Below are 71884 nucleotides of genomic sequence, written 5' to 3'. Positions count from 1 at the left end.
GAAAGGAGTATGTCTAGGCTGTATATTGTTACCCTGCTTATTTAACTTATATGCAGAGTACATCATGTGAAATGCTGGGCTGGATGAAGCACAAGCGGGAATCAAGATTGCTGGGGAAAATATCAATAACCTCAGATACCCAAATGACACCAACTTCATGGCAGAAAGCAAAGAACTAAAGAGCCTCTTGATGAAAGTGAAAGAGGAGAGTGAAAAAGCTGTCTCAAAGCTCAATATTCAGAGAATGAAGATCATGGCATCTAGTCCCATCACTTCATGGCAAATAGATGGGGAAACAATGGAAACAGTGACAGACTTTACTTTTGGGGGCTCCAAAATCACTGCAGATGGTGACTGCAGTCATGAAATTAAAAGACACTTGCTCCTTGGCAGAAAAGCTATGGCCAACCTAGACAGCATATTAAAAAGTAAGAGACGTTATTTTGCCAACAAAGGTCCGTCTAGTCAAAGCTATGGTTTTTCCAGTAGTCATGTATGGAAGTGAGAGCTGGACTATAAAGAAAGCTGAGCGCTGAAGAATTGATGCTTTTGAACTGTGGTGTTGGAGAAGACTCTTGAGAGTCCCTTGGACTGCAAGAAGATCCAACCAGTCCATCCTATAGGAGATCAGTCCTGAATATTCATTGGAAGGACTGATGTTGAAGCTGAAGATCCAATACTTCGGCCACCTGATGCAAAGAACTGACTCATTTGAAAAGATCCTGATGCTGGGAAAGATTGAAGGCAGGAGGAGAAGGTTACAACAGAGGATGAGATGGTTGGATGGCATCACTGACTCAATGGACATGAGTTTGATTAAGGTCTGGGTGTTGGTGATGGACAAGGAAGCAAGCATGCTGCAATCCATGGGGTCTCAAGAGTCAGACACGACTGGGCAACTGAGCTGAACTGAACTGATTCCTATAGGAGCATGACCCTGGAATCATTAACTTACTGAGCTCACTGTGCAGGATGTTAGTTTCATGTAACCACTTTTCTATTGTTCTGGGAATGCCTCATGCTTACATGGTTTTCTTGCTAAGCTAGCCTGTTCGGTTTTGTGGTTTAGCAATTCTGCTTTCTTGAGTGATCATTAACTTATAGGAATATCACATAGGAATACACTTTTTTCTCTACTTACAATCCCCTAGTAGGATTAACTGTTTAATTATGTATTTTGTCCCATTACTCTGTCCCTGTCAAAGGAACATAGAGGAACCTGAATAAACAGGCCCTGCTAAGTTTCCTTCCATTTACTACACTTAGCTCATTCACTTATATTTTTCCATGACTTTCTGCTCTCCATCAAGTCTAATTTAAAAATATATATATTCAGGTTTAAACTATTCCTTAAGGTCCTTGTTTCCTTATGAAGGCTTCCATATCACATGAAACTTAGATTAAATAAATCTTATGCTTCTTTCTTTTCAGTCTGCCTTTTGTTACAGATGCCCTAGTTGAGGACATAGAAGAGTATAAGCAGTTTTTGGCAGAAAAGAGCTTTTTGTGTGAGGCCCCATTTTTCTTGACACTACCCATAAATGAAGCACCCTCATGCTCTACTCATCTCTAGTCATAGCACACCTTTCAAGTATTTTGATCACACAATACCTTGTCTAAAATGTTGGTTCTTTCCATAGATCAAAGAAATAGAAATGAAGAATGTGATTAACAGATAACTAGCTCTCTTCCCTTGGAGAAGGAAATGGCAACCCACTCAAGTGTTCTTGCCTGGAGAATCCCAGGGACGGGGGAGCCCCATGGGCTGCCGTCTATGGGGTTGCACAGAGTCAGACACGACTGAAGCAACTTAGCAGCAGCAGCAGCAGCTCTCTTTCCTAGCTTTCCCTTGAGTAAACTAGTGAACAAGCTATGTGAACAAGATAGCATCTAAAGAAAAATCGCAAGAAACAGACAAGTCTGCACATAAGCCTGCACTCAGTGGTGATGACTCTAATCCCTATTTCAAGGACTAACTGAGATTACATTATTTTCCCCTCTGATGACTTAAAAAATAGTCACAACTTAGAAGTTGAGAGTTATGTTTTATTTGGCAGAAATTTTTAGGACTTCAAGCTTGGGAGATAGCATCTCAAGTGACCCTGAGAGAACTGTTCCCCGGAGGTGAGGAGGAGGAGCCAAGTTATATGGAAGTTTGCAACAAGGGGCAAGTAGTCTGAGCATCAAAAGGTTACTGTTAATTAAGGAAAATCAGAGAGCTCAAGTTAAGGAATTTAATGCTTTTCTATGTATGGAAAGTTGCAAGAATATGTATTTCATTCACTGAAATCATTGCTTTCATATACATCTCAGCTATCTAGGACCAGCATTCAGCAACTCAATTTTTTCACATCCTTAGTCCCTCGGTCACCATAGAGAGTGGCGGCAGCCTGATAACTGCTAGGTTGCAGGCACTCTTCTTTCTGGGCATTCTCTGTGTTCAGAATTTCACATTTGTAGGGCTGGAATAGCTGATGGCTGTAACATCTTGTTTATTGATGTGGCAGAAAATACTCCATTTCACACTTCTAAAAACTTTCATAATGAAGCAGAATCTTTGGACACTTTTGGGGCTGGGGGCGGAGGACAACTTTCCTTTCCAGCAACAATCCCGTCTGTCTCTCTCTCTCCTATTGATTTTGGAGCTGCGAGCAGCCAGACCTGAGTTCAGTACCAAGAGTAGCGGAAAAAACTATTTTTGTGCCCTTATAATATGTATATGGTGATTGAGAATGTCATGGGTTCTGGAGTCAGTTACTGTAGATCACATCAACTTCTTGAAGACTAGATCACCTGATATCACATGATATCAAGCAGATTAAGTACAGCATGGACTAAATAATAAAACGGGAGAGAATAGGGAATACAATACTAAGTATCATATCAAAGTAGGATCCTGACATGATTTTATTTCAGTGGTTTATACATATTTTTATTCCACCACATATTCGCCTCATACCCATCTTATTAATAAGGAAATGGCAGAGACTGAATAGAGAGGCAGTCAGTTTAATTCGAGAAAGTTGCTTAAATAGGAGAGTGTGAATTAGCTTTGCTCCAGAGAAAAAGTTGAACTGAAAACCCTGAGGTTTGCAACTTTAAACAAATCCTAACTCATTTCTCATGTATTCCCACCAAAACAACAGTAGTTGAGGTTATCCAAGAGGAAATTTTTCTACAAAACATTGTGAGCTATGTCAGGCAAAAATATAATTTAGCTCCTGCTGCTAAGTCACTTCAGTAGTGTCCAACTCTGTGCGACCCCATAGACGGCAGCCCACCAGGCTCCCCTGTCCCTGGGACTCTCCAGGCAAGAACACTGGGATAGGTTGCCATTTCCTTCTCCAATGCATGAAAGTGAAAAGTGAAAGTGAAATCGCTCAGTCGTTTCGACCCTCAGCGACCCCAGGGACTTCAGCCTTCCAGACTCCACCGTCCATGGGATTCTCCAGGCAAGAGTACAGGAGTGGGTTGCCATTTCCCTCTCCAATGGATGAAAGTAAAAAGTGAAAGTGAAGTCGCTCAGTCGTGTCCGACCCTCAGCGACCCCATGGGCTTCAGCCTTCCAGGCTCCTCCGTCCATGGGGTTTTCCAGGCAAGAGTACTGGAGTAGGGTGCCATTGCTGTCTTCAAACACTTTCACCTCTAGCCTCCAACCGCAATACTGGAATTGTGTAAAGTCATCGGAATCTATAACAGTCTTCAAAGTTAAGTGCCTAACATGTGAAAGGCATTCTAGGGACTACAAATATACATGGTACATAGTATATCACCCATTAAGATGCTTGTTATTTGTTAAGAAAACATTACGCTTCTGCAGAGATGCTAATCATCAAACTTGGCACAGAGACGCTTTCCTTTCAACTAAAACGCCCCAATTTCTAAAACACTTTCCCCAACTCCCATAGCGTACTACAATTTGCCTGAATGCACTGTGAATGCTGATATAAATTAATCCTGGTTCAGAGTATTCACATTTTGAAAAATTACTTAGTACTAAATTCGCTGAATAGTGAAGGATCTCTTTGGACCTTCAAGTTTTAAATGTGAACGTCTCCATCTTTCCTTTCACAACCTAAGCTCCTCCTCCCATCCTCCAAAGTTGACGAAATCAAACGCCTTGGACCTGAACGTTTTAGTAATTCAGATCACTTGAGAGAAAAGAAAAATAACCAGGGCGGGGGAAATGCACAAATTTTTAGTTTGGGGATTGCAAACATGGAAAAATGCCGCCTCCTGATGGTAAGAGGTGGAAACAGCACGAAAACGGCCGACAATAGATCTTCAGGAAAATCTACTTGGAACTACTTTCATCTCAAAGCATCAAACTGCTCAAGTCAGTGGCCCTCATCGCCGAGGTCGGCCTCTTCCGGTTGCTCTGACCACTCAGTGCGCCCTGTGCAACGTGATTGACAGAGTAAGAGCCCTGTCCGTTACCTAAATTCGTCACTCAGGAAACAGTGAACCCGACCCTTCCGGAAGCTCCGCGTCCGCGCTCTCCCGGCATCCTTTGTCTTCCGGCTGTGCTCAGATCCCTCCGGCGAGTCCCGCTTTGCGCGCCCATTTCGATCCCGAGTGTCAAACTCGGCTTTGCGGACTTGAGACTTCTGCACAGATTTTCCGGGCCTAGGTCCTTGGCTATGGGGGCAGGAATGGCTCAGCTGGAGGGTTACTATTTCTCGGCTGCCCTGAGCTGTACTTTTTTAGTGTCCTGCCTCCTTTTCTCTGCTTTCAGCCGGGCCCTGCGAGAGCCCTACATGGACGAGATCTTCCACCTGCCGCAGGCGCAGCGCTACTGTGAGGGCCATTTCTCTCTCTCGCAGGTGGGGTCCCCAACCTGTCTGCACGCTCACACTGGCTAGAAAGGAAAGATCTGGCCCCAGCGCTAATTTCCTCCGTCTTTATCCTTAGCTCCCTTCACTCCAAACAGGAAAGGAACTGGGTAATTTTTTGTTCCTCTGAGATCTGTAAAATATTTGCTGAATGAGTGCATAAATGGCAGATTTGTCTCCTAGCAAGACATCCTCTGGGAGATTAACTAATGGGGAGCTAAGTTATTGCCCCTCTTTTTGGCAACTAATGAAAGCTATCCTAGTTTTTCTTTGCCAGTTCCAGAATTAGAGGCGTTGGATTGCTCCTAGGAAATAAAAAAAATTTCACATTCGGTCACCTGTCAAGCATCTCACTGTGTATTTTGAGAGTGGGATAGGAGGGGGCTGGGGTATCTTCAGCCACTAAGAAGTGACAAGATATGTTAGTTCCACCCTTGGTGTTTTTAACAACCTTCTGCAAACTGGATAAACTGTCAACCAGTGAAGTGTTTGAATATGTATTTGGAAATGGCAACCCAGGCTAGTATTTTTGCCTGGGAAGAAATCCCATGGGCAGAGTAGCCTGCCAGGCTGCTTACTGTCTGTGGGGTCACAAATAGTCAGAGAGGACTTAGTGCCTAAACAACAGCAGCAGCATATGCAGATATGGATATAAAAATCCTTTGGGAGAAGGCATTGTAGAGTATGGTTAAATATAGTTTATAATTATAGAAAAACCTGGTTTTAAAACTCGGTATTAATGTTTACTATTCATGTGGCTTGGAAATTTTCTGAGTTTCTGATTACTCATCTGAAAATTATGGTACACAGTATCTATTATAGGGCTTGTTACAGGATTAAATACAGAGTATTGGCTCAGTATATTGTAGTTGTCATTATGGACCCTGTGCTTTAATCTCTTTATTTTTCTCTTCGTACCCATCAGAGTTCCAGCAGGTATTTCCAGGCTTTTTAAAACTGTAGCGTTTGCAATTTAATCACCAAAAGACAGGCCCTCCAAAGAGGATGTCTTGGAAACTGAGTTTAAGTTGTTGACTGCTGGTTGCTGATACTTTAACAGTCAGAAAGCAAATACCAAAGACAATAAGGAAGACTTCTTTAGAGAAAGTGTCTGATTTGCCCTGATGTTAAAAGGACTCATTTAACTGTCATAGGATAACTTCCCAGAGATGCCTGATTGTTGGTAAAGATGACATTTCTGTGTCAGTCTTATCAATATAATCTGTTTCTTGCTTTTGCTTCGTTGTTGACCTTTTGTTTTTAAGTGGGACCCCATGATTACTACATTACCTGGCTTATACCTGCTGTCAGTTGGAGTGGTCAAACCTGCCAGTTGGATCTTTGGATGGTCAGAACATGTTGTCTGCTCCATTGGAATGCTCCGATTTGTTAACCTTCTCTTCAGTGTTGGCAACTTCTATTTACTATACTTGCTTCTCCGCAAAGTGCAACCCAGACACAAGGTTTGTTTCCAGAATAATTTATGTACAGGAAGGTCCACAATTATGGTGAATTTATGAAATTTTGTGGAAAGTGTTTTTAACGATAATTGTATATATTTTGTAAAGTTAAAGCAAGTCTTCTACCCCCGTTTTAGAAGATGTTTGTGTTTAAATATTTGAAAAACTAATTTATTTATAAAATATATAAATTTCCATGAATTAAGTCAGTTCAGTAAATATTTATTGAGCTTATTCTGTGTGTTAAGCACTGAGACTACAGAGGTAAGTGAAGCCGTCTTTTTCTTATAAAACTTGTCTTCATTAGGGGGAACAGATGTTACCTGTGCAGTTTTTTATGATTTAAGAATGCAGACCCTGGAGGTGAATTATGTGGGTTTGAATTTTGTCCACTTACTAATTGTGTTACTTTGGGCAGGTTACCCCTTAGTGACTCTATGTTTTCATTTGTTAAATGGGGAAAATATAGACTCAACCTCACAGGACTATCCTGAAGCATAAAAGAGCTTAATAAATGGGAAGTTCCTAGAATATTGCCGGATGTAATTGTAAGGAATCAGTAAATATTAACTATAATAGTTTTAACTTAAATGATTCCAGTAGTGTAAATTGTGGGATAACAATAGCTGTAAAACACTACAAGAATACAGAGAAGGAGCAGAAGAGCACTTGTTGCAGCCTGACTGGGAAGGAAAGCTGTTGGTTGCATTGGGTAAGACTTCACATATCAGGAAGATCATACCTGATCTGAATCTTGATGACAGATAGGGCTGTAGAATAGGAATGAATTCTGACAGAAATAACATGAGGAATTGTAGAAAGACATGGAGCAACAAGATACAGGAAATTGCTATTTGTAACTATAAGATTATAAAGTACAGGGATGTGAGGCTACAGAAGTAGGTAGGAGAGAAGTCATGAATATCCTTTTTATGTCATGGAAAGTATTCTAAATTTTACCTAGTAGGTGATGGAAAGCCCTTAATTTTAATCAAAGGAATGGCATGATCTGGCTTGGTAATTTAGATTAACTGGAAGATAGAATTCAAGGAAATAAGAGTACTTTCAAATTCTGAAATAGATTATCAGGCCAAAAGAAGATGTTTAACTTTAGCTGAGCCCCACTATTTTCAGGAAGATCCCTGTAATTTCATCACAGAATAGTAAGATCATTGTGTGTGGTGGTATAAATGTTATATATGTATTTAAATTCTCTCTGGTGCAGAGTTTTGAGACTGCACTAGAAATTGGTGATGATGGCCAAGTGCATGCTTATGGAAGGCTCACTGAAATGGAACCACTTGCACTGTGTCCCATTCATGCCCATGTTCTCTATAGAATTGACTTCATAGTCTTGCCCACAGTAACTCCTTAACTATTTGTTGAATGATTCAGTCTAATAGGCAGTAGAAGCTTTGACACACATATGTATTGTTTTATTGGCTTCCAAATTGCTAGGTGTAACTAAAAAGTATCAGAAAGTTCCCTCATAAATATATACTGTATTTTTCCAAAGATTAATATTGAATAATTTTATTTATGTAGAACTCAGGCAGTTTTTGGTTTGTTTGGTTTTTTCCCTTAGTAAATCTCTCCCTTAGCTCTGCAGAAATAGCCTGTTGGTTTTATTGTGAACTGTATTTTCTCTTTTCATAGGCTTCCTCATGTATCCAGAGAATTTTGTCAACATTAACATTAGCAATATTTCCCACACTCTATTTTTTTAACTTCCTTTATTATACAGAAGCAGGATCCATGTTTTTTACTCTTTTTGCCTACTTGATGTGTCTTTATGGAAATCATAAAACTTCAGCCTTGCTTGGATTTTGTGGCTTCATGTTTCGTCAAACAAATATCATCTGGGCTATCTTCTGTGCAGGAAATGTCATTGCACAAAAGTTGACTGAAGCTTGGAAAACTGAGCTACAGAAGAAGAAAGAAGAGAGGCCTGCCCCTATTAAAGGACCATTTTCAGAATTCAGGAAAATTCTTCAGTTTCTTTTGGCTTATTCCATGTCCTTTAAGAACTTGAGTATGCTTTTACTTTTGACTTGGCCCTACATTCTTCTCATGTTTCTATTCTGTGCTTTTGTGGCAGTTAATGGTGGAATTGTTATTGGTGACCGGAGTAGTCATGAAGCCTGTCTACACTTTCCTCAGCTGTTCTACTTTTTCTCTTTTACTCTCTTTTTTTCCTTTCCTCACCTGCTGTCTCTTAACAAAATCAGGGCTTTTCTTTGCTTAGTTTGGAAACGGAGAATTCAGTTTTTTGTGATAACTTTAGTCTCTGTATTTTTAGTTTGGAAATTTACTTATGCTCATAAATACCTGCTAGCAGATAATAGACACTATACATTCTATGTGTGGAAAAGAGTTTTTCAAAGATATGAAATTGTGAAATATTTGTTAGTTCCAGTCTATATATTTGCTGGTTGGAGTATTGCTGACTCATTAAAATCAAAGTCAATTTTCTGGAATTTAATGTTTTTCATATGTTTATTTACTGTTACAGTACCTCAGAAGCTGCTAGAATTTCGTTACTTCATTTTACCCTATGTTATTTATAGGCTTAATATACCTCTGCCACCCACATCCAGACTTGTTTGTGAGCTGGGTTGCTATGCAATTGTGAACTTCCTAACCTTTTATATCTTTCTGAACAAGACTTTTCAATGGCCTAATAGTCAAGACATTCAGAGGTTCATGTGGTAATATCAGGGATATCTTGAACTCTAAAAATAGACTTATTATTTAGACTATTTCTATAATGAAAACTAAGTAGAAATTTTGGAATTTCTTTTAGACACTCTGGGGACCCTCAGATCACATCAGATTTTTTGTTTTAACTATCTGAAATATGTTTTTTAAATATGCATATTTAAATATGTATTTAAAATATGTATTTTAAATACATACACACACATATATATGTATGTGTATATATATATGTTTATATATATGTATATATATAAACCTAAGGAAGTTAAATGGTAAAGAACTGAAGAAAATTTAAGACTTGCTCCATAAGCTTAAATAAAAATGGGAAAAATAAAATTATAGCTATCATATTTCTTTAACATTGTTTGCCACTCAGAAAGCTTAGAAGCTTTTTATATACAGGTTTAAGAAAACTGAGCATGCTTTATAATACTAAAACTTATTTATTAATTCTCTTCAGAAAAATTAGCAAAGTCTTTTAAAATATTTGCAATTAGGTAATATTGTTGATTGAAAAGTTGTTTAACATTTTAGTAAATATAATTTTAATCATAAGTAAAATAGACTCAGATAAGTAAATGTTGTAAAATAGAGGCTCTTCTGTGTTTATCTAGGAATCAAGTTGTGGATTTTTGTTAAAAATCTAGAAATGATGATGAGCTTTCACTGTTCCTCATGTGAAGCATATGATGGCCAAAGATAAATTGTGTTGATGATAATACCTTTTAAATTGGATTTTCTTTCTGAAATACGTTACTGTATTAGTTTCCTATGGCGGCCATAACAGATTACCACTAATTAGGTGGCTTAAAAAAACTTTCACAGATCTGGAGGCTAGATGCCTAAAATTAACATGTCACCAGTGTTAGCTGCTTTTGGAGGCTCCAAAAGAGAATCCATTCCACGCCTCTCGCTTTCTGCAGTCCATGGTATTCCTTGGTTTATAGATGGATTACTCCAGTATCTGCCTCTGTCTTCACATGGCCTTCCTCTCTGTCTTCCTTCTCTTATAATGACAGTTCTTTCTCCTTGGATTAAAGCCCATCCTAATTCAGGATAATTGCATGTCTAGATCTTTAACTTAATTATGTCTGCAGAGACTCTCCATATAAGGTCATATTTACAGGTTTCAAGTTCTAACTATTTGTGGAGCATTTTTTAACCCATCAAAGTTACTAAAGGAGATTTTTCAATAAACTTCATAAGACTTGTAGGAAATAATTTCTTTGCTAAGATATTTTAAATAACATCTTTTCTGAGACATTAAAAACAAATGACTTGCAAAGTCACATAAAAACTAAACATAGCTGGTGTTTGATCCCATTATCCCCCAAAAGTTAGAATTTAAAGGAAGTTTATAAATTATTTGATCTAGTCTTATTTTGTAGATTAGGTAACAAATGTTTGGGTATGATTTAGGGGGATTAATTTTGGATTCTGTGTCTACTATTTGGAGTACATTCATTTGAGTTGTCATTCCCTTACAGAGAAGTATTATTTGGATATGTTAACTTTGACATGTAAACTTAGAACTGTGAATAGAATTCATTTTTTAATCCAGTTTGACATGTGTAAATTTTTCAACTGTGAACTGTTTTCAGTGTTGGATCATGGTTATCTGGGTTTCAAATAAGGAGTGAATTTGGAAAATACTCTATTTGCAAATATAAAATTGTGCACAAGTACAAATTATAAGTGTAGCCCTGAGTAATAAATACAAAGTCTTGTGTTGTACACACTCTTTGGGGCCAGTTTGTATTCTATTCAGTGCTTATAAAGTAGATTGACTCTTTAGTTGTAACAGACTGTGAGACAAATATTTTTACTGACACTTCTTTTTTTTCAAATTAGACAAGAAAGCACACTTGAACAAATTATTATTTTATAATGGAGAAATCAAAATTCCCCCGAAAATATGTAATTTAGGGAAAACAAATTTCTTATCTGATGCCATCTGTGCAATACTTTTAGTTTTTAGGCATATTTCTGAGACAAAAAACTTTTTTCCTCTAATGTAGTCTGGCAATAATGGGGAAATTATTCCACCCCATCAGTTAAGGAAATCATTGTGCTAATTCATTTTTAAGTGGAGAGTCCCCACTGTTTTAAGAGATCATTTGAAATGCTATGAATTAAAAGGTACTCTAAAGCATTGCTTTTAGGAACATGCTGAAGTTTTATGTATTTTGAATATTTTTCAAGAGTTACCGAAGAAGTACATATATTTAACTTTTTAAAAAACAAACAACTGAATTATTTATTAGAAAGTAATGCTTAGGGAGATGATATGTGTATAATTATGGCTGAATTGCATTATTATTCAGCAGAAACCAAGAAAACATTGTAAAGCAATTTTCTTCCAATTAAAGAATAACTTTTTTAAAAGTATTGGTAAGCTACAGAGCCTTTGGGACCTTGCAGTTATTAAAGTCTATAAGTGGGATTATTTTAAAGAATATCATAAAAAGATTTGGTTCATAATTTTTTTATGCCCGATAATATATCTTTTGAACTTTTTCTACCTTATATGAAATTCTATAGACACAGTGTATTATTTGTATATACCATTAGTAAAGTTCCAATGTCCTGTGTTTCCTCACATATTATTTAAATATTCTTTTAGTGGATACCTAGAAATCTTTTCTAATGCATCTCTGTATTTAAATTATTTGGAAACATTGATACACTTATTCCTGAGTTTAAGCATAGCATGTCATTTCAGAAAGAGAAATTATATTAGCTTTCTGGTTTCTTCTTATTAAAGTTATTTCAGGAATGTGCTTAGCCTTTCATCAGTTCAGTTCACTCGCTCAGTCGTCTCCGACTCTTTGCGACCCCATGAGTTGCAGCACGCCGGGCCTCCCTGTCCATCACCAACTCCTGGAGTTCACCCAAACTCATGTGCATCGAGTCAGTGATGCCATCCACCCATCTCATTCTCTTGTCATCCCCTTCTCGTCCTGCCCCCAATCCCTCCCAGCATCAGGGTCTTTTCCAATGAGTCAACTCTTCGCATGAGGTGGGCAGAGTATTGGAGTTTCAGGATCAGTCCTTCCAATGAACACCTAGGACTGATCTCCTTTAGAGTGGACTGGTTGGATCTCCTTGCAGTCCAAGGGGCTCACAAGAGTCTTCTCTAACACCACAGTTCAAAAGCATCAATTCTTCGGCACTCAGCTTTCTTCACAGTCCAACTCTCACAGCCATACATGACCACTGGTAAAACCACAGCCTTGACTAGATGGACCTTCGCTGGCAAAGTAATATCTCTGCTTTTCAATATCCTATCTAGGTTGGTCATAACTCCTTCCAAGGAAAAAGCGTCTTTTAATTTCATGGCTGCTGTCACCATCTGCAGTGATTTTGGAGCCCAAAAGAATAAAGTCTGACACTTTCCCCATCTATTTGCCATGAAGTGATGCCATGATCTTAGTTTTCTGAATGTGGAGCTTTAAGCCAACTTTTTCACTGTCCTCTCTTTCATCAAGAGGCTTGTTAGTTCCTATTCACTTTTTGCCATAAGGGTGGTGTCATCTGCATATCTGAGGTGATTGATATTTCTCCTGGCAATCTTGATTCCAGCTTGTGCTTCTTCCAGCCCAGTGTTTTCTCATGGTGTATTCTGCATATAGGTTAAGTATGCAGGGTAACAATATACATCCTTAACGTACTCCTTTTCCTATTTGGAACCAGTCTGTTGTTCAATGTCCAGTTCTAACTGTTGCTGCCTGACCTGCATATAGGTTTCTCAAGAGGCAGGTCAGGTGGTCTGGTATTCCCATCTCTTTCAGAATTTTCCAGTTTATTGTGATCCACACAGTCAAAGGCTTTGGCATAGTCAATAAAGCAGAAATAGATGTTTTTCTGGAACTCTTGCTTTTTCGATGATCCAGCGGATGTTGGCGATTTGATCTCTGGTTCCTCTGCCTTTTCGAAAACCAGCTTGAACATCTGGAAGTTCATGGTTCATGTATTGCTGAAGCCTGGCTTGGAGGATTTTGAGCATTACTTTACTACTGTGTGAAAGTGAAGTCGCTCAGTCATGTCCAACTCTTTGCGACCCCGTGGACTATAGCCTACCAGGCTCCTCCGTCCATGGGATTTTCCAGGCAAGAATACTGGAGTGGGTTGCCATTTCTTTCTCCAGGAGCTCTTCCCAACCCAGAGATTGAACCCGGGTCTCCCGCATTGTAGACAGACACTTACCGTCTGAGCCACCAGGAAAGTGTGTGAGATGCATGCAATTGTGCAGTAGTTTGAGCATTCCTTGGGAAGGGAATGAAAACTGACCTTTTCCAGTCCTGTGGCCACTGCTGAGTTTTCCAAATTTGCTGCCATATTGAATGCAGCACTTTCACAGCATCATCTTTAAGGATTTGAAATAGCTCAACTGGAATTCCATCACCTCCACTAGCTTTGTTCGTAGTGATGCTTTCTAAGGCCCACTCGACTTCGCATTCCAGGGTGTCTGGCTCTAGGTGAGTGATCACACCATCGTGATTATCTGGGTCGTGAAGATCTTTTCTGTACAGTTCTTCTGTGTGTTCTTGCCACCTCTTCTTAATATCTTTTGCTTCTGTTAAGTCCATACCATTTTTGTCCTTTATTGAGCCCATCTTTGCATGAAATGTTCCTTTGGTATCTCTAATTTTTCTGAAGAGATCTCTAGTCTTTTCCATTCTATTGTTTTCCTTTATTTCTCTGCATTAATCGCTGAGGAAGGCTTTCTTCTCTCTTCTTGCTATTCTTTGGAACTCTGCATTCAGATGCTTATATCTTTCCTTTTCTCCTGTGCCTTTCACTTCTCTTCTTTTCACAGCTATTTGTAAGGCCTCTCCAGACAGCCATTTTGCTTTTTTGCATTTTTTTTCCATGGGGATGGTCTTGATCCCTGTCTCCTGTACAATGTCACGAACCTCCTTCCGTAGTTCATCAGGTACTCTGTCTATCAGATCTAGGCCCTTAAATCTATTTCTCACTTCCACTGTATAATCATAAGGGATTTGGTTTAGGTCATACCTGAATGGTCTAGTGGATTTCCCTACTTTCTTCAATTTCAGTCTGAGTTTGTCAACAAGGAGTTCGTGATCTGAGCCACAGTCAGCTCCCGATTTTGTTTTTGCTGACTGTATAGCCTGTCATAAAGTACCTTAAATAAAAGTGACTTAATTAATTTCTAGTAAATAAATAGCTTAATGTATATTTCAGTTTTAATTTAAGTGACACTGGGCTTGACATCTTTTCTTTATAATTGTCTGAAAACCAGGAAAGTAGAAGAAAATAAATGCTCAATTTTTATTTATACCCTCTAAATAGTGAAATGTTATTTTAGGCTCACTTTGCAGTAAAATATTTCTATAAAGAAATGAGTTCAAGTTCATTAGGTTAGGGAACATTTATTATTTTAAAAATAATTAGAATTTCATTAAGAACACAAAAAGCATCATGCAAATAATACCAAAAAAAATTTTTTTAATGGTAATTTAAGTATGATTTAGGAAGCATGAACTAGAAGAAGCATTTAACATGAGAGTTAGCAATTCTGTATTTGATTTTAGTTTTGGAATCAATGAAGCAGGTCTTTTAGTCTTTGGTCCTCCTTCAAATGAGAATAGCATTTATCTTAAGTCAATGCCTGGCATCTATGTACCCCCTTATTTCAAAAATAATTCAGTCCCTGCCATATATCCATAAATTTCATGAATATGTCACAAAATAAACATTGTGTGAATGTATGCTGAATGAAATTTTTTAGTATGGAATGAAATGAATATCCTAGAAGTATGATATGTAACCATAAGCTAACTTCAGGAAATAAATCACATAGTTGCAAATGAGACATTCTAACCCTTTTTTCCTAAGTTTCTTAGTTTTAAATGTTTTATGTTTAATATATGTATTTACTTGAAAATATATGTTGCTTTTATAATAGGATGTGATTTCAAAACTATTAGTGTTTATTTAAAATAAGTAACTATCAACTGTTGAATTATAATAGAATTCTTGATTGTTACAAAACTTTCAAGGGAAGAGACTTCAACCAATTATGAATATTTTATGTTGTTTTACTTAAACTGTATTTACTACTTTAGAGATTACTGTTATTTAGGGTACTGTTTGGGACTTCCCTGGTAGCTCAGCTGGCAAAGAATCCCACCTGCAATGCAGGGGACCCTGGTTCGATTCCTAGGTTGGAAAGTTCCCCTGAAGAAGGGCATGGCAACCCACTCCAATATTCTTGCCTGGAGAATCCCTATGGGCAGAAGAGTCAAACAGAAATCAAATCCTCTCTAGTTGTGTTGTGCCTGGGGGGTCCTCTCTAGTTGTGGCATGGGAAATCCTGTCTAGTTGCAGTATGCAGGGAAGGGGGAGCTCCTCTCTAGTTGCAGTTTGTCAGCTCATCTCTATTTGTGGGTGGGGGGGCTCATCTCTAATAATGGTGGGGGGCTCCTCTCTAGTTGTGGTGTGCCAGGAAAGGGGAAGGCTTCTCTCTAGTTGTGGTGTGCAGGGGCCTCCTTTCTACATGCGATATCTGGGTGGGCTTTTCACTAGTTGCCGTGTGTGGGCTCCTCCCTAGATGTGGCAGGGGGCTCCTCTTGAGTTACAGCAGGGAACTCGGGGTTCCTCTTGAATTGCAGTGGGGTGGCTCCTCTTCAGTAATGATGTGCAGGTGGCTACTGTCTAATTGGTCTGGGGCTCCTCTATAGTTGTGGCAGTTGTTCAACTCTCTAGATGTGACGGTTGGGCTCCTCTCTAGATGTGATGTGCTGGGGTGCTCCTCTCTAGTTGCGCTGTGCCTGGGGGGGTCCTCTAGTTGTGGTATGGGAAATCCTGTCTAGTTGAATTTGACAGGGGCGGGGGGGGGGGTTCCTCTCTAGTTGCAATTTGTCAGCTCATCTCTATTTATGGTTGGGGGGCTCCTCTCTAGTAGTGCTGGGGGGCTCCTCTCTAGTTGTGATGTGCAGGGGCTTCCTTTCTACATGTGTCCAGGTGGGCTTTTCACTGCACTCCTCTCAAGTTACTTCAGTGGGCTCATCTCCATTTGCGGCAGTGACTCCTTTCTAGGTGTGATGTGTCCTGGGAGCTCCTTTCTAGTTATGGTGGGCTGCTGATCCTCTCCAGCTCTTGCAGGGGAGCTCCTCTGTCTTTGTGGCTGGGGTCTCTTCTCATGTTACAGCAAAGGGCTTAAGTTGCGCCAGAGTCTTGATTCCTCTCGAGTGGCGGCAGGGGTCTTGGGGTTCCTCTCAAGTTGCAGCGGGGGACTAGGGGTTTCTCTCAAGTTATGGAGGGATTCGGGGTTCCTCCTGAGTTGTGGTACGGCCTCCTTTTGAGTTGTCTTGGGGTGACTCCTCTCTAGCAGTGATGTGCAGGGCGGCTCCTGTCTAGTTGCGATGTGCGAGTGGTTACTCTAGCTGCACGATGGGGCTCCTCTCCTGTTGGTGTGCGGATCAACACTTAGTTGTGGTGGGTGAGTTCCCTTCTAGTTGTGGTATGAAGGCTCCTCTCTAGTAGTTATGGTGAGGGGCTCTTCTCTAGTTGCAGTGTTGGGGGGCACCTCTTGAATTGTGGTGAGGGATTCCTCTCTGGTAGGGATGTGCAGGGGCACTCCTTCCCAGTTGCAATGTGCAGGAAGCTACTCTCTAGTTGTGGCAGGGGGCCTTCTCTTTAGTTGTGGGGTGGAGGGCTCCTCTCTAGTTGTGGCAGGGGGCTTCTGTCTAATTGTGATGTGTGGGTGTGCTCCTCTCTAGGAACGATGTTCATGGAGGCTACTCTCTAGTTGCGGCTTGGGTTCTGCTCTCGAGTTGTGCTGAGGTTGCTCCTGTGTATTTGTGATGGGAGGCTCCACTCAAGTTGCGGCTGGAGGCTCCTCTGTTTGCAGCAGAGGTGATCTTCTCTAGGTGCGATGTGCGGGGGATTCCTTTCTAGTTGTGGCGGGGTGACATTCTCCAGTTTTGGCACGTGGGCTCCTCTCTCATTGTGGCTGTGGGCTTCTCTGGAATTGCGTCATAGGCTCTCTAGTTGTTGGCGGGGGCGGGGGCTGTCTCCACTCTAGTTAGGTTGCGGGGGAGGAGGGGTGCTTCTCTCTAGTTGCAATGTGCAGGCTACTCTCTAGTTGTGGCTGGGGGCCTCCTCTTTAGTTGTGGTGTGGGGGGCTCTTCTCTACTTGCTGCAGGGGGCTTCTGCCTAATTGCGATGTGCAGGTATGCTCCTCTCTAGTGGCAGTGTTGGGGGCTACTCTCCAGTTGTATCTTGGGGTCTACTCTCTATGTGGAGAGGTTGCGCCTCTAGTTGTGGGGGGCTCCACTCTAGTTGCAGCAGCGGGCTTGTCTCTATTTGCAGTGAAGGGGATCCTCCTTAGGTCCGATGTCCAGGCAGCTCCTCTCTAGTTGTGCCAGGGGGACACTGTCCAGTTCTACAGTTGTGCTCCTCTCTCATTTGTTTGGCATGGGGCTTCTCTCAAGTTGCAGTAGAGGGCTCCACACGAGTTGCAGCAGAGGACTCAGCGCTCCTCTTGAGTTGCGGTGGTGCCTCCTCTAGGCGAGGCAGCGTGGGGGGAGTCTCAGCGTGGGGGATCCTCTCTACTTTTGGCACTGGGGCTCCTCACTAGTTTTCATGGGGTTGCTCCTCTCTCGTTGTGTGGTGGCTCATCTCATGTCAGGGACCTCATCTGCATTTGCAGCAGAGGGGCTCCTCTCTAGGTGCAATGTCCCAGGGGGATCCTCTCTACTTGTGGTGGGGGGGTTCCTCTCCAGTTTTGGCGAGGGGCTCCTCTGTCATTGTGGCCACGGTGGCTCCTGTCTAGTTGTGATGTGCAAGTGGCTACTCTAGCTGTGGCATGAGGCTCCTCTCTAGTTGCACTGGGGGTCATTTCTTAGTTGTGGTGGGTGGGCCTCTCGTTGGGGAGGGGGGCTTTTCTCTAATTGCAGTGTGTGGGGGGCACCTCTGGATTTGCGGTGGAGTGCTCCTCTCAAATTGTCGCGAGGGGGATCCTCTCTGGTAGCAATGTGCTGGGGTATTCCTCTCCAGTTGTGATGAGCAAGAGGCTACTCTCATGATGTGGCAGTGGGCCTCCTCTTTAGTTGTGGCATGCAGGGTTCCTCTCTAGTTGTGGCAGGGGGCTTCTGTCTAATTGCAATGTGTGGGTGTGCTCCTCTCTAGTAACAGTGTTCAGGGGGGCTACTCTCTAGTTTTAGCTTGGGGCCTACTCTCTAGTTGTAGTGGGGGGCTCCACTTGAATTGCGGCAGGTGGCTCATACCTGTTGACATTGGAGGAGATCATGTCTAGGTGCAATGTTGGGGAGGGAGGTCCTCTCTTATTGGGGCAGGGGGACACTCTCAAGTTTTGGCAGGTGGGTTCCTCTCTAGTTGTGGTGGGAGGCTCCTCTCCAATATCTGCGCTGGCTTGGGACTCCTCTCAAGTTGCAGCAGGGGGCTCCTCTCAAATTCCATTGGGGGGGGGCTCCTCTTTAGTTGTGGTGGGGGACTCCTCTTTATTTGCTGTGCAGGGGCTCTTCTCTATGCGCAGTGTCCAGGGGGCTCCTCTCTAGTTGTGGTGGGGGACACTTCTCTAGTTGTGATGTCTGAAGGGACTCCTCTATCATTGCAATGTCCAGGGGGCTCCTCTCTAGTTGTGGCGGGGGATTCCTCTCTAGTTGTAGTGTGGGGGCTTTTTCTAGCTGCTGTGCACTGGTGGGCTACAATCTAGTTGCAGTGTGTGGGTGCCTGTCTAGTTGTGGTGGGGTGCTCTTCTCTAGTTGTGATGTCTTAGGGGACTCCTCTCTCATTGTGATGTGCATGGGTGTTCCTCTCTAGTTGTGTCGGGGTCTCATCTCTGTTTGCGGCGGAGGGCTCCTCTCGAGTATGGCAGGGGACTCGGGCCACCTCTCAAGTGGCAATTGCACCTCCTCTTGGGTTTGTGGTGAGGGTGCCTCTGCTGTGAGGGGTCTTCTCTACTTTTGGCGCTATGGGTTTCTTACTAATTTTATTATGTTGCTCCCCTCTAGTTGTGAGGGGCTTCTCTCGAGTTACTTCAGGGAGCTCATCTCTTTTTGGCAAAGGGGCTCCTCTGTAGGTGTGGTGTCCTGGGGTGTGGGGGGGAATCCTCTCTAGTTGTGTCAGGGGGATCCTCTCCAGTTCTGTCGTGGGGACTCCTCTGTCACTGTGGCCAGGGGCTTCTCTTATGTTGCGGCATGGGGCTCCACTCAAGTTGTGGTGGGAGACTGGGGTTCCTCTTGAATTGCAGCAGGGAACTTGGGGTTCCTCTCGAGTTGCATTGCAGGACAGGGGGTTCCTCTGGGGTTGCAGTGGGGCCACCTCTCGAGTTGTGTTGGGCCAACCCTTCTCTAGCAGTGATGTGCGGGTGGCTACTCACTGGTTGTGGCATGGGACTCCTCTCTCGCTGTGGTATGGGGGGTCCTTTCTAGTTGTGGTGTGCTAGTGGGCTCCTCTCTAGTTGCAGTGTGCAGGCTCCTCTCCAGTTGCGGTTGGGTGCTCTTCTCTAGTTGTGGTGTCTGGGGGGACCCCTCTCTCACTGCGATGTGCAGGGGGTCTCATCTCTGTTTGCAGTGGAGGGCCTCCTCTCTAGATGTGATGTAAGGGAAGCTCCTCTCTCATTGTGGCTGGTGGCTTCTCTCGAATTGCAGGGGAGGGCTTCATTCGTGTTGCAGCAGGGAACAAGGGCCTCCTCTTCGGTGGCGGTTGTGCCTCCTCCTGAGGTTGTTGGGGGTGGGGGGCTCCTCAGTGAGGGGTCTTCTCTACTTTTGGCTCTAGGGGTTCCTCATTAATTTTAGCAGGGTTGATCCTCTCTAGCTGTGTGGGGCTCCTCTCGAGTTACTTCAGGGGGCTCGTCTATATTTGTCCCAGAGGGCCTCCTCTGTATGTGCGATGTCCTGGAGGCTCCTCTCTAGCTATGGTAGGGATTTACTCCCCAGTTCTGTTGCAAGGCCCCCTCTGTCATTGTTGCCGATGGCTCCTCTTGTGTTCTGACATAGGGCTCCTCTCGAGTTGTGGCAGGAGACTCAGGGTCCCTCTTGAGTTGTGACAAGGGGTTCGGGGTTCCTCCAGAGTTGTAGCAGGGGAGCGGTGGTTCCTCTCTAGTTGCATTTGATAGTGGTGTTCCTCAATATTTGCTGTGTGGTGAGGGGATCTTCTCCAGATGTGGTGTGCAGGCTCCTCTGCAGTTGCAGTGGGGCGAGGGCAGGGGGGGTGCTCCTCGAGTTGCAGCGGGGGATGCGGCAGTGTATGGATTCCTCTCGAGTTGCAGCAGGGGACTTGGTGTAACTCAATTTGAGGCATGGGACTCGCTGTTCCTCTGCAGTTGTAGTCAAGCCTCCCTTGAGTTGTGGTAGAAAGACTCCTCTCTAGCAGTGAGGTACACAGTGACTCCTGTCTACTTGCAATGTGAGTGTGGCTACTCTCTAGTGGCATGGAGCTCCACTCTAGCCACAGCAGGGGTCAACTCTGTAATTGTGCTGGGCAGGCTCCTCTCTCGTTGTGGCTGGGGGGCTCCTCTGTAGTTGTGAGGGGGCTTCACCCGAGTTGTGGTGTGCAGGGGGCACCTCTCAAGTTGTGGACGAGTGCTCTTCTTGAATGTGGTGGGGGCCCTCCTCTCTGGTAGTGATGTGCAGAGGTGCTCCTTAATAGTTGTGATGAGCTGGAGGCTACTCTCTAGTCACGGCAGGTGGCCTCCTCTTTATCTGTGGTATGAGGGGCTCCTCTCTAGTGGTAGCGGGGAGCCTCTCTCTAATTGCAGTATGTGGGTGTCCTCCTCTCTTGTGGCCATGTTCATAGGGGCTACTCTAGTTGTGGTGGGGATCTGCTGTCTAGTGGTGGGGGGCTCCTCTCTAGTGGTCGAGGGCTCCTCTCAAGTTGAGGTGGGAGGCTACTCTGTAGTTGTGGAGGTGGGCTCCTCTCAAGTTGCAGCAGGGGGCTCCTCTCATGTTCTAGTGCAGGCTCCTCTTGAGTTGTGGAGGAGGATTCCTCGCTAGCTGTATTGTGGGGGCTTCTTTCCAGTTGTGGCGTGCTAGTGGGCTCCTCTCTAGTTGTGGTGGGGTTCTCTTCTCCAGCTGTGATGTCTGAGGGGACTCCTCTCTCACTGAGATGTGCAGGGGGTCTCCTGACTAGTTGTAGTGGGGCCTTATCCCTATTTGCAGTAGAGGGTCTCATCTCTAGGTGCACTGTCCGGGTGGGGGGGGGGTGGGAGAGGGGGGTTGGGGGAGCCTCTGTCATTGTAGCCAGTGGCTTCTCTCGAGTTGCGGTGGAGAGCTCCTCTCAAGTTATGGCAGGGAACTTGGGGCTGCTGTCAAGTTGCGGTGGTGCCTCCTCTTGGGTTGTGGTGGGGGCTCCGTGGGGTGGCGTCTTCTCTACTTTCGGTGCTAGGTGTTCCTCGCTAATGTTAGTGTGGTTTCTCCTCTCTAGCTGAGAGGTGCTCCTCTTGAGTTACTTCAGGGGGCTCATCTCTATTTGTGACAGAGGGGCTCATTTCTACATGTGATGTCCAGGGGTACTCGACTCCAGTTGTGGCAGGGGGATCCTCTCCGGTTTTGGCGGTGGTGCTCCTCTGTTGATGTGGCCAGGAGCTCATCCACTTTTGTGGCCTAGGGCTCCTCTCAAGCTGTGGCGCGGGACTAGGGGTTCCTCTTTGAGTTGCGGCAGGGGACTTAGGATTCCTATTGAGTTGTGGTGGTGCCTCCTCTCGAGTTGTGCTGGGGGGACTCCTCTCTAGGAGCGATGAGCAGGGTGGCTCCTATCTAGTTGCAGTGTACAGGTGGTTACTCGCTAGTTACGGCTGCAGTGTGGGTCAACTCTGTAGTTGTGATGGGTGGGCTTCTGTCTAGCTATGGTTTGCAGGCTCCTCTCTCATTGTGGCAGTGGTGACTCCTCTGTAGTTGTGGTAGAGGGGCTCCACTCTAGTTCTCGTGTGCGGGGGCACCTCTCGAGTTGTAGTGGAGTGCTCCTCTTGAGTTGTGGTGGGGGGCCTCCTCTCTGGTAATGATGTGCTCCTTAATAGTTGTGATGTGCTGGAGGCTACTCTCTAGTCGTGGCAGAGGGTCTCTTCTTTAGCTGTGACATGGGGGCTCCTCTCTAGTTGTGGTGGGGGGCTCCTGTCAAGTTGCGGTATACCAGTGAGCTCCTCTCTAGTTGTGGTATACCGGTGAGCTCCTCTCTAGTTGCGGTGCTCCTCTCTAGCCTCAACTCTGAGGCTCCTCTCTTGTTATGGTCGGAGGTTTTTTATTTGTGATGTCTGAGGGGAGTCCTATCTCATTGCAGTGTGCAGGGAGCTCCTCTCTTGTTGTGGTGGGGCTCATCTGTATTTGCCACAGAGTAGCTCCTCTCTCGGTGCAGTGTCCAGAGGCATCTTCTCTCATTGTGGCCAGTGGCTTCTCTCGAGTAGCAGCAGAGTCCTCCTCTCGAATTGTGGCAGAGGACTCAGGGCTCCTCTGGAGTTGCAGTGGTGCCTCCTCTCGGGTTGTGATGGGAGGCCTCTGCAGGGGTGTCCTCTTTGTCGCTAGGGGTTCCTCACTAATTTTAGCGGGGTTGCTCCTCTCTAGTTGTGAAGGCCTCCTCTCAAGTTACTTCAGAGGGCTTATCTCTATGTGTGGCTGAGGGGCTCATCTCTAGGTGTGATGTCCAGGGGAATTCCACTCTACTGGTGACAGGGGGATCCTCTCCAGTTTTGGCAGAGGGGATCCTCTGTCATTGTGTCCAGGGGCTCCTCTCATGTTGCAGCAGAAGACTCGGCTGTTCCTCTCTAGTTGCATTGGGCAGTGGTTTTTCTCAGTCGTTGCAGTGGGGGCGGGCAGGGGCTCTTCTACAGATGTGGTGTGTAGGCTCCTCTCTAGTTGTGCTGGGTCAACGCTCTAGTTGTGGCAGTTGGTCAACACTGTAGTTGTGGCTGGGGGCTCCACTCTAGTTGCATTGTACTAGAGGTTCCTCTCTAATTGGGGGGGGGAGGGGTGCTCCTTCGAGTTGTTGCAGTGGTTACTCTCTAGTTGCAATGGGCAAGGGGCTACTCTCTAGTTGTGGTGGGGTTCAACTCTCTAGTTGTGGTGGGTGGTCAACACTCTAGTTGTGGTGGGGGGCTCCTCTCTAGTTGCATTGGGCAGGGATAGTCCTCAATAATTGCAATGTGTGGTGGGGCTCTTCTCCAGACGTGGTGTGTGGGTTCCTCTCTAGTTGTGGCAGGCTGCACTTCTCTAATTGTGGTCTGGGTGCTCCTCTCTTGTGGTGGCATAGTGACCCTCTCTAGTTGTGGTGGAGAGCTCCTCTTGATTTGTGGCAGGTGACTCAGGGCTGCTCTCAAATTGCAGTGGTGCCTCTTCTCAGGTTGTGGTGGGGGTAGGTCCGCAGGGTGGACAGTCCTCTCTACTGTTGGTGCTGGGGGCTCCTCACTAGTTTTCACAGGGTTAGTCCTCTCTAGTTTTCAGGGGCTCCTCTTGAGTTACTTCAGTGGGCTCATCTCTATTTGTGGCAGAGTGACTCCTTTCTAGGTGCAATGTCCTACAGGCTCCTCTCTAGTTGTGGCAGGGGTATCCTCTCCAGCTCTGGCAGGGAAGTTCCTCTGTCTTTGTGGCTGAGGGATCCTCTCGTGTTGCGGCATAGGGCTCCTCTCGAGTTGCGGTGGGCCCTCCTCTCAAGTTGTGTTGGGGCGACTCCTCTCTAGCAGCGACGTGCAGGGTGGTTCCTGTCTAGTTGCAATGTGCCGGTGGCACATAGTTGCAGTATGGGGCTCTTCTCTAGTTTCAACAGGGGTCACCTCTGTAGTTGCGGTGAGTTGGATTCTCTCTAGTTGCCGTGTGCTGTCTCCTCTCTGGTTGTGGTGGGAGGCTCGTCTTTATGTGCTTCAGAGAGGCTCCTTTCTAGGTGCGAAGTCCGGCAGCTACTCTCTCGTTGTGGCCAGTGGCTTCTCTCGAGTTGCGGTGGAGGGCTCCTCTCGAGTTGTGGCAGGGGACTCGGGGCACCTCTTAAGTTGTGGGGATGCCTCCTCTCAGCTTGGGGTGTGGATGGCTCTGTGAGGGAGGTCTCTCTACTTTTGGTGCTAGGGGTTCCTCACTAATAATGGGGTTGCTTCTCTCTAGTTTGTTTTCAATGACATTTATATGATAATAACTTTTAAAGCTTTGAAAATGCAGTTTTGTTAGTCCAACTTCATCCTCTCTATACTCAGAAACCACACATTATAAGTACAAGCTGGGAGGACGTTTGTGCAAGTAATTCAGCAGAGCTTGATAATGTGGCTGTGTTGGCAGGATGTGATGAACTCCATGGCAGACGAGTGTGTATGAATGACTGGTTGCCTTGGAGATGAGATATTCAAGGCCACATAGGAAGACAGTTAAGACATTAGTCTTGAGGCCTCAGTTAAGGCCTCAGAGGTCTTCCCAACAGTGCAATTCCTAAATGACAGACTCGGAAGATTAAGTAGTCTGTTCCTGGGAACCACACCAAGGTCTCCCCATCAGATGTTTGTTTACATAACAAATCATTGCCTGAGATACTGGACCACCCTGAATCCTTGACATGCTGTTTTTGTGCAATATAGAAACTCACAAGTGTTATCTTACATGACTGTACAAGCCACCTAAAATATTTTAGCAGGTTCAAGGCCACTGCTGCTTTCACCTGACTCATTCTTTTTAGAGAGAGAGGTCTGTCTTTAAGGTAGGGTTTAAATGGGGCATGAGATCAGAATCTCTTTTCTCATGTTTTTTTTTTAAATTATTAATTAATTGCCTAATTATTTTAATTGCCTTACAGTGTTCTGTTCATTTCTACTGTATAACAAAGTGAATCAGCTGTATGTATCTATCCCCTCTTTTTTTGGATTTCCTTCTCATTTTGGTCACCAGGGGGGACAGAGGGTGGAATGATTTGGGAGATTGGGATTGTCATATATACACTGTTGATATTATGAATAAAATAGATAATTAACGAGAACCTACTGCACAGCACAGAATCTTTTAAAAATTTTTCTTTATTTATTCGTTTATGGCTGTGCTGGGTCTCCATTGCCGTGCGGGCTTTTTTCGAGCTGCGGTGCAGGGTGGCTTCTCTTGTCGTGGCTCCCGGGCTCTAGAGCACAGGCACAGTAGTTGTGGCACAGGCTGTTGCTCTGCAGCGTGTGGGATCTTCCCAGACCAAGGCTGGAACTCATGCCTCCTGCACTGCCAGGTGGATTCTTTACCACTGAGCCACCAGAGAAACCCCCAGAATCTTTTTAGAATACTCTTCTCTCGGCCATTAACACACTCTGGCAATCAGATTGATACACTTTTTTTTTTTATACACTTTTTAAAGAAATTTGAGTTTCTTTTTCTTTGAGTGGGGGAAGTTAATACTGCTTCAAATACTTTCTAAAGTTATGTTTTAAATTTCACATTCATGTATCCAAGGAGGTAGGCAGGACTTTGAAATATATGACAGTAAGGGTCAATCACACTTAAGTTCATGTTTAATCATAACATGCTTACATTGTGGAAATGTGCATAAATTATTAATTATAGGTCATTAAATTTTTACAAATGGCAACCCACACCACTGTTCTTTCCTGGAGAATCCCATGAACAGATGAGCCTGGCAGGCTATAGTCTGTGGAGTTGCAAAGAGTCAAATACAACTGAATGACTAACATTTTCAACTTTTCTCAAGCAAAAAAAATCTAGGTATCTTTTGTTCATACTCTCATAAATTTACTATCTTTTAAGATCTGTTGGGACTGTACCTTGATCTTCATGGTCTGAATTTCTGCGGCTTCTCAAATGCCTCCAGCTATCTCCAGAGCTACTCCTGGTCTCTACTTAAAATTTGCTCCCCCGCAACTTTTAGCGGGAGTGAGCATACATCTTTAAGTTAAAGGGTCCAGAGATCTCAAGCCAGGCTCCTCAAGAAGTTTATAGTGACTTTTTCAGGGGCCATAAACCTAATCCCAGAACACCAACTAAGATGACGACTCATCCAGGAGACTACTTCTCCAGAAGACCCAAGAAGCTAGCTCCCAATAGCAGAGACAGGTGGTCCTCTTTCGACCTGCTCTCCTGTGTTCTCTCCTTGCATTCTCACTTTCTTCTTCACTTACTTAAGAATCTAGATTATTAACAGATACTCAAGCCTCTTATCTACAACGTGTATATGTTTCCCATCTTTATTTTTTCTTTCAATACTTTGAGTCACTCCTTTGTGTGTCTTTTGATTAAGGTGCATGTTCAGTGTAATTATTGTTTTTACCTGTGTTCGTTTGAATGACAACCAGCTTCCTCTGATGCTAGTTCATTGCAATAAGAAAGGTGATTTTCTGTGTAACTGGAATCAAGCAATAAGTACTTTGTAAATGACAGAACAATGGGTCAAGTGGCCAGAAAAATAAAACTCCCAAGACCTAGACATGAAGATGTCTGCCTGAACAATAACAACCCTTGGCAACTTTGTAGCCCATGTTTCACAGAAATAGAGCTTGGGCACCCTTCAGTTCAGTTCAGTTCAGTCGCTCAGTTTGTGTCCGACTCTTTGTGACCCTATGAATCACAGCACACCAGGCCTCCCTGTCCAACACCAACTCCCAGAGTTCACTCAAACTCATGTCCATCGAGTCGGTGATGCCATCCAGCCATCTCATCCTCTGTCGTCCCCTTCTCCTCCTGCCCCCGATCCCTCCCAGCATCTGGGTCTTTTCCAATGAGCTCCTGCTGAATACAGGACTCCAAACCCTGAGACGTGTCTTTCTTAGTATTATTCCATGTCACTTTGCTCAGATATATGTCATCACCAAAATAGAAATACTGAGAAATGGACTTTGTCCCTTCAAGTGATCCAATAAGTGATCTTTGAGCAAAAAGAAGTAGCAAATCTGACAGTAATAGATTCTGGAAAACTGCCAGCAGAGTCTTCGCATATATCCACAGCTCACCAAAAAGCAGTGAAGATGGAAGTCGCTTCTGTTTGCAGACAATGGTGTTGTGATCTCCATCCTAGGGTGACATGGATGTCACGAAGGAGGGGCTGAGAGCTTAAACCCACATGGTTTTGGTTTTCCCCGTGATTAGAAACTATACATCCCCAAGATACATTATTGTCACTGTGTGAAGGTTGAGAAAAATGAAAGGGTAAGTCTGGCTCTTTGAAATACTTAGCCCTGAATATTAGCTATAAATTAGCAAAAGCACCTGAACTATCAAGACTGTCAAGCAGAACTTGGTCTTGTAGGCACATGAGTATAAAGCTATTGTGTCTCACAGTTCCCAGTTGTGTCTCTGCCAGTTCCCAAGGAGTTCCCAATCTCACAAGACTTGTCTGAGAATCTTGTCACCCAGTCAGACCCTCAAACCCATCACTCCACTCTTCCTGTCTGGGTGGTTAAGATTCTGCAAGGGTGTTTTCCTTTCTTATTTCAGCAAATCCAGCAAAGTAAGCTTTGTCTGCTCAGTGGAGTTTTTTGACAGTGTTTTGCTAAAGCCTAAAGTTGACAAAAGATATAAACACAAAAATCAATAGTTTATCTGTAGGATAGCAAGGCTTTCCTAGAAATAGAATTGGAAACAATCTTTCCATGATAGAGCAATAATAAAATGCTTATAAACAATGTCCACAAGAAAGCCACAGGATCTGTATAAATAAAGCAATTGAGTCATTCTGAAAGAAGTAATGGAAAATGTCAACAAAATGGAAAAGAGAGAAAAATAAAAGTATCAATTTCTCCCAAATTATCATAGAATTCATATAGTCTTAAAGGACCACAATACTTTACAAAACTTTTACCATGTTAAACACCATTCTCAAATTGGTAGCTTTAGATGAAACATGAGTGTAATGTTACATCCGTAATTTATTTTGGCAGGTAAATGATATTAAACTAGATAAGCATTAGTCTTATCTTTATAAAAATAAATGATTTAATTACATCTTCAAAAGCATTTAAATTCAGCTTAATTCAAGTCATTTTGATTTATTTTTCTCATTCTAATTTATCTTTTCATTTTAAAGATAATGTTGAAGTAATATAATTTTGATTGAACAAATCAAGGTGATCTATTAAAGGGAAAGTAGTATTTACATGGGAGAAAAATGAGTTATATTTTGTAAACTTTTATTACCTTCATTTTAGCAAAATCACTGTTTTCAATTATTTATATAAATATCCCTTCCCCTCAACAGAACATGAAAGCTGTGCAATGATAGTCAGCAGTCTTGGATATTTTGTCAAATTTCAGTCACATAGCACTCATAATTTCACACATTTTAAAGTCTTGTCTTGAAGATTCACATATTGTTAGTTTATTGGCATTTATAATTTTATCTTTAAAAATGTAAACACATCACACACTCACCTTACTTGCACTGTTGCTCACGACTGATATGAGGGGCTGCAGGAGGGTTCCTGAATTCATCTGAAAAGCTGGCAGGGCGGTGAGGAAGCACAGGTGTCCTGAGGAGCTGGAGTGGGAATGGGGCACAGGTGGAGCCTGGAGGAGCTCTGCTGCTGCTGCTGCTGCTAAGTCGCTTCAGTCGTGTCCAACTCTGTGCGACCCCATAGACGGCAGCCCACCAGGCTCCACCGTCCCTGGGATTCTCCAGGCAAGAACACTGGAGTGGGCTGCCATTTCCTTCTCCAATGCATAAAAGTGGAAAGTAAAAGTGAAGTCGCTCAGTCGTGTCCGACTCTTCACGACCTCATGGACTGCAGCCCACCAGGCTCCTCCATCCATGGGATTTTCCAGGCAAGAGTACTGGAGTGGGGTGCCATCATCTTCTCCGGGAGGAGCTCTAGGTCAAGAAACTATGGAGGGCCTTTGACCACGGTTTCTTGACCACAGTACTTATTTATTTTACTTTTACTGTGGTATATTTATGCTTTTATTTGTACATTTTACTACTGTAATACAGATGAAATGGAAGACCAGTATTGGACTGCAGTAAATTAAGCAATGTCATATCATTTAAGACCCATCTGGTCTTTGGTGAAGATTATTCTCAACGTCATGCTCTATGATACTATAGCATTGATTACTGTAAAACCTGTTTTGCATACATAATGAAAATACAGTATCATGGGTCTGAAATGTTTCTGAAACAATCTCATAAGAAATAGAAACTTTTATTTATTTTTTAGATATTTATTTATTTGTCTGCCCCTGGTCTTGTTTGCGACATGTGGGATCTAGTTCCCTGACCAGGGATTGAACCCAGACCCCTTGTATTGGGAGAAAAAATAATTTTTCCCTAATTTTTATATAGTTGTTAGTTCTGAATAAGGCAACCAAGGCTCTATATAGGAAGACTAGGTCTGGATATGATGAAGAATTTAAGAATAGAAGACTTAGGAGTTTTGTTGTTTTAAATAAAGCAAAACAGAGAAAGGAGCAAGTAACATTTTGCTTTAAATGTGAGGCAAGTGTAAGTTCAAAAACTTCGTGGAAAAGGCTACTCCTATATTTATTGAGGAAATACTGTGTAATGGGCCAGGCAGGTTCCCATCCCATGAACTGTACATTCTAGTGGGCAAATGAGACATCCCATTTTCTGAACCCCAAGCACGCCCTTGACATATTTTATTAGGGAGTGTGGTTGGACCTATTTGAATTGTGTGAAGCACCAGAATCCGGTGAGTCAAAAATGCTCAAGTTCTGATGTCCTGCAGTTTATGAGGAAGGCCTTACAAACAGGTTTTAGTGAACAGGTTTCACTGCTTGTGTTGCTTCCATTAAATATTAACAGTTCCATGATGAGGCAGAACCAAACAGGGTCTGAATCACTCATGGGTCATTGGAGTTAGACTTTTTAAAAGTGTTTATGTATTTATTTGTTGATGGCTGTGCTGGGTCTTTGTTGCTGCATTTGCTTTTCTCTAGTTGCAGCGAATGGGGGCTGCTCTCTAGTTACCAGGCATGGGCTTCTCCTTGCAGTGGCTTCTTTTGTGCGGTGTGCAGGTTTCCGTACTTGCGGCATGTGGGCTCAGAAGTTGTGGCTCTCAGGCTCTATGGTGTGTGTGCTTAGTGGTTGTGGCCTGTAGGCTTAGTTGCCCCACAGCTTGTGGGTATTCCTGGACCAGGGATGGAACATGTGTCTCCTGAATTGGCAGGTGGATTCTTTACCACGGAGCCACCAGAGAAGCTTTGGAGTTAGTCTTTTACTAAAGGAAGTCTCAAAAAGAAAAAACTGAGCCTCATGGATGACGATGGTCATCTTTCTTGTATTCAGTGCAGTTCAGTTCAGTCGTTCAGTCGTGTCCAACTCTTTGCAACCCCATGGACTGCAGCACATCAGGCCTCCCTGTCCTTCACCAACTCCTGAACCTTACTCAAACTCATGTTCATTCAATCGGTGATGCCATCCAACCAACTCACCCTCTGTTATCCCCTTCTCCTGCCCTCAATCTTTTCCCAGCATCAAGGTCTTTTCAAATGAGTCAGCTCTTCACATCAGGTGGCCAAAGCATTCCAGTTTCAGCTTCAGCATCAGTCCTTGCAATGAATATTCAGGACTGATCTCCTTTAGGATGGACTGCTTGGATCTTCTTGCAGTCCAAGGGACTCTCAAGAGTCTTCTCCAACACCACAGCTCAAAAGCATCAATTATTTGGTGCTCAGCTTTCTTTACAGTTCAACTCTCACATCCATACATGACTACCAGAAAAACCATAGCTTTGACTAGACAGAACTTTATTGACAACGTAATGTCTTTGCTTTTTAATATGCTGTCTAGGTTGGTCATAACTTTTCTTCCAAGAAGCAAGCATCTTTATTTCATGGCAGCAGTCACCATCTGCAGTGATTTTGGAGCCCAAAAAAATAAAGTCTGTCACTGTTTCCCCATCTATTTGCCATAAAGTAATGGGACCAGATGCCATAATCTTAATTTTCTGAATGTTGAGTTTTAAGCCAACTTTTGTGAGATTGTACTATAAAAAAAATCTAAGCACCAAAGAATTGATGCTTTTGAACTGTGGTGTTGGAGAAGACTCTTGAGAGTCCCTTGGACTGCAAGGAGATCCAACCAGTCCATCCTAAAAGAAATCACTCCTGAATGTTCATTGAAAGGACTGATGTTGAAGCTAAAACTGTAATACTTCAGCCACCTGATGCGAAGAGCTAACTCATTTGAAAAGACCCTGATGCTGGGAAAGATTGAAAGCGAGAGGAGAAGGGGATGACAGAGGATGAGATGGTTGGATGGCATCACCAATTCAATGGACATGAGTTTCAGTAAACTCCTGGAGTTGGTGATGGACAGCGAGGCCTGGCATGCTGCAGTCCATGGGGTCGCAAAGAGTCGGACACAACTGAGTGACTGAACTGAACTGAACTGAAACCAACTTTTTCACTCTCCTCTTTCACTTTCATCAAGAGGCTCTTTAGTTCTTCTTCATTTTCTGCCATAAGGGTGGTGTCATCTGCATATCTGAGGTTATTGATATTTCTCCTGGAAATCTTGATTCCAGCTTGTGCTTCATCCAGCCCAGTGTTTCTCATTATGTACTCTGCATAAAAGTTAAATAAGCAAGGTGACAATATACAGACTTGACATACTCCTTTCCTGATTTGGAACCAGTCTGTTGTTCCATGTCCTGTTCTTACTGTTGCTTCCTGATTTGCATACAGATTTCTCAAGAGGCAGGTCAAGTGGTCTGGTATTCCCATCTCTTTAAGAATTTTCCAGAGTTTGTTATGGTCCACACAGTCAAAAGCTTTGGCATAATCAATAAAGCAGAAGAATCCCAGGGATGGAGGAGCCTGATGGGCTGCCATCTATGGGGTCACACAGAGTCAGACACGACTGAAGCAACTTAGCAGCAGCAGCAGCGGCAGATGTTTTTCTGGAACTCTCTTGTTTTCTCAATGATCAAAAGGATGTTGGCAATTTGATCTCTGGTTCCTTTGCCTTTTCTAAAACCAGCTTAAACATCTGGAAGTTCACAGTTCATGTACTGTTGAACCCTGGCTTGGATGAGCAGTACTTTGCTAGCATGTCAGATGAGTGCAGTTGTGTGTTAGTCTGAGCACTCTTTGGCATTGCCTTTCTTTGAGATTGAAATGAAAACTGACCTTTTCCAGTCCTGTGGCCACTCCTGAGTTTTCCAAATTTGCTGGCATATTGAGTGCAGCACTTTCACAGCATCATCTTTCAAGATTTGAAATAGCTCAACTGGAATTCCATCACCTCCACTAGCTTTGTTCATAGTGATGTTTCCTAAGGCCCACTTGAATTCACATTCCAGGATGTCTGGCTCTAGGTGAGTGATCACACCATCATCATTATCTGGGTCGTGAAGATCTTTTTTGTACAGTTCTTCTGTGTATTCTTGTCACCTCTTCTTAATACCTTCTGCTTCTGTTAGGTCCATACCATTTCTGTCCTTTATCGAACCCATCTTTGCATGAAATGTTCCCTTGGTATCTCTAATTTTATTAAAGAGATCTCTAGTCTTTCCCATTCTATTGTTTTCCTCTATTTTTTTGCGTTGATCACTGAGGAAGGCTTTCTTATCTCTTCTTGCCTTTCTTTGGAACTCTGCATTCAAATGGGTATATTTTTCCTTTTCTCATTTGCCTTTCACTTCTCTTCTTTTCACAGTCATTTGTAAGTCCTCCTCAGAAAACTATTTTGCCTTTTTTGCATTTCCTTTCCTTGGGGATGGTCTTGATCTCTGCCTCCTATACAGTGTCACGAACCTCTGTCCATAGTTCTTCAGGCACTCTGTCTATCAGATATAATCCCTTGAATCTATTTGTCACTTCCACTGTAAAATAATAATCGCTGGTATTTATTGAGTGCTCTTTGTGTACCATGCATCAATATGCACTTTAAATGCATTATCCACTTTTTATGTAATTGTGAAAAAGATATGTTGGATATTAATTTTTTAATGTCCCATTTTCAAGTAAAGAGCACTCACCACCATCTGTTAATACTCTCCATGAGCTCAGCTTCTCTGGCTTAATTGTGTTATGTAAGGCTTGCAAGACACACATCTCAGGAGGTTATAGTTGAAGGATTTTCTTCTAATGTGTTCTTTTATCATTCACATTTAATATTTTTGTGTTATGCCTACTGACATTGTTTCTTACAGAAATTAGTCCATTTCTACATAAACACATCTCATGATGTCAACATATTCAGTTCAGTTCAGTTCAGTTCAGTCACTCAGTCGTGTCCAACTCCTTGCGACCCCATGAACCGCAGCATGCCAGACCTCCCTGTCCATCATCAACTCCCAGAGTTCACTCAGACTCACGTCCATCAAGTCAGTGATGCCATCCAGCCATCTCATCCTCTGTCGTCCCCTTCTCCTCCTGCCCCCAATCCCTCCCAGCATCAGAGTCTTTTCCAATGAGTCAACTCTTCACATGAGGTGGCCAAAGTACTGGAGTTTCAGCTTTAGCATCATTCCTTCCAAAGAAATCCCAGGGCTGATCTCCTTTAGAATGGACTGGTTGGATCTCCTTGCAGTCCAAGGGACTCTCAAGAGTTTTCTCCAACACCACAGTTCAAAAGCATATGGGATAGATTTATATAAATAATACCAGTCTATGGTAATTTAGGTTGAAAGTCTCCTCTATGTTGGAAACAATTAAATCATACTAAGGATAATCAGTCAGATAACACTAGGAAACTGGGCTATGTGCCTTATAGACAGTGCCAACATATAATTTCCCTGGAAGATAAAGATTCGTACAGAATAGACTTAAGTCAGATGACCTGAGATATACTGGGCTACATCTAATGGAAATTTTTAGCTTAAGTCTTACTTATGACTTTGCTAATACTGCTGGCAATGTTATTTGTCTTTTGCCTGTTTTACAAAATTGCTGTTTCTTATACTGCCGAATATGTGACTGAGGTCTCTGATAAAATAATATATAGTTCCATATTAGATCAATGATGGTAACAGTGTAACTCTAGATATGGGAAGAAGCAACAAGAGGGAATGTTTTCCTGGACCAAGAGGCTAGTAAGACAGGTGGTCCAGAGAATTCTGAATTACTGTTTTATGGCCTAGTCCGGTAACAGTTCATTGAGTGGCCTGTCAACAAAATCTTTGCCGGACCTGAGAAGGGACATTCACAGCACCATGGGATGAAATGGTCATGAAATGCCCTCCTTCAAAATCATGGCCAGGTTTATGACCAAGAAGTGGCCCTGCCAACTGAAAAGTGACACTTGCCATCTACCTCTACAAAGATTAAATCATGACCACTGCAGCTGCTGACCTTAAACACCCCTGAAAGGAGTTCAGGGTAGAAATCGGGGATGAGGCACTCTGTGCTCTGGGAAAAACTGACAGAAAAGGCCTTCAGATAATTAAATCTTTTCAGGATAAGTTTTTATGGTTCCCAATTCTTGCATCTTCTCATACAATGTCAGAGAAACATTGACATCATTAATGGTGACATCTGCCTTGGCTATTAAGGAGAATTTTATAATTAAAAGTCAAAATAGAGTAGCTATGTTTCAGACATCCAAGGTAATAACTAGGTAATACTATGGGTGTAATTTCAGACTAGACCTTGTATTGCTAAGCACTTGAGTTTTCTGAGTTGTATTAGGCTTGGATGCTACCAGACATTCTCAAAACAATGTCTGCTGGCAGCTGGCTAACTGCAACTTTACTTTTAATAAAACTAGGAAACTGGCTACCTGGTTACAAGTTTCCCTGAATTGTCAAGTCCAAACTGGGTTTCAGGCCTATTCTTCTGAAAAGAAAAAGAGATTTATTTTGTCTATTAAAATTCCAGTTGTCACTCCTCCAACCACTTCTAATTGAGTCTGTTACATCAAAATGGCAGACCAAGGGATTGAGATTTTAATCATACAAGACTCAGGTCTAGGACAGGGAACTCAGGAATACTTGCAATTCAGTGTCTATTCTCCAAGCTAAGGCAGTCCTATGCCCCATTTTGACAAAAAGTTATCATAGTCATAGTTGCCCAGTTCTCTGAATTAAAACTGAGCAGGACTCCCAGGGGCTCTATAGTACAGATCTGTTCTGTGTTCTCCATTTCTTGTCTGTGGGATATAGGCTTCATTCAGCCTCCTTGACCTTCCCTAAGTCCCAAAGGGCAGATTCAAACAGTCACTAATCAGAGAAGGGAGGGGATATAGAAACAGGAGCAATCAAAGGATGATACAGCCTTGAGGCAGGGTCCTAGTTCCTACTCAAGAAATATGCATAACAATGTATTTGAGTAACTTCAGGCTGAACACAAGATTCCTAGAGCACCCCTCTGTTGCCTCACCACCAACCAATCAGAAGAAAGTCACACACCCTGCAGCCCTCACCCCAAATCTTGTCTTCTCTTTCTGGGCCCCAGTGATGACCATCCTTTTAGCCCTCCTATTTACCCCTGTCTGTTTCATCTCTGATAGGGACCAACAGTTTCCAATTAAATTGCTATTCTTACAAGGGGGAATGCTGGTTTCAGGCACAGAATATCTCAACTTAGATCCTGAGAAATCTGTATACAGTTAGAACTGTACATGAAACAACAGACTGGTTCCAAATTGGGAAAGGAGTACATCAAGGCTGTATGTTGTCACTCTGCTTATTTAACTTATATGCAGAACATCATCTGAAATGCTGGGCTGGATGAAGCACAAGCTGGAATCAAGATTGCCAGGAGAAATATTGATAACTTCATATATGCAGATAACACCACCGTTATGGCAGAAAGTGAAGAAGAACTAAAAAGCCTCTTGATGAAAGTGAAAGAGGAGAGTAAAAAAGCTGACTTAAAACTCAACATTCAAAAAACTAAGATCATGGCATCCAGTCCCATCACTTCATGGCAAGTAGATGGGGAAATAATGGAAACAGTGATAGACTTCATTTTGGGGGGCTCCAAAATCACTGCAGATGATGACTGCAACCATGAAATTAAAAGACTCTTGCTGTTTGAAAGAAAAGCTATGACCAACCTAGACAGCATATTGTTGACTTAAAAAAATGATGTACAACTTGAGAGTTGTGAGTTAAGTTTTATTTGGGGCAAAATGAGGACTGCAGCCTAGGAGGCAGCACCTCAGATAGCTCTGAGAGACTGCTCCAAAGCGGCAGTGGGGGAAAGTCAATATATAAGGTTTTGGTGAAGGGGGAGTTCAATACCATTAAGCGAATATTGCCAACATCCTCTGGATCATCAAAAAAGCAAGAGAGTTCCAGAAAAACATCTATTTCTGCTTTATTAACTATGCCAAAGCCTTTGATTTTGTGGATCACAATAAACTGTGGAAAATTCTGAAAGAGATGGGAATACCAAACCACCTGACCTGCCTCTTGAGAAACCTATATGCAGGTCAGGAAGCAACAGTTAGAACTGGACATGGAACAGACTGGTTCCAAATAGGAAAAGGAGTACGTCAAAGCTGTATATTGTCACTCTGCTTATTTAACTTCTATGCAGAGTACATCATGAGAAACACTGGACTGGAAGAAACACAAGCTGGAATCAAGATTGCTGGGAGAAATATCAATAACCTCAGATATGCAGCTGACACCACCCTTACGGCAGAAAGTGAAGAGGAACTAAAAAGCTTCTTGATTAAACTGAAAGTGGAGAGTGAAAAAGTTGGCTTAAAACTTAACATTCAGAAAACGAAGATCATGGCATCTGGTCCCATCACTTCATGGGAAATAGATGGGGAAACAGTGGAAACAGTGTCAGACTTTATTTTGGGGGGGCTCCAAAATCACTGCAGATGTTGATTGCAGCCATGAAATTAAAAGATGCTTACTCTTTGGAAGAAAAGTTATGAGCAACTTAGATAGCATATTCAAAAGCAGAGACATTACTTTGCCAACGTCTAGTCAAGGCTATGGTTTTTCCTGTGGTCATGTATGGATGTGAGAGTTGGACTGTGAAGAAAGCTGAGCGCCGAAGAATTGATGCTTTTGAACTGTGGTGTTGGAGAAGACTCTTGAGAGTCGCTGGAACTGCAAGGAGATCCAAGCAGTCCATTCTGAAGGAGATCAGCCCTGGGATTTCTTTGGAAGGAATGATGCTAAAGCTGATACTCCAGTACTTTGGCCACCTCATGCGAAGAGTTGGCTCACTGGAAAAGACCCTGATGCTGGGAGGAATTGGGGGCAGGAGGAGAAGGGGACGACAGAGGGTGAGATGGCTGGATGGCATCACTGACTCAATGGACGTGAGTCTGAGTGAACTCCAGGAGTTGGTGATGGGCAGGGAGGCAGAGTCGGACACGACTGAGCGACTGAGCTGAACTGAAGCATTCATTTTACAAAAAGTTTTTTGCCAGTCACCATGAAGGGATTTAGTGCTTTTCTAGATATGCTGCTACTGCTGCTGCTAAGTCGCTTCAGTCGTGTCCGACTCTGCAACCCCACAGACGGCTGCCACCAGGCTCCCCCGTCCCTGGGATTCTTCAGGCAAGAACACTGGATTGGGTTGCCGTTTCCTTCTCCATTTCTAGATATGAGGAGATGCAAGAATTGAGATCATAAAATCTGTTCCTAAAACATCTATCTCAAGACCTGTCCCACCAGACTTCCTGGAGCAGAGTGCCTTACTCCACTCTGAACTCCCTCAGGTGGTATTGAAGGTTGACAGCTTCAACAGTGCAGAGTTTAGTCTCCGCAGAAGCAAATGGCAAATGCCCTTGTTGTTCAGTCGTGGGCAACCATCTTGGCAAGTGCCAATTTGTAGTTGACAATACTAAAAAGCAGAGACATTACTTTGCCGACAAAGGTCCATCTCGTCAAAGGTATGGTTTTTCCAGTAGTCATGGATGGATGTGAGAGCTGTTCCATAAAGATGCCTGAGTGCTGAAAAAGGATGCTTTTGAACTGTGGTATTGGTGAAGACTCTTGATAGTCCCTTGGACTGCAAGGAGATCCAACCAGTCCATCCTAAAAGAAATCAGTCCTGAATATTCATTGGAAGGACTGATGCTGAGGCTGAAACTCCAATACTTTGGCCACCTGATGTGAAGAACTGAGTAGTTTGAAAAGACCCTGATTCTGGGAAAGATTGAAGGTGGGAGGAAAAAGGGATGACAAAGGATGAGATGATTGGATGGCATCACCGACTCAATGGACATGAGTGAGCAAGCTCTAGGAGTTGGTGATGGACAGGGAAGCCTGGTGTGCTGCAGTCCATGGGGTTGCAAAGAGTTGGACACAACTGAGTGACTGAACTGACTGACTGACTACATTAGGCAGAGAGAGACTTTTGCTCTCCTAGGCAGGCCTACACGCATGCAAAGAAGGAAGAAATTGCAGGAAAAAAGATACCTCCGTCCCAGTTCCCAAGAAGTATCTTGAGTATGAAGTCTCTCAGTGGGGAGTTATTAGGGGAACCACACTGACAGAAACTGTCCACCCTGGCCAGGCACCATAGTTATCATCTGCATGAGTCATTTTATAACAAGAGGTCCTGGTAAGGAAAACGGAACTAATAAGCCACCACCAACCGGAAGAGTTTGGGAAAGGTCAAAAGGTGATTATCACATGTCCAACCACCTCCCAGAATCCTTCTTACTGACATCCATCTTAGCTGAGCAATGTGTGCACCACCAGGAATAATTCTGAATCAGAGTGATTAGCCAAAGACGACCTGGAAACTAATCCCATCACCATAAAACCATGAGCCGTGGTTTTGTGACTGTGAGCCACATGGCAGAGCAGTTCTCCTGGGCTCCCTTACCCTACTGCTCTCTGCCCAGGTGCCCCTTCCCAGTAAAATCTTTTGCTTTGTTAGCAAGTGTGTCTCCTCAGACATTCATTTCTGAGTGTTAGACAAGAGACCACTTCGGGGCCCTGAAAGGGGTCCCCTTTCCTGCAACACACCCATTTTGTTTTTCTCTTTCTCTCTCCCTTTTCTTCCTTCTTTCTTTCCTTCTCTCTGTTTCCCCCCACTCCCTCCCTTTTTTATTTTTTTAACATTTTGGTAAAAAATATATGAGTTCTAGAGGCACTGAAGCACAGATTTTAATTTTGATTTGCACTCTCAGCACCATATTTATTCACTGTTTTTTTTTTTTTTGGTGAGTTAGTTACCCCTGTGAAGTTAAGTTTCTTCTTTTATAAAATGAAAGCAGTGATATATAACTTACAAAGTTTTGAGGATGGACTGAATGAACGAGTACACGTAAATGCTCATGGTAAGCACATAATACTGATGCCATTTCCCCTCCGCTTATGTCATAATCTAGTTTGGAGATAAATATTTTTTAGGTATTACTTATCCAACTATATAAATAATGCTAAATTAAGACTGCACTCCAGATCCAATAACAATGGGGGGAAAAGAGTCATAATTTTCTTTGAGAGAGAGACAGAGAAATGAAGAGAGACAGAAAGTGTGTGTGAGAGAGAAAAAGAGGTGCCAGAGCTGACCTGAAGGCCCTCTATTTCAGCACTGCCCAGCCTGTTCTGCTCTTCCAGAGTGGCAAGAGCACACGGGAGTGGAGGTGTGCAGGTGCCAGTGCGACCAGCGACAAAGGGCTGAATTGCCCCAGAGCTAGGGGGTTTCAGTTTGTACTCTGATCTTGTCTGTGAACACAGTGGCATTTTAGTCTCATATGGAAACAAGTAGTATAAAGCCTTCCCACCTAAAAGGTCAGGACAATGTGGAGTTGGAAACTGAGTTCCCTCTGTCCTCCAGTATCCCACCTCGAATGCCAGCCAATTATAAATGACCTTCTTCCTGAAATGAGGTGTCACATGAACATCTCAGACAAGACAACTCCGTAAATGCCAACCTCTGTAGCACCACTTCGAGACATCCTCAGGATATGATTTATTCCCAAGTTTGAGAGATCACAATTTAGAAAAGGCAGTCCTAAATATCTCTATGGTAACAGAAAAAAAGTTCAACATCAGTATGTGAACATTGGAAAAATTCCAATTATACTTAATTGTTTAGTTTCTGTACTGCAAAGTCATAGTCACCTAGATACACTCCCTGCCCAGTAAGGATGAGCTTGTGCAACTGTCAATATATTAGTCATGGTTCTCCAGAGAAACAGAAGTAATGTAGATAGATAATTATACACACGCATATATACACACACAGCTACAAATATACAGATGATACATACATAGGTAGATGCAAAATAGGTAGATACATACAGATAGATGATAAATACTTATATGCATATACATAGATGGTAGATATACACATACAGAAATATATATTAATATATACTTTCACAGATGGTAAATACCTACATATATATATATGGGACTTCCTTGGTGGCTCAGTGGTAAAGAATTCGCCTGCCAATGCAGGAAACATGGGCGCAATCCCATGGGTTAGGAAGATCCCATGGAGAAGGAAATGGCAACCCACTCCAGTATTTTCACCTGGGAAATCCCATTGACAGAGGAGCCTGGTGGGCTGTAGTCCAAGGGGTCACAAAAGAGTGAGACACAACTCAGTGCATGAGTATATGTGTATACTAGTAGATGATGATGACGATGATGACAGGTTTTTTTACACTGGCTGAAAACTTACCTAATATGCAGAAAATAAGGAATATCTAGATTCAAGAAGCTCAGATAGCTCCAAATAAGATGAATTAAGAGACCCCTGCTGAAGCAAATTATACTTAAATTTTCAAAATATAAAGACAAGGAAAGATTTTTAAAAGCAACAAGAGAAGAGCATATATGGGACCCCCAAATGGCAACCCACTCCAGTATTCTTGCCTGTAAAATCCCATGGACAGAGGAGCCTAGGAGGCTACAGTCCATGGGGTCACAAAGAGTCGGATGTGACTGAGCGACATCACTTCACTTCACTTCAAAAGGTAATCATCAGATTACTGAGCAGAAATGTTGAAGGCCTGAAGGGAGTGGCATAAACAGTCAAACTGATGAGAGAAAACCCCCTGCCAGCCAAAGTACTCCACCCAGGAAAAAGGTCCTTCAGATGAGAAACAGAAGCAAGACCTGTGTAAACAAGCAAAATGTGAAAGAGTTCATCACCATTAGAGAAGTTTTACAAAGATTCTTAAAGAAAATGCTTCAAGCCAATACAAAAGGCTGATAGTAACAGAGAAGCATATAAAAGCATAAATCTCACCAGGAAAGTAAAATGTATACTTACATTCAGAATACTCTAATGTTATAATGCTGGTGGGTAATTCACCTATAAATCCAGCATGGAGGTTGTAGACAAAAATGATAATATTAACTATAATGGCATAAATGAGTAGTGAATTCACATGATAAAATGATGAAATTCTGATGTAAAAACATAAAATCTAAGAAGTTATCACCTTAAAATGTGCTGCTCTAAGTTATTTTTATATAAGCCTAACAGTAACCATGGAACAAAACTTGTAATTGAAACACAGAAACAAAAGAGGAACAAATCAAAGCATATCACTAAGAAAAATCATTAGATTACAACAAAAGATAATAAAAGAAGAAGGACGCTTGCAATTTCCTGCTGGTCCAGTGGTTAGGGCTTGGTGCTTTCACTGCCAAGGGCCCAGGTTTGATTCTTGGTTGGAGAACTAAGATTACCCAAGCCAGGTATGTGGGCAATAAATAAATAAATAGATAGGGCTTCCCTGGTTGCTCAGTAGTAAAGGATCCACCTGCCAGTGCAGGAGACGCTTGTTCTACACCTGGTTGGGAAGATCCCACATGTCGTGGAACAACTAAACCCATGCACCACAACTACTGCGCCCATGCTCTACAGCCCGTCCTCCACCAAAAGGAAAACCACCATAGTGAGAAGCCTGTGCACTGCAACTAGAGAGCAGCCCCTCTCACGGCAACTGAAGAGAGCCCTTACCCAGCAACCAAGAGCCAGTGCAGCCAAAAGGAAATAAATAGATTTAAAAATTTTTTGTCAAAAAGAAGGAAGGCAAGCAACATATGAAAGCAAGCTAGATGTCCATTGACAGATGAATGGATAAAGAAGCTGTGGTACATATATACAGTGGAATACTACTCAGCCATAAAGAGGAATGCATTTGAGCCAGTTCTAATGAGGTGGATGAAACTAGAGCCTATTATACAAAGTGAAGTAAGTCAGAAAGAGAAAAACAAATATCATATATTAATGCATACATGTGGAATCTAGAAGGATGGTACTGATAAATCTGTTCACAGAGCAGCAATGGAGACACAGACTGACAACAGACATATGGAAAAGGATGGGGAGAAGAAAGAGAGGATGAGATGCATGGAAAGAGCCACATGGATGCATATACACTAACGTATGTAAATAGGTAGCCAATGGGAATTTGCTATATGACTCAGGAAACTCAAACTGGGGCTCTGTAATAACCAAGAGGGTTAGGAATGGGCAGGAGGTGGGAAGGAGATTCAAGAGGCAGGGGACATATGTACACCCATGGTTTATTCATGTTGATGTATAACAGAAATCAAACCAACACTGTAAAGCAATAATCAATTAAAAATAAATTTTAAAATAAATAAAATAATTTTTTAAAAGAAAAAGAAGGAAGGTAGGGATTCATACTCACGGGACTCCCTCTGAAGCTAAGGGAGGAGCCCTCTGTTACCCTGAACCCACTTTGGGTTTAGACAATGAGAGATTAAAGAGAAGAAGAGGAAAACCTCAGTGCTTAAGAATACTGAACACTTGAAATAAACATCTTAAATCTGTCCCTGAAGAAGCCCATGAAAACTTTTGTTAGTGCTGGGACCAGTGAGCTCAAAGACCCAGCTGCTGACCCAGGTCGCTCTTCTGGCCAGTTTCTGGCTCAGTTTGCTTTCTTAGAGTTTACAAATATTACAGGACACCAACAAGTGGTTTTTTCAAGATTTATTTTCAAGTGCTGTTCAAAGAGACCTGATATGAGAATGCCAATGCCTCTTGACCACCCCGATGTGTGGAAGTCCTCTGTCGTCTCCTGCAGACTTCTAGAACATAAAGTTCAACTTTGCCGTCTTATTACTGCTATCATCACATGTACTGATATGACTTCTATATTACCAGTGGTTGCACGGGGGTCGGCAAGCTGGTTTATAATTTACTTCACGCCTACTGTGGCTTCCTGAACTTCAGCATCTACTTTTACCTCCTTACCTTCCTCACCTACTATCACTTCCTTAAACGTGGAAGTCTTGACACTTAACACTGGTGACCACACCAAAGAGAAGTGCAACTATGAGGTCATAAATGCAACCAAAGACCAGTCTCAAATAAACAGCTGGGTCTTGCTTTTGTTTCGCTGAGCGTGTTCCTCTTGCAGTGGGTCCACTGTCCACGCTCCCTCCCTCACCTCTGCTTAAGCACAGTGGAGGTTTCCAGCCTGCATGGCAATGGCAATGCTTTCTGTTACTGCAGATTCCTCTATGATTGCATACCTTATGGTCACAGTCATAATTTATTGCTTCTATAGTAGCACTGCAGCTGTTATCAAGACAGAACTTCCCAGAAGCACAGGGGGTACCATTTTCTCACATGACTAACATCAGTTATTCCTGGGGAATAGTGTATGCCTAATCCCCAACACCAAACACCTGACACCTCTGACTGAAAGAGTGAAACACCTTCCTGCAACCAGATAAGAGTGACATGGACACACTGCAGCCTTCCACACTTCTGGTCATTGGCATCGCAAGCATGGAATCTCAAAAATCTATCATCTCTTGTACAGTGTCCAAATCATCTGCCTCTGCTATATATTGTATCACATTCATCATTACTGTTACTAGCACGTCTTCCAAAGATTTCTCTGCAAGGCAGAGTGTGGTAAGTGCAGTTCCCATGATAGCAGTAGCCTTCTTCAGTACAGGGTGTTCCATCCTGCATATAAAAATCTGCTGGACATTGATTGATTGTTCTGCAGAGTGTTCCAGGTTCAGAGTATGTACAGTTTGTACAGCATAGTCCTGTATTACAAGCAGCTTCTCCCTGAAACTTACAGTCCTGTTGACAGCATTTCTTGTTATAACTGCTTGAAGGAGCCACAGTCACATTGCTCCCCATCCTACACTATAATGTTTCCACAATGAGGTTTATGTCAGACTTTCATTAAAATAATGCACTGTTAGGTTTAACATACAATTGCCCCCGTATTCCTACTATGTACTGCCAATGTGCAACGGAACAGTTACTGAAGGAATCTGACAAGACTGGGTATGGTGCCATGGAGGCAGGCTGTCCATCTCATGAAAAAGCAGGTAACATTATTATGCCACAGACCCACACTTCTCACAAGTAAGTGGTGCTGTTACAACAGCTAACATGTAATAATGCCTGCCTAAATAACTAACAGAGAGTAGAATATTACTATCTTTACATACACTAAACAGTTTTGGCTGAAAATAACCTTGTTGTGACCCATAGCAAATTATCTCCATGATAACGAGCATATGTACCACCTGGTACATTATAATTATTCACAATAGCTGGATCTCTTTCAGTGTATAGTAGCATTGCAGTGAGATGGTACCTTGTAAAAAGAGCTTGAGAAAAAGTGTCTATTATACTACTCATACATATCAGGGCTTCTATACACTTGGTTACATTATTATATACATGATACACTGAATTAGAAAACTGAGCAAATCCTCTTAAAACTCCCTCATGTGCTGCAAACAACCTAGGACTAACCCTAGGGGCTACATTGACATTCATTAACTTCAGGGAGCCGTGGCTGCCTATCCTCCTTGTGTCCCGGTCTATACTCAGGTCCTGTTGCATTGGCGTCTGCCACAATCTGAGAAACTACAGGTTCAAACCTTTCAGAATATTTGATGGGTTTGATTTCATAGGTAAGATCATCCCACTTCATGATACCTTTGAGACCCCCCCCCCCATAGCAAGTGTCCAAGGTGACGGGCAGAGGAATCTCCTCCAGGTAGCTGAGGTAGTAACAGTCTGAAGGGACAAAGGAGTAGTTCATCTGGCGGGTTCCTTGGTCATCCTGAGTCATCAGAGGCAGTTGTCTGGGCCAAATCATTTCTTGCGCTGTGTGTGGATAACGTGCCTCTGGCCCCCAAAACGCAGGCTTTAAAAGAGCCAGCCCAGCACCTGCACACCCTTGCCTCGGTGCAGCTCCTTCCTGGGAATCACCACCTCTGAAGGGCTGTAGTGCCATGAAGGACATCCTGGAGAACACTGGACAGGAGCCAGCACTGCCCAGAGCCCGAGCAGCCAAAGGGCTGCCCTCAGGGTGACCTAGCCCTCTGCCAGCCTTGGGGCCCAGCTCAGGGACATCTGCCAATGTGAACTGTTCAAAGCAGGGTCCCAGAGCAGAGTAGCCAGATCCGTACCATCTGCTGTGGCCACTTGCTACCAAGGAGATACCGACAGACAAAAGGGGGTTGTTGGGTGGGTCTCCTAATGGGATTAGGTAACAGTTGCAGGACATGAGTTTGAGCAAGCTCTGGCAGTTGGTGATGGACAGGGAAGCTTGAAATGCTGCAGTTCATGGGGTCACAAAGACATGACTGAGTGACTGGACTACTAACTGTCGCAGGGCAGGGCAGAGGGTAGAGCTGAAGTGGGAGAGTGGAAGGGCTGTGTCCATGAGTGCTACCGGGGAACACAGGACTTACTGGGTCAGCATTTAGCGTAGGAGCAACATTTCCCCAGTGCACTGTGAAACCCTTCAGAGTCCTCCATCTGATGTTCCCCCTCATTACCAGACTGTGTTCCCCTTGCCCCAGTGGGTGAAGAGGGAGGCTGCCCCTGACCACAGGAGAGCCCCCGAGGGTGTTCCCTTTAGTCTTTGTCCAAGGAGCTCTCCTGGACTGTGGTAGGTTCCTTCTCCCCACCCTGGGCATGTGCTGATCCCCTCTCAGCACAGGGGACTGTGCAGGGGACTGTCTCTTGGTGCCCAATGTGAGACAACAAATATTTCACTCTTGTGAAAATTTTGTACTTGTTTTCAGGGGAGGAAAAAAATACTACCAGGTCATGACCAGAAGAAAAATATGTCATGGTTCTCCAGACTATTTCCCTTTGCAGTTTTGAACATACTTCCTACATTTAAACTGACCGTGTTGGGGGATGAACTTCAAGGCAGGACATTTACTCCTTGCCTTGGTTCGCCAGGACTCCCTATCCCCCACCACCCCCCATCCTACCTGGGCCTGCTCGTCTTGGCTGGATCTAACCCATTGGCTAGTTTTCCTCTCTGATAGCCTGAGACTTAGATGCTCTTTCACTTTCACATTAGGGTTTTCACAGAGCACAGAAGGTAACTGAGCCATAGCAATCTGATGATGTTTACCTTTCCCCTTTGTTCTGTGCAGTCCCAGGGCTTCCGTGTTAAGTGCTCACAGTTCTGCTCTCTCATGAGAATTCCCATTGACCTTTCAAATATTAATTCTACACTTTTAATACATACCCTGTACAAGATGTTCTCTTCTCCCTCTATTCAACACTTAATCATGCCTACATACACAGCTTTTTCTTGTTAGCTTCTTGCTTCATTCTTCTTTTCCATCTTCTATCTGGGCCCATTTTCTTTTTACTCTAAAATTATGTCTCATAATCTCCTTTGCTGCCTGTCTGCTGACAACGGACTCTGTCTCATGTTTTCATATAAAGTACTTTCCTCAGCATGAAACACTTTCTAAGGTCCAGTGTCAAAGGTCCAGTACTGCAGACTTGCACTTCTTCCCCCCCAACCCCCATCAAACTCGGAGGCCACACCCATTCTGTCTGCCCACACATCATGATGCGGAGTCTGACTTCTCTGTGGGGCTTCAAATCTAATATCATACACTGAGAGGTATGATAGTACCTTTTAGTTTATCAACTATGCCTTGGTTATGCTATGAAATATTCCCTTGGCACCTTTTTTGGGATGCTGGGGTGGGGAGCTTTTCTGTACAGCCTGTGGGATCTCAGGTCCCTAAACCCAGGCTCAAGTAGTGAAAGCCAGGAATCCTAACCACTAGGCCACCAGGGAACTCCCTCTCTGTACCCATTTTGAAAAGAGAGTTTACCATAAGTGGACATGGAATTTTGTCAAATGCTATTGCTGCATCTGTTGAGATGATTGTGTGGAATCCCCATCACTTGTTCACGGTAGATGGCCCATGCAGCCTTTTGGTGAATTTGGTGTGCTGAGAATTCTTGCATCAGCATAGAAATCTCATACAAGACTGTGAATCTTGATGCTCCAAGGTTAGTGGTAAATCCAGCATGGAGGCTGTAGACAAAAGTGAAAATATCCTATTGCAGGCCAGTAACTCTGTGCTCCAGGTTCCCAGGCTGAAACAGGGAAAATTTCCTATTTCAGGTTGGCAACTCTGTGCCTTTCTTTTCCTTTCTCCCTTCCTTTCAACTTTTTTCTGTTCAACTTTCAACTCTTCCTTTCTCCCTTCTTTACTTTCTTTCCCATATACATGGAAATCTGCATTACTAGGAGAGAATCCACAGAAATTATCTCCTACCTTCCTTCTTGGTATACACAGAAAACTGTATCTGAGTAACATAATCTACCAGCACCTGTTTGACCTTCTATGACAAAAAATCCAAAAGAGAATAAACATATCTCATAGATACGTTTACCTGAAACAGGTGGGCTATATACAACAATTAGAACATTGCAAATTGACTATACTGCAACATAACACTGGCATATTAAAGAGAAGGGAAGAGAAACAGTGCCTACTTTATTCCCCCTGACCTCCCTGGCTGGCATTTGCTACCCCATCCCTGGAGCTTACTGCTGGACTGGGGTGAGTTTGAGACAGCCTGGCAGGGTGCCCGTCACTGAACCTTTTTTAAACATCTATTGTCTGCTATGCTCTGGCTTGGACCAGACTCCCCAGTGGGATTCAAGCCTCCAGGGACTTGGTAGCAAATATTACAAACCCAGCACATGCCTTGGTGCTGGGCATTCCAGCTCAAGCCTCCTTTCTGGAGTGCAGCCTCCTAGGCACCTAAGCACACTCAGCGGGATGCTGTGGACCCAGTAGTAATTAGTCCGGTGTGTGTGTATGTGTGTGTGTGATGCTTTACTGGGGAAAAGTAATGGAACACAAGCCCTTAGGTGTTTGCTCAGGAACAATTTACTCTAATCCACAGCCCAGGATTCTGACTTTCCCAGGAACCAGAGATGTGTTTTAAAATGTGCAGTCACCTGTAAACATTTCCTGTAACTACAACTTAACCAAAGAGGCTGACCAGTACCTCTAATTCACAAGGCCTGAGGTTTCTGTTAATGACAGCTGCCCTGAGGAAGGGGTTGCAGGAATAACTTCCAAACACAACAGAGTTTCAAGAAGCCAATTGCCACAGTAAATTTTCTTCACACACTTTAATATAAAGGAACCAAGAAAGAAAGAAAGAAAGAAAAAAAGCAAACCTCCACCCACAGGAGTAGATAAACAGCATCCCTAATTGCTGCAGGAATGCCAATCAAAACAACAGTGGGAAATCAGATTCTACCAGTCAGACTGGCCATCCTCACAAGTCTACAAACAATAAATTCAAGAGAGAGCTGGCAGGTGAGGTAACCCCATGGCATGCTCAGTGGAAATGGACATTGACAACAGCCACTAGAAAGCACAGCCTCTGTACATCAAAAAACAAAACAAAACAAAACAAAACTCTCAAGAGAGCCAATCCCAGGATTAGACACCCCCTTACCTGGGCCAATATCCTGAGAAAGTCATTATTCAATAAAACACACGCACCCCAACATTCACTGCAGCTCTACTTGCAACAGCCAAAGCAGAACCTGCACGATGTCCACTGAGAGATTAAAGGTTAGAGAAGATGTGTTACATATAGACAATGGACTCAGCCATGAAAAAGAGCCACTGAAATTATGCCACTGGTCATGAAGGAGGAAACAGAGCTGGACCCCATCTTAGGCCAGGCTGCGAACATTAGGCCACATGCATGGTCACCCTCCCAGTGGACTCTGAGCTTTGTGCCCAGTGTCTATAGAAATGGCATACCAATGGAAAACCAGACACCCGGATAAAAGAGCCTCAGGACTTGGACTTGGACTCTCCGTTGCCTAAAAGGATATGCTAATTATCTCTGTAACAGAACAAAGTGGTAAACTCCATTATGTTTATCAGGCCTATTGATAAATATCCACTGTTTATCTAGTCTTGTGACACATGAATCAAGGGTTCGATCGTATCTCTATTTTTACCTTGTCCAGACTAGTTTCAAGGAATTTGGGGAGGTGTGTTTGAGCAAGTACACTTAGGGTATATAAGGTTTTCACAAAAATTGGTTGGGGTCCTTGGCCAAGAGGAGACTCTGCCTTGGGCCCGCTGGTATAATAAACTGCGCTCCACTATCTGCATTGTCCTGAATGAGTTTGTTTCCCGGGACGCATGGCTACAACATTTGGTGCATTGGTCGGGAAACTCCTCACTTTGAGGAGACAACTCCCATTTGGGACTACTCCGAGGCCTTGTGACTTGAATCTTCTAGAGGGAGGAAGGCGCCTCGCCCTTCTGGAAGGATTCTGCTTCTCAACACCCGGACCTTTCACGTTAGCAGGTAGTGGACGGCAGCAGAGGAACTGAGCGCTCAGGTGAAGAGGAATCCACCCAGCAGGGTGGAAGAGGGGGCCTGACCACCCCTCTGGGAGGGACTAGAAGGAGCGAGGACCCACAGAAGCCTGAAATAGGCAGGCAGCGATTGCTTGGTACACAGGTCTGTTAGAGGAAGCACACTGATTGAAACCGCCCACCCTGGCCAGGCACCATAGTAACCATTTGCATGAGTCGTTTTATGACAGGAGACCCTGACAAGGAATATGGAACTAATAAGCCACCACCAACCGGAAGAGTTCAGGAAAGGTCTAAAGGAGACACACTTCCCAGAATCCCTCTCGCTAGCATCCATCTTGACTGAGTGATGTGTGCGCCACCTGGAAAGACTCTGAATTAGAATAATTGGCCAAAGAATACCTGGAAACTAATCCCATCACCATACAACCCAAGACTGCGAGCCACACGGCAGAGCAGTTCTCCTGGGTTCCCTTACCATACTGCTCTCCACTTGGGTGCCCTTTCCCAATAAAATCTCTTACTTTGTCAGCAGATGTGTCTCCTCGGACAATTCATTTCCAAGTGTTAGACAAGAGCCCAGTTTCGGGCCCTGGAAGGGGTCCGCCATCCTGCAACAGGCCAACGAGTGTTCTAGGGCTTAGGAAGGGAATTTGCGAAGGTCATATAGGAGGTGTGTCCATGCCATCTCAGGGAAAATTATTACCAGCGCTCACCAGGGGATTTTTAGGATAGGAAACTGGTCCTTGTATGCTCATATTCTGCCCTCCCCCAGGTGGTGTCCCATCTGTTGTGAAATTCTTGACCCCTTCAGAATTGTCGGGCTAGAAGGAGGGGGATACATAACTGAGTATGAATTGGCTTTTCCAGAGATGGCCTGGGACGTGAGCTTCCCTGGTGGCTCAGAGGTTAAAGTGTCTGCCTGCAATGCAGGAGACCTGGGTTCAATCCCTGGGTCGGGAAGATCCCCTGGAGAAGGAAATGGCAACCCACTCCAGTATTCTTGCCTGGAGAATCCCATGGACAGAGGAGCCTGGTGGGCTACAGTCCACAGGGTCACCAAGAGTCAGACACGACTGAGTGACTTCACTATCACTTTCACTTTCATGTTTTCATCTGCACCTGATCAAGCCCACCAAGGCAGAACGGACTTTAAGGGAGAAACAGTCTTGGACCACGTGGTGTTCTGGTTTGGCCTTGCTGACCGGCAGGTGAAGACACGCTAATCCTTCTTCTCCCTCTGAGATCTGGCAGGATTTGGACAAAGATGAGCTGCCCCTCCCCTATACGGGATAATGATGCGCCCACCGGCCCAGTGCTCCACCAGTGCTCCGGAGGCCACCTTAATGCCCGATCCAGGGCCAGGTGAAGTTCCTGCAGCAGCCGCTGCTCCTCCACCAGCTCTCCCGGAGTTCGTAGAGCCGCCGTTTTGGCAGGCTCCGATCCTGGTGGCAGGAGCCTCTGGCCAACCCTTCCAGGATCCAGCTCCAGCCAAACCGCCCAAGCTATACCCGCCTCTCGCGGTGAGTACTGACAGGAAGGGGAGGGAGATGTTGGAATTAAGCAGAGACTGCACTCTGCCAGAGAGCTGGAGAGAACGAAAGAGAACAGACAAGAGATTTGCCATGCTAGCTGCTACTCTGGGAAACCTCCTCTGCCCCAGGGACAGGACAGTCCTTCAACCGGTCCCAACAGAGACCCCGGCCCCATTGCAGCCAACCAGTGTGCCTGGTGGTGAGGTTTTGGCCACTGGCAGAATGAATGCCCTAAGGCAAGGAAGGAAGAGGAAGCTCCTGCAGTTGTGGGGCTTGCTGGCTTGGAAATTGAATAGGGCTGCTGGGGCTCAGAGATACCGGGTTCCCCACTTAAAAGTGGGGGATCCAAACATTGACTTCATGGTGGATACAGGAGCAGAACTGTCAGTAGTGACAAAGCCTGTGGCACCACTGTCGAAAAAGACTACCGCTGTTAACTGGGGTATCGGGAGAAGAGATGATTAAATCATTTGCCAGCCCAGAAAATGTCAGATGCGGGCACCAAGTGATTCATGAATTCCTCTACATTCCTGAGTGCCCAGTACCCCTGCTGGGAAGAGACTTGCTCCCCAAACTAGGAGCACAAGTGACTTTCTCCCTGAGGAGAGGCCCACCTTCCAGATGGGCACTATGACTTATTTGCTCACTCTCTCAATACTCCCCAAGATGAGTGGAGGTTGCATGAGTCTCCAAAGGAAGAACGGGTGGGCCAGAAGAGCATGAGAGAGAGCTAACTCAATTATCCCCTGAGGTCTGGGTGGAAGACAACCCCTCATCCTCCCACCCCCAGGATGGCTAAACATCAAGCCCCAGTGATAACAGAACTCAAACCAGGCACCATCCCAGTTAGAAAGTGCCAGTACCCACTACCGATAGAGGCCTGGGCTGGCATACTGCATCAGTAGGTTGAAACAAGTGGGCATTCTAGTAGAGTGCCAGTCAGCTTGAAATACACCAATCCTGCCAGTCAAAAAGGAAGGACAGGACTATAGGCCTGTACAAGATCTCAGGCTAGTCAACTAGGCTACTGTAACTTTACACCCCACTGTTCCAAGCCCCTATACCTCACTTAGCCACCTCTCACCAAGGACTAAAGTTTATACTTGCCTAGATCTCAAGGATGCCTTCTTCTGCATACACCTCGCCCCAGTGTCACAGCCCATCTTCGCCTTTGAATAGGAAGATCCAGTCGGGGGTACCAAGCAACAGCTCATCTGGACTCCCCAACAAGGATCTAGTGCGCCGGCGGCTGTGACCGGCACACTAAGCGCAGCCGAGAGGAGCTACCCCACGTCCGAGGTCAAGGGTAGAAGCCGAGAGTGCCAGGCTGTGATGGTGCAGGAACGGCTGAGAGGAGCTACCCCACATCCAAGGCCAGAGATGGCAGCCGAGAGGAGCTACCCTGCATCTGAGGTCAGGGGCGGCCGGGAGGAGCAACCCGACGTCCAAGGAGCGGTGGCTGCTCGGGCACAGGAGGGCCTAGAGGAGCTAGCCCACGTTGAAGGTCAGGAAGGGCAGTGGTGAGGGGATACCTCTTGTCCAAGGTAAGGAGCTGTGGCTTCGCTTTGCTGGAGCAGCTGTGAAGAGATACACAACGTCCAAGGTAAGAGAAACCCAAGTAAGATGGTAGGTGTTGCAAGAGGGCATCAGAAGGCAGACACACTGAAACCATAATCACAGAAAACTAGTCAATCTAATCACACTAGGATCACAGCCTTGTCTAACTCAATGAAACTAAGCCATGCCCGTGGGCAACTCAAGACGGGTGGCTCATGGCAGAGAGGTCTGACAGAATGTGGTCCACTGGAGAAGGGAATGGCAAACCACTTCAGTATTCTTCCTTGAGAACCCCATAAACAGTATGAAAACTCAAAATGATAGGATACTGAAAGAGGAACTCCCCAGGTCAGTAGGTGCCCAATATGCCAGAGAAATCAGTGGAGATCAGTGGAGAAATAACTCCAGAAAGAATGAAGGGATGGAGCCAAAGTAAAAACAATACCCAGTTGTGGATGTGACTGGTGACAGAAGCAAGGTCCGATGCTGTAAAGAGCAATATTGCATAGGAACCTGGAATTCCAGGTCCATGAATCAAGGCAAATTGGAAGTAGTCAAACAAGAGATGGCAAGAGTGAATGTCGACATTCTAGGAATCAGCGAACTAAAATGGACTGGAATGGGTGAATTTAACTCAGATAACCATTATATCTACTACTGCAGGCAGGAATCCCTCAGAAGAAATGGAGTAGCCATCATGGTCAACAAAAGAGTCCAAAATGCAGTACTTGGAAGTAATCTCAAAAACGACAGTATGATCTCCATTCGTTTCCAAGGGAAACCATTCAATATCACAGTTATGCAAGTCTATGCCCCAACCAGTAATGCTGAAGAAGCTGAAGTTGAATGGTTCTATGAAGACCTCCAAGACCTTTTAGAACTAACACCCAAAAAAGATGTCCTTTTCATTATAGGGGACTGGAATGCAAAAGTAGGAAGAAACACCTGGAGTAACAGGCAAATTTGGCCTTGGAATGCGGAATGAAGCAGGGCAAAGACTAATAGAGTATAGCCAAGGAAATGCACTGGTCATAGCAAATACCTTCTTCCAACAACACAAGAGAAGACTCTACACATGGACATCACCAGATGGTCAACACCGAAATCAGACTGATTATATTCTTTGCAGCCAAAGACGGAGAAGCTCTATACAGTCAGCAAAAACAAGACCAGGAGCTGACTGTGGCTCAGATCATGAACTCCTTATTACCAAATTCAGACTTAAATTGAAAAAAGTAGGGGAAACCGCTAGACCATTCAGGTATGACCTAAAGCAAATCCCTTATGATTATACAGTGGAAGTGAGAAATAGATTTAAGGGAATAGATCTGATAGACAGAGTGCCTGATGAACTATGGACTGAGGTTCATGACATTGAACATGAGACAGGGATCAAGACCATCCCCATGGAAAAGAAATGCAAAAAAGAAAAATGGCTGTCTGGGGAGGCCTTACAAATAGCTGTGAAAAGAAGAGAGGCAAAAAGCAAAGGAGAAAAGGAAAGATATAAGCATCTGAATGCAGAGTTCCAAAGAATAGCAAGGAGAGATAAGAAAGCCTTCCTCAGCAATCAATGCAAAGAAATAGAGGTAAAGAACAGAATGGGAAAGACTAGAGATCTCTTCAACAAAATTACAGATACCAAGGGAACATTTCATGCAAAGATGGGCTCAATAAAGGACAGAATACACAGAAGAACTGTACAAAAAAGATCTTCATGACCCAGATAATCACGATGGTGTGATCATTCACCTAGAGCCAGACATCCTGGAATGTGAAGTTAAGTGGGCCTTAGAAAGCATCACTACGAACAAAGCTAGTGGAGGTGATGGCATTCCAGTTGAGCTATTTCAAATCCTGAAAGATGATGCTGTGAAAGTGCTGCACTCAATACGCCAGCAAATTTGGAAAACTCAGCAGTGGCCATAGGACTGGAAAAGGTCAGTTTTCATTCCAATCCCAAAGAAAGACAATGCCAAAGAATGCTCACACTACCGCACAATTGCACTCATCTCACAGGGTAGTAAAGTAGTGCTCAAAATTCTCCAAGCCAGGCTTCAGCAATATGTGAACCGTGAACTTCCTGATGTTCAAGCTGGTTTTAGGAAAGGCAGAGGAACCAGAGATCAAATTGCCAACATCTGCTGGATCATGGAAAAAGCAAGAGAGTTCCAGAAAAACATCTATTTCTGCTTTATTGGCTATGCCAAAGTCTTTGACTGTGTGGATCACAAGAAACTGTGGAAAATTCTTCAAGAGATGGGAATACCAGACCACCTGACCTGCCTCTTGAGAAATCTGTATGCAGGTCAGGAAGCAACAGTTAGAACTGGACATGGAACAACAGACTGGTTCCAAATAGGAAAAGGAGTACGTCAAGGCTGTATATTTTCACCCTGCTTATTTAACTTATATGCAGAGTACATCATGAGAAACGCTGGACTGGAAGAAACACAAGCTGGAATCAAGATTGCTGGGAGAAATATCAATAACCTCAGATATGCAGATGACACCACCCTTATGGCAGAAAATGAAGAGGAACTAAGGAGCCTCTTGATGAAAATGAAAGAGGAGAGTGAAAAAGTTGGCTTAAAGCTCAACATTCAGAAAACGAAGATCCTGGCATCCGGTCCCATCACTTCATGGGAAATAGATGGGAAACAGTGGAAACAGTGTCAGACTTTATTTTGGGGGGCTCCAAAATCTCTGCAGATGGTGATTGCAGCCATGAAATTAAAAGACGCTTACTCCTTGGAAGAAAATTTAGGACAAACCTAGATAGCATATTCAAAAGGAGAGACTAAGGTCCGTCTAATCAAGGCTATGGTTTTTCCAGTAGTCATGTATGGATGTGAGAGTTGGACTGTGAAGAAGGCTGAGTGCCGAAGAATTTATGCTTTTGAACTGTGGTGTTGGAGAAGACTCTTGAGAGTCCCTTGGACTACAAGGAAATCCAACCAGTCCATCCTAAAGGAGATCAGTCCTGAATATTCATTGGAAGGACTGATGCTAAAGCTGAACCTCCAATACTTTGGCCACCTGATGCAAAGAACTGACTCCTTTGAAAAGATCCTGATGCTGGTAAAATTTGAAGGCGGGAGGAGACGGGGACGACAGGGGATGAGATGGTTGGATGGCATCACCGACTCCAAGGACGACTTTGGGTTAACTCCAGCAGTTGTTGATGGACAGGGCAGCCTGGCGTGCTGCCTTCTATCGGGTCACAAAGAGTTGCACACGACTAAGCAACTGACTGAAGTTGTCAACTAAAACATATAGTCACAACCTGAAAGTAGAAAGTTATTTTACTTAGTGGGAATGTTTACAACTCCAGTCCTGGGAGACAGCATCTCAGTAGCTCTGAGGAAACTGAGGAGTCAGGCTATATACAAGTTTGCAACAAAGGGAGCAGGCAGTCTGGGCAGCAAAGACCAGGTATACGGTTAAGGAGTTTAGTATCCTATGTAAGGGGAGTTGCAAGCCTCTGGGCGCCCTGCATTCATTCCCTTCTTATGCACCCAGGTGTCTGGGCCAATCCTGTTTCCTACTTCCCCTTGCTTCTTGCATTCCCCCAGCTCCCCAGCAATCACAGTGAGGGGTGGCAGCGTCCTCTGGATCGCAGTTTGGGGAGCCCTCATTCACATTTGGAGGCCAGAAATTGCTGATGGCTGTGACATTTCTTGTTTATTAATATGGCAGGAGATATTTTCATTTCACAAAGTAAAAAACACCTGCCCTCCTAAGGCATGGAGAAATGCCTTAGGGGTGGTCATTGGAAAAGACTTCAAAACAAGGCAGGCATTAATTATGCCAATTTCAGGAAGTAAGTTTACCTCACATCCTTTAAGATAATCACAAGAAAAGATGTCAACATAACTATTTATTAGAGATGCAAATCTAAACTGCAGCGAGATATCACATCACACCAGTCAGAATGCCAAACACGAAAAGCAATAACTGCTGGAGAGGGTGTGGAGACAAGGGACCCCTCCTCCACCAGTGCTTGGGATGCAAATTGGTAACAGCCACTATGGAGGACATTGTGAAGATTCCTTCAGCCATAAAACTGAGAATGAGGTTAGAATACTCCTTAATACCATACACAAAAATAAACTCCAACTAGATTAAAAAATCTAGTTGTAAGGATGGATATTATGAAATGATTGAGAAAAAATATAAACAGGACACAATTTGACATGAATGCAGCAAGTTCTTTGTGGATCTACCTCTTAGAAAAATGAAAAATAAATCACAAATCAGAAAATGGGACCAAATTAACCTTAAAAGCTTTTGTATACCAAAAGGAAACCCTCAAGGAAAGACAAGGACAACCCTCAGAATAGGAAGAAATATTTGCAAAGGAAGAGACCCACAAGGAATTCATCTCCAAAACATACAAACAGCTCATGAAGCTCTTTATCAAAAATACATACAAACAAAGAAAAAAAAAATGGGCCAAAGATCAAAATGGATACTTCTCTGAGGAAAGCCTACAGATCTCAGATAGGCATATGAAAAGATGCTCAGCATCACAAAATGTTGCAGAAACTAAGCATCACACTTGAAGAGTTAGAGAACTCAGGTTTATTACGCCGGAGGGCCCAGAGGAGTTAACACTCCAAGCTCTGAGCCCCAAACAAAGGGTTGCTGCTGCTGCTGCTGCTGCTAAGTCGCTTCAGTTGTGTCTGAGCGACCCCACAGACAGCAGCCCACCAGGCTTCCCTGTCCCTGGGTTACAGAGTTTTTATACACAGACAGGCATGATTAAGCAGTTTTGCAGATTTGCAGGGGCTAGGGTGATTGCAAACAGTAGGACAAGGGTCAGTGAGATAAGCTCCAGTCCCTAGTATTGTGAGTCCCTGCTTTCTGAGACCTACGTGATCTAGACTTTACAAAGAGCAAGCCGACTTACAGAGGCAGAAAGAACAGGAGGTTATGTAAAAATTTTAACTTTTCCTCTTCGTTCCCCCCGCCTTTGATGCTTCTATCACTCATAGAAAGCATTATCTCATGTTTTGGTAGGACATTTAGAGCTCCCCATCTTTTAGGGTTCTATATATTGAGCTATTACCATTTGTAACTTTATGGATTCAATCTGAGAGGTTATGAATTCGGTGACTGGACTGAGAATACAAGGACCAAACGAGCGCTGCAAAGGACATGAAGAGAGGACATGTTAAAGGGAGAAGCCACGATGCCCAGCTACAAATATTGTTCCAGTTACCCCAGGAATTTACCGGTGTCTCGCTCTTTTTTATGACTCATTCCCTTAGTTGTTGGGCCATGTCCCTGACTATTCCTGATTGGTTTAGCTAAAAGCAGCATTATTCGTGCAAGAAGAGGCAGAGTCCTCCCTTTTCAGCTGTCAGTAGGTCTGCTACTGCTGCTGCTAAGTCGCTTCAGTTGTGTCCAACTCTGTGCGACCCCATAGACGGCAGCCCACCAGGCTCCCCCGTCCCTGGGATTCTCCAGGCAAGAACACTGGAGTGGGTTGCCATTTGGTTTAGCCCTCTCCTATTCTGTAAAACAACCTCTGCCAGGAAATCTAGTTGGTCCTGTAAGGCCACTAAAGATTTGGCTACTCTCTCAATGTCGTCTGTGAAGTCTTTGGGTGCTGTACAGTGAAAGGGCTGATGAAGCAATTCCTCCTTTCCCCTACCTATCCCAGCCGTGATTCCTAGACCAACTAGCAGGGGTATAAACTGGATGGCTCATTTTGACTACTGTGTATGCGCTGTCAGAGGTACGTATGTGAGAGTCCGGTTGTTAGGGACAATATTCATCTGCAGAGTGAGGAGAGCTACGGTGCAGATACCCATCCAGTTAACTGGTAGACATAAGTAGGCATCTGTCCCACAAACAAAGAAAAGGCCTTGGTGAGGGCGGCATCATATTGTGTTTGTGGGAGGATGAGTGGGCCGTTTATCAATTAAAGTTTGATTACATTTGTCCCTGGCTAAATGGCCTACAGGATCAGTTCCTCCATCATTTGTAAAGCATTCTGGAGCCTTTTGAGTTAACTCAATTGCCCTTGAGACTGGTCCTTGTAAGGGTGTATCTATAGGAGTTCCCATGGCTGTTGCACTATTTAATGGTACGGGTGTAGCTAACTACCGTGGAGCTCCTAAGCAAACCAAGCAACCCCTGGCCAGCTGGGGGTTGGTGTTATTAAGAAGGCAATGCATTTCTTGAGAACCTGGTACAGACAGGGGTCTAAGGGGGAGTTAACTCTGTAACCTGAGTCATGCTGCCAACAGGCAGAGCCTGATTTTGGGGGGCAAAGTTGGTCCTTGATTTTGTTTGTCTGCATTATTGCCCCTGTCCAGTAGGTTTTTTCCATTTCTTTGGCAGACAGACACCTGTTATGGGCTGTAACATCTACATGGCATTTGGGGATGGATGGAGGCACAGAGGCATGATGGTAACACCATGGTGTTGGGATACTGCCTGGGGTTTTGATCCTCTGGTGGCAGAAAGGTAGTGGTAGCTGGGGGCATAACTGGAAAACATTTTTTCACCCAGGCCCCTGGATATACATCGAATGGTTATGAAGGCAATAGGTGATTGGCCTGAGGACCTCAGGGTGCATAGGGTTCAGAGTAAAGAAAAGGGGTACGTGTCGACCCAAGATAACTGGGTCTCCTGACAGAGTTTATCTAATGTAGTCTTGAGGGTCCGATTCGTGTGTTCATCTTTCCCTGAGCTCTGTGGCCTGTAAGCAGTGTGAAGCTTCCATTTGATTCCCAGTGTCCTGGATAAAGTTTGGATTATCTCAGACACAAAAGCTGGCCCATTGTCAGACCCTATGGAGAGAGGCAGCGCATGTCTCAGGATTATGTCTCTTAGTAAAGCCTTGGCCACTTCTTGTGCCCGTTCAGTGCAAGTGGGGTAGGCCAGTCTGAGCAGGTGCAGACCACCACAAGTAAATACTTACAGCCCCTATAGGGCTTGACTTCAGTAAAGTCCACTTTTGATCTTCAAAGGGCAGTGTCCCAACGGTCTTCACCCCTGGGTTGGGGCTTGGTCCTTGGCTGGTATTGTTTTGTGCACAAGTCACACATCTAGCCCTGATCTGGGCACACAGGGTTGGGAGCTTAGGAATGAAATAGTAGCAGCTCAGTATACTCTCCAGCGCAGTTTTTCTTAAATGAGTTGTCTCATGATGTTGTTTTACCAGCTGGATTGCTATATTGCTGGGGACAAAGAGTCTTTGGTCTGGGAGCTTCCTCGAGCCCTCTTTTTCTTTTATTCTTCTCTCATTTAGAGTCCACTGATCTTCTTCCTTGGAGTATCTCGGAGACAGAGGCAATTCTGGCATCAAGTGGACCTTAAAGATTGACTCAGGGCCCCCTGTGGGGCTCAGTTGGGCCGCCACCTCCTTGGCTGCCTGGTCAGCCAACAGATTTCCCTTGCTGATTGGATCAGTTCCTCGCTGATGGCCTTTACAATGGATGACTGCCACCTGGAAAGGCTTCCGGACTGCTTCGATCAGCTGAAGGATTTCCTTTTTGTTTTTAATCTCCTTCCCCCCTGCTTTCAATAGTCCCTTCTTTATAAATGGCTTCATGTACATGTGAAGTAGCAAAGGCATACCTTGAATCAGTATAGATGTCGACTCGTTTCCCTTCAGCGTGCCTTAGCACCTGGGCAAGTGCCCATAGCTCAGCCCGTTGTGCTGACCACCCTGTGGCAAGGCCTCAGCCTTCACTGTCTCATCAGTTGTTATGGCATAGCCAGCTTTGTGCTGCCCATCTTGGACGAGACTGCTTCCATCAGTGAAGAGTTCCAGTTCTGGGTTCTGAAGAGGAATGTCTGTCAGGTCCAGCCTGCTCAAATAAACCTTATCTATGACCTCCTCACAGTTATGATCGGGGGTTTCGGATTCCATAGGTAAAAAGGTGGTGGGGTTCAGTGTCCACATAGTCTCGAGCTGGACCTTTGGGTTTTTGCAAAGCAATCCTTGATAGTGAGCATCCTGGAGTTGGTCAGCCACTTATGCCCCTGGCTGTTCTTCAGCGCAGTAACAGCATGGGGAACCTTTACATTTATATTTTGTCCTAGAGTAAGCTGATCTGCTTCTCTGACCAAAACCACAGTTGCAGCTAATGCCCGGAGGCATGGCGGCCAACCCACAGCCACTGGATCCAGGCATTTGGACAGATATGCAACTGGGCGCTGCCACGGCCCAGCTGTTTGTGTGATTTTTCTCATGTACAAAGAGGTTAAAATCCTGTGTCACATCTGGCAGCCCTAATGCTGGAGCACTGGTCAAGAGTCTCTTTATCTCCTCAAAGGCCTTTTCCTGTTCAGGCCCCCACTCCAGAGGGTCCTTTCCAGATCCTGCTGTGGCTTTAAACAAAGGCTTGGCAATTTCAGAGAAACCCAGTATCCAGATCCGGCAGAATCCAGCAGCCCCAAGGAACTCATGGACTTCTTTCTCAGTGTTCAGCTGAGGTATGGAACAGATGGCTTGCTTCCTCTCGTGTCCAAGCACCTGATGCCCTTTTGTGATGACAGATCCCAGGTATTTGACCTCCTGTCTGCAGAGCTGAGCCTTTTTCCATGACACCTTGTACCCGGTGGTGGAGAGTAGAGCCAATAGGATTTTGGTGCCTCTCCCGCAGTCCCCTTGGGTGGGGCTGGCTAGCAACAGGTCATCCATGTACTGGAGTAGGGTGCAGTTTAAAGTTTCTCCAGGAAAGGCAGCAAGGTCTGCACTCAGGGTTTCACCAAACAGGGTAGGTGAGCTTTTGAAGCCTTGTAGCAGTGGAGTCCAAGTAAGCTGTGTGTCTTTCTCCCAATGTAGGTCTTTCCATTCAAAGGCAAACAATGGCTGGTTGGCTGGTGACAGCCAGGGGCAGAAGAACGCGTCCTTGAGATCGAAGCAGGTAAACCAGCTTACCTGAGTGGGTAAGAGACTCAGAAGAGAGTAGGAATTTGGGACCACTAGATGGATGGTGTGGAGAAGGCAATGGGACCCCACTCCAGTTCTCTTGCCTGGAAAATCCCATGGATGGAGGAGCCTGGTAGGCTGCAGTCCATGGGATCGCAAAGAGTCAGACACGACTGGGCGACTTCACTTTCACTTTTCACTTTCCTGCATTGGAGAAGGAAATGGCAACTCACTCCAGTGTTCTTGCCTGGAGAATCCCAGGGATGGGGGAGTCTGGTGGGCTGCCGTCTATGGGGTCACACAGAGTCGGACACGACTGAAGCGACTTAGCAGCAGCAGCGGCAGCAGCAGATGGATGGTGATCACTGCACTGCTGACGGTGTGGAGGTCCTGGATGGGGCAGTAGTCATTCTCTCCAGACTTTTTGACAGGTAAGAACGGAGTGTTCCAGGGAGACTGGCGTTCGATTAGGATCTCGGCATCTTGTAGGCACTGGATGTAGTCCTGAATTCCCAGGCATGCCTTCCGTGGTCCTGGATATTGTTTTTATCTAACAGGAGTGGCTCCTGGCCTCAGGTCCTCTACAGTGGGGGCATGGTTTTTGGCCAAACCTGGGGGCCCCTTCTCTGCCCAAACATCAGGGAATTCTTTTAGCAGTCTGGGGGGATTTATTTGTTCCCTCCCTGAGGAACAGAGATGCCATTCATCTTCCCTGGGCACGATCACGGCCATCATCAGAGCCAATTGGCTCCCCAAGGTGAGGCTCGTAGGCTTTCTGGGGATAAAGGTGATTTGTGCCCCAGTTTTGTCAGTAAGTCTCTACCCAGTAGGGGAATGGGGCATTCTGGTAAGTACAGAAATTCATGAGTCACCAGTGGCCCCCTCGCTGACACAAACCGGCCTTGCAAAATGAGTGGGCTGCCAAGTCCGCTGTGGCCCCAACAATAGTTGCTATTTGCCTTGTGAGAGGAGCCACAGGTGTGGTTACCACGGAGTGCTCAGCTCTGATATCCACCATAAAATTCACTGATTGGCCCCCTACTTTCATCGTGACCGTGGGCTCCCAGACGCCCAGGATCAGGAAGCCCGCTCTTCCCTAGTCTGATACTGCTCCAGCCAGGCGGATAAGGTTTTGGACAGCCAGCGCAGGCTGGTACCTTTCTTTGTTGGGTTGGCTGAACTTCTTTGACACTTGAGATGTCCCTCTGCAATGGGGGCGCTCATTCCTCCAGTGTGCAGGCTCTTTGCAGTGGGTGCTCTGGTCGTGGCATAGTGGCGCTCTCTTAGTTTGCCCTTTCACAAGGGAACAGTCTGTTTCACTGGATCTAAGCTCCTCAATGCTGCTGCTAGCAGGGCTGCTTTCTGCTCATTTTTTCTGAGTAGTTGGGCCATAAATGCCCTATGCTGTCCGTGTCCTTTTGTGCAAAATCTTGGGGGTAGGGCCGGTGTTGTTAGAAGCAAGGAGTCTATGTATGGAAACTTATCTAAATGTCCTGGAGCCCCAGTGGCTACCTGGTGTACTGCTTGGACAGTGAGCAAGTCAAGAGTGCCCTCTGGCGGCCATCCAACGTCAGTTCAGTTCAGTTGAGTTGCTCAGTCATGTCGGACTGAGCGGGTAGGCCTCTCTGTACATGGCCAACTCCCAGAGTTTACTCAAATTCACGTCCATTGAGTCGATGATGCCATCCAACTATCTCATCCTCTGTCAGCCCCGTCTCTTCTTGCCTTCACTCTTTCCCAGCATCAAGGTCTTTTCCAGTGAGTCAGTACTTAGCATTAGGTGGCCAAAGTACTGGCGTTTCAGCTTCAACATCAGTCCTTCCAATGAATATTCAGGACTGATTTCCTTTAAGATGGACTGGTTGGATCTCCTTGCAGTCCAAGGGACTCTCAAGAGTCTTCTCCAACACCACAGTTCAAATGCATCATTTCTTTGGCATTCAGCTTTCTTCACAGTCCAACTCTCACATCCATACATGACTACTGGAAAAACCATAGCTTTGACTAGACAGACCTTTGTTGGCAAAGTAATGTCTCTACTTTTGAATATGCTGTTTAGGTTGGTCATAACTTTTCTTCCAAGGAACAAGCGTCTTTTAATTTCACAGCTGCAGTCACCATCTGCAGTGATTTTGGAGCCCCCCAAAATAAAGTCTGCCACTGTTTCCACCGTTCCCCCATCTATTTGCCATGAAGTGATGGGACCAGATGTATAGCCCAATATATACCTAAGTCATCTGACTTAGTTTGTTCCATACCAATTCTTATTTTTTAAAGAAACTATACGCTAGCATTGTCCATCAGGCACCCAGCCTAGTTTTCTAGTGTTATTAGACTGATTATCCTTAGAATGATTTAATTGTTCCCAGTATAGAGGAGACTTTAAATGGGTGCAAGGCGTAGCTCCTGCAGAGTTAGAGAGCAAGAAAGCAAACTTACTTACAGACATGCAGAGCCAGGAACGGCTAAAAGAAAAAAAAAAGGAATATTCAAGTCTGCTCATTGTTTTCTTTATCTTCTTCGTTCTCAGGAAGGGGAAAGAGAAAAACTCATTTCTCTATTTTTTAATCCCTTTTCACTGCAACACAAGTACCTTAGGACCCAGCAGTCCCACAGCTGAGAATAAACTCAGAGAAAATTTTTGAAACATTTTAAAGACAAGGGAACCCCTGCAATCTCAGCCCAACAAGGTACAATAATCAAGTCTGGGAAGCAAGCTAAATGTAGAAATTACAGATGAATGGAAACAGAGATTGGGGCACATGTACACAATGCAATATTTCTCAGTGATAAGGAAGTAGGAAATAATGCCAAGTCCAGCCACAGGAAATAAAGTAGGGATGATCATTCCGAGTGAAGTAAGGGAGACAGGGAGAGACAAGCATCATGTGATATCACCTGTAGGTGTAACCTAAAAATGGATACAAATGAAGTTCTTTCCCAAAGAGACACAGCCTCACAGATTTAGAAAAGAAACTCCTGGTCACCAAGAAAATCAAGATGCAGTAGATCGAAAAGAAAAAAATTTAAAAAGGCAGAAAACCCCACAAGATTATAATTCACTCCTGTTCAAATTACAGGGTAAAACAGAAAAATACGGAAAAAGAAATGTTGCTTCTATTCCCCTCAGGCCGTAGTGCCCTGAGCTGATGTCACATCCCTGGAGCCTGATTGGCTTGGGTACCAAGGCTGGAGTGTCCTGGGGCTGAGGGAACTGGGAGCATGTAGCAGGCAGGCAGTGTACCTCCACAATGAACCTTGAGTGCCTGTTGCCCTCTGCAGAGCCCCCATCCTTCAGAAACAAGTGGGAGAAATTAAGAGTTCAGAATTAACACGTACACAGTAATATATATCAAATAGATGATTGAAAACTAACTACTGAATAGCATAGGAAAGTTGATGAGCACACTGTAATCACCTATATGTGAAGGTGAACCCAAAGAGAATAAACATCTATGCATAACTGAATCATGTATCTGTACAACTGAAACAAACACACCAGAAATTAACAATATTCCAACATAAAATAACAAGGAAATTTACAGGGGAAAAAAAGAGTGGGACATGAAGAACTGCTGCCCCCTTGTGGCCATCTAATTTAACACCACCATGAAAAGCAGTACTGCTGGGTATTTAATATGCACAAGGATAGAAGGGCTGAAGGTAAAAAATACCTGCCTTCAAGAAATGTCCTAAAAAAAAAAAGAAAAGAAAAGAAATGTCCTAGGTGTCACTGGAAAAAAAATCAAAACAAGGCAGGTATTCAAGTGGTCAATTTCAAGAGGTAAGTTTAACTCACACCCTTTAAAAGAATCCCATGAAAAGATGTCCACATCATTAAATATTAGAGACATACAAATCAAAACTACAGTGAGGGATTTCCTCACCTGGTTAACAATGGCCCTTGTCCAAAAGTTGACAAACAATAAATGCTGGAGAAAGTGTGGAAAAAAGAGAACCCTCCCACACTTAGTGAAAAGGTAGATTAGTAGCAGTCACCATGAAAAACAGTGTGCAGGTTTTTTAAGAAATGGTCGTGAGAATGAAATTAGAATACTCCCTAACAGCATACACAAAAATAAACTCCAAATAGGTTAAAGACCTAAACAAAGGACAGATAATATGAAAGTCTTAAGGGAAAAAGCAGAACACACTTTGACATAAAATGCGGCAAGTTTTTTCTTTGATCTACCTCTTAGAATCATGAAAAATAAAACAAAAATAAATAAATGAAAAAAATAAAAATAAATGGGACCAAACTCCCCTTAAAAGTACTGGCTCAGCAGAGGAAACCATAAACACACAAAGACAAACCGCATAATGAAACTAATATGTGCAAACAGAGACACCCACGAGGAATTTCTCACCAAAACATACAAACTGCTTATGCACCTCAATATCAAAGAAACAACCCAGTCGAATAGGGACACAAGATTTAAAGGGACCTTTCTCCAAAGCAATCATAGCAATGGCCACGAAGCACACGAAAAGATGCTCAGTCTCTATAAGTATCAGAGGACTGTGAATCAGAAGTGGTGTCACTCACACACGTCAGCATGGTCAGCATAGAAAATCCATGACAATAAATGCTGGAAAGGGAATGGAGGGAAAAGAACCCTCCTCCCTGTTGAGTGGAATGAAAGTCACTAAATCCACGAAGGAGAACAGGACAAAGGGTCATTAAAAGCCAAAGAGTGAAGTACCACAGGCCCCAGCAATCCCAGTCCTGGGCACAGATCCAGAGAAAACCATAATTTTAAAAGACAGATGCACCCAATGTTCATGGCAGCATTATGTACAATAGCCAATACGTGGATGAAGCCTAGGTGGGTAAGGACAGATGAATGGGTAAACAAGATGTATACACGCTCACAGAGTTCTTACAGCTCAGCCATAAACAGGGTGACATCATGCCATGTCCAGCAACAAGGAAGGAAGTAGAGATGACCACACCAAGCGAAGGAAGACAAAGGAAGCCAAGTATCACATGATGTTTCTTGGAGGTGGATTCTAAAAATGGATACAAATGAACTTCTTTACCAAAAAGAAACAGCCTCATAACATAGAAAGCACCTTATGGTGACCAAAAGGGAAAGGTGGTGGGCAAAGGAAATGAGAAGGAGGACATGGGCATACACACACGACTCTGTAAAATAATCAACAAGAACCCACTACAGGACGAGGACCCCGAATCAACACTGCATAATAAACTATATGGGAAGAGAACCTAAAAAAGAACATGTACTATGCATCACTAGAACATTTTGCATCACTACGCATGAGTGAATCATTTGCTGTATACCTGAAACTAATAAACTCTACAACGTTGCAAGTCACCTCTACACCATTACAAAATACAAATTACAAAAAGAGAGTGCTGACTCTATTCCCTTCAGGCCTTAGTGACCTGGGCCGCTGCCATATCCCTGAAGCCTGGGCAGGCTTGGGTCCCTTGGATGGACTGTCTTGGGCTGAGGGAGCTGGAAAGGATGTGCCAGCCAATGAGCCCTGCCCCATGGACCTGGTAAGCCTGTTCCCCTATGCACCGGCCCACAACCACCAGATCCTGGCAGGTCCTCCTGCAGTGAAACTACACCTACTGCACCCAAAGGATGTGGAGCCTCTGGGCTGGAGAAGTTTGAAAAGCCCCCTGGGCTCCATGTTTCCAGGTGATGTGGTTCCCACCTCCAGCTTCCTTCCTTAGGGTCACTCCACCTATGATTAAAGCACCCTCCACAGAGTGGTGTTGCAGGAAGTGGGATGTGTCCAGGAGATGGGGTAAGGAAGGAAGAAGGAATGGGGCACAAGCTTTGGGTATTTCTTCTGGCACATTCCACTCTAATTGGCAATCCAGAAACAGGACTTTCCCTAAAGCACTGGTTCCCCCAGTAACCAGGGTAGGGGCATAAGACATGTCGCCGCCTGGTGGCCATTTCCCATAACAACAACTTTAAATCCTTTGCTCACAGGGCATGAATCGCAGCACGCCTCCCTGTCCATCACCAACACCTGGAGTCCACTCAAACTCATGTCCATCGAGTCAGTGGTGCCATCCAGCCGTCTCATCCTCAGTCATCCCCTTCTCCTCCTGCCCCCAATCCCTCCCAGCATCAGAGTCTTTTCCAACGAGTCAACTCTTTGCATGAGGTGGCCGAAGTATTGGAGTTTCAGCTTTAGCATCAGTCCTTCCAAAGAACACCCAGGACTGATCTCCTTCAGAATGGACTGGTTGGATCTCCTTGCAGTCCAAGGGACTCTCACAAGTCTTCTCCAACACCACAGTTCAAAAGCATCAGTTCTTCAGCGCTCAGCTTTCTTCACTAGTTCTTAGAGAAAGGCAAATCAAATGCACAACGAGGTATCACCTCATGTTGATCAGAATGGCCATATTGAAAACCCTACAACAATAAAGTCTGCAGAGGGTGTGGAGAAAAGGGACCCCTCCCACACTGTTGGTAGAACGTAAGTCAGTACACCCACTAGGGAGAACATTATGGAGGTTCTTAAAAAACTAAACATAGAAGTACCCAGTGACCCAGCAGCCCCATACCTAAGCATAAATCCAGAGAAAACCAAAATTTAAAAAGACACCTGCACCCAACGACCATGGCGGCACTAGGTACAATAACCAAGACACAGAAGCAACTTAAGTGCACAAGCACAGATGAGTGAAGACAGAACACAGGGTACATGTGCACAGTGCCAATATTACTGAGGTAAAGAAGGATGAAATAATGCCATTTCCAGTTACCGGGAAGAAACGAGATAATCATACTAAGCGAAGTAAGTGAAAGAGAAAGACAAGTACAGGATACTACTTCCTGTGGAATCTACACATGGATGCAAAGAAACTTCTTTACAAAAGAGAAACAGCCTCACAGACTTAGAAGAGAAAGTCATGGTTACCAAAAAAGGAAGGCAGAGGGACAGGGAGTAATTATCTGATCCAGATCAATATATACACCTTAAAAGAGATGCTAAAGGGCTCATAATAGTCACAAGTCCAAGAGGGCAGTAAATGACACCTGCCCTCAAGAAATGTCCTGGGGTAAATCACTGAAAAAAAATTCTAAACAGGGCCAACTTTGAAGAAGCCAGATTGAAGAGGTAAACTGTTCTTACAACATGTAAGATAATAATAAGAGCACATGGAAAGATAGCCCACATCAGTAATTATTAGATCAATGCCAAACAAAACTATGAGGTCTCACCTCACACTGGTCACCACGGCCATCATCGAAAAGATCTACACAGAACAATTACTGCAGAGAATGTACAGAAAAAGAAAATCCTCCCACAGTCTTGGTGGGATGTAAACGGTGAGGCCACGACGGAAAACAGCGTGGAGTTTCCTTGAAAAACTAAACACAGAGGTATCATATGGTCCTGCAATCCCATTCCTCAACTTAGGTGCAGAGAAAATCACCACTCAAAATGACACGTGCACCTTGATTTTTCAGGGCAGCACCATTTACAATAGTCAAGACACAGAATCCACCAAAATGTCCATTGACAGAAAAATGAAGGCTACGTGGTAAATCTAGACACTGGAATGCTGCTCAGCCATGAAATAGAATGAGATAATGATATTGGCAGCAGCCTGGATATACCAAGAAATTACCATACTATACATACTTTTCAGAGAGAAAAGGACAAATGTCCTAAGATATCACGACAGGTGAAATCTTTAAGTTCATACCAATGAACTAATTTACAGGATAGAAACAGACTCATAGATGGAGAAAATCAAATTATGACTATCAAAGGAAAGTTAGAAGGGACAGATAAATTAAGAGTTTGGAATGAAAATATACATCAAGTTCATAATGAAAAAGGACCTACTGAATAGGAAGAACTAAGGACTCCACTGAACAAACTTTAATAACTTATATGGGAAAAAAAAAAACAGAAAAAGAACAGATATACATCTATGTATAACTGAATCAAATTCATGTACATCTAAAACAAAACATCAGAAATCAACTCTACCCCCAATATAAGATAACAATAAATTACACATTAAATTACACAAACTTGGTCTACAGGAAATCAGACAGTGGTGACTCTATGAATTAGATATATGATATGCTATGATATTAACATGACACCACCAAAATTTTTTCACTCAGCAGAATGCAGAGCAGCAACTCACTCAAAGGTGCCTGACCTCATGTGAATGTGACAATTTGAAGAAAAGAAAAAGGCCCACAGGTTAATCAGTGCAACACCTTCAATTCAGGTGTCGGAAATCTCAGAGTGGAACAGACACACTGAGGTAAAGAGCACATGTGGGGTCTCTGCGTACAGAATCCAGACCCACGTGGATGGGGTGAGACCCACGTGGATGGGGTGAGACCCATATAATCCCCAGACCCTGTACCTGGGGTCACACATCCACAGTCTCCAGGGTGACCCACCAGACCCTGTACCTGAGGTCACATGTCCACAGTCTCAGGGTAACACACCTCCCATACCCTGTACCTGGGGTCACAGGTCCACAGTCTCCAGGGTGACCCCCCTTCCCAGACCCTGCACCTGGGATGGCAAGACCCTTGGTTAGGATACCAGGTCTCTGCTGGTTGGGCCCCTATGGTGGAAACGAGTGAGTTCCTATAACCTCCTGACTTGGTAGATAGAAGCGTTGGGTCGGTCTCCTTCTGCCACACTTGTTCCAAAGAAGTCCTCCTCTTTTCCCTTCAGTTCTATGTGATAGTACCTGTTCTTCCAGCCGTCATGGTAATGCTGAACACACTACCTTGGTGCCGGCGGTCTCGGTCTTTTGTTGTCCTGCTGAGGTGCTGCGAAAACACACCAGATGCAGGGCTGGAAGACGAGGGGCAGGTCTGGTCTCTGCTGAGTATGGACAGTCTACTGGAAGATCCCAGCAGCAACCTCACCTGCTGCTCACTGGCTTTTTGCCTGATTCATGTGCCTGCTCCCTTCTTGCCATGCTCGTGCTGGTAGCTCACCTGAGGGGTCTCCAGGAGCCCCAGGGATGGGGCAGCTCGCAGGGGTAAACGGAATAGGCACAGGCCTGTATAAAATGATACTGTAAAGCATTAATTCCTAAACACGTGTCAAGTGAAGCTCACATGTATTCTTCCCTTTTTCTTAGCTTTGAGTGAATGGTCTCCCTCTGTACATGATTCTGACCCATGCAGGTGGGGTGAGACTCACACAGTCCCCAGACCCCTCCCCAACTGGAGTCACGCATTCCCTTGGTCAGGACACCTTGGCTATGGTTGATGTGAGAGTTGGACCATAAAGAAGGCTGAGCACCAAAGAACTGATGCTTTCAAACTATGGTGCTGGAGAAGACTGTTGAGAGTCCCTTGGACAGCAAGGAGACCAAACCAATCAATCCTAAAGGAAATCAACTGTGAAAATTCATTGGACAGACAGATGCTGAAGCTGAAGCTCCAATACTTTGGCCACCTGATGGGAAAAGCTGACTCATTGGAAAAGACCCTGATGCTGGGAGGGATTGAAGGCAGGAGGAGAAGGGGACGACAGAGGATGAGCTGCTGGATGGCATCACTGACTCAATGGATGTGAGTTAGAGTAAACACCAGGAGATAGTGGAGGACAGGGAAGCCTGACGGGCTGCAGTCAGTGTGGTCACAAATAGTTGGACACGACTTACAGACTGAAGAACACCAGCCAGGGAGCCTACCTGGGGTGTCTCAATGAGCCCCCGGGGAGGTGGACTTGCCAGAGGGAAAGACTAAGAACCCTACCTCAGCACTGACCCTGGGCAGGGCCATGGAACCCCACGGTTACCCAGAGAAACCCACCTCAGCTCCAGACCCCAGACATCTGAGCACTGACGTTCAGACACCAGGCATGGAGTTTTCCAGGACAGAGGCCAGGCCGGGTCTCTACCCAAGTTTCCATGTCCTACTGCACAGAGAGCCCGGTCAGGTGTACATGCTCTCACTGTAGAAGCCCATGGTCTCATCTAAGCATAATCAGTGCAGACAGGACTTGGAGAGGTCCGAATCTACCGTGTAGACAGAACTTGGTCAGTAGCTTAGAGCTGCACTCCCAGGAGGCACAGGTCACACACCTGGGCTCTCTCATCGTTGGACAGGGGGCTCACCTGTGTGTGGGAATTAGGACCTTTCTTGAAGAAATCATCACTGGCTCCACACTTCACCCACATCACGAAACGGAACAAAAGCTTCGTCACTAAACATTTCATCGGGTAAAACAAAACTGTAACCAGGTTCTGCGGACACTTGGTGGTCAGGGCCCAGGAGAGAGCCAGGAACCTCTGTCCGGCAAGGACAGACCGGAAGTGGCCCGGCTGCAGCGTCCCAGGCTTCCAGCAGGAGGCGCTGCCCCAGTCGCCCAAGCAGGACTGTCCTGCAGGGTCTGGCGGAGACTGCGGGTCCGTCCATCCTGATGGTCAGTTAGGGGTGGAGGACGTTCAAGTCCTGTTTCCCCACAGAGTCGTGGGG

At 44.4% G+C, this 71884-nt stretch overlaps 1 protein-coding gene and 1 pseudogene across 3 annotated transcripts; one reads left to right on the top strand and one right to left on the bottom strand.

Annotated features, from left to right (window-relative positions):
- ALG10 (ALG10, alpha-1,2-glucosyltransferase) lies at positions 4354–10749 on the top strand. Of its 3 annotated transcripts, none has more exons than XM_005680680.3 (3): positions 4354–4823; positions 6098–6295; positions 7949–10749. In XM_005680680.3, the coding sequence occupies exons 1-3, from the start codon at positions 4641–4643 to the stop codon at positions 9002–9004; spliced, it is 1437 nt and encodes a 478-aa protein (XP_005680737.1). In that variant the 5' UTR covers positions 4354–4640; the 3' UTR covers positions 9005–10749. The 3 variants fall into 3 exon arrangements, with proteins under 3 accessions (XP_005680737.1, XP_013819575.1, XP_013819574.1); XM_013964121.2 differs by having other exon boundaries at positions 4496–4823; positions 8172–8618; XM_013964120.2 differs by having other exon boundaries at positions 4679–4797.
- On the bottom strand, positions 40418–60452 carry LOC108636112 (annotated as a pseudogene).

The sequence above is a fragment of the Capra hircus genome, chromosome 5, assembly GCF_001704415.2.
Source record: "Capra hircus breed San Clemente chromosome 5, ASM170441v1, whole genome shotgun sequence".
NCBI classification, from domain to species: domain Eukaryota; kingdom Metazoa; phylum Chordata; class Mammalia; order Artiodactyla; family Bovidae; genus Capra; species Capra hircus.
The sequence above is the reverse complement of the archived record's forward strand: the minus strand, read 5'-3'. Positions and strand labels throughout refer to the sequence as shown.

What these genes read in the sequence shown, in the direction of transcription:
- ALG10 (XM_005680680.3), top strand. Translation starts at nt 4,641, where the DNA reads ATGGGGGCAGGAATGGCTCAGCTGGAGGGTTACTATTTCTCGGCTGCC. An exon ending in GCCATTTCTCTCTCTCGCAG is followed by an intron (nt 4,824 to 6,097) that starts GTGGGGTCCCCA and finishes TTTGTTTTTAAG; the next exon opens with TGGGACCCCATGATTACTAC. An exon ending in AAGTGCAACCCAGACACAAG is followed by an intron (nt 6,296 to 7,948) that starts GTTTGTTTCCAG and finishes CTCTTTTCATAG; the next exon opens with GCTTCCTCATGTATCCAGAG.